Below are 71,381 nucleotides of genomic sequence, written 5' to 3' on the forward strand. Positions count from 1 at the left end.
CAGAGACATAAACAGAGACATAAACAGAGACAGAGACATAAACAGAGACATAAACAGAGACAGAGACAGAGACATAAACAGAGACAGAGACATAAACAGAGACAGAGACATAAACAGAGACAGAGACATAAACAGAGACAGAGACAGAGACAGAGACATAAACAGAGACAGAGACATAAACAGAGACATAAACAGAGACAGAGACATAAACAGAGACAGAGACAGAGACAGAGACATAAACAGAGACAGAGACATAAACAGAGACAGAGACAGAGACATAAACAGAGACATAAACAGAGACAGAGACATAAACAGAGACAGAGAAAGAGACAGAGACATAAACAGAGACATAAACAGAGACAGAGACATAAACAGAGACAGAGACATAAACAGAGACAGAGACAGAGACATAAACAGAGACAGAGACATAAACAGAGACAGAGACAGAGACATAAACAGAGACATAAACAGAGACATAAACAGAGACAGAGACATAACTACCGTGGAATATGCGTCAACAGTAACCTTGGGAAAATCCTCTGCATTATCATAAACAGCAGACTCGTACATTTCCTCAATAAAAACAATGTACTGAGCAAATGTCAAATTGGCTTTTTACCAAATTACCGTACAACAGACCATGTATTCACCCTGCACACCTTAATTGACAACCAAACAAACCAAAACAAAGGCAAAGTCTTCTCATGCTTTGTTGATTTCAAAAAAGCCTTCGACTCAATTTGGCACGAGGGTCTGCTATACAAACTGATGGAAAGTGGTGTTGGGGGTAAAACATACGACATTATAAAATCCATGTGCACAAACAACAAGTGTGCGATTAAAATTGGCAAAAAACACGCAAATTTCACACTGCTAGAATCCGAAGTCAAATGTCTGCTGTTTGCTGATGATCTGGTGCTTCTGTCCCCAACCAAGGAGGACCTACAGCAGCACCTAGATCTTATGCACAGATTCTGTCAGACCTGGGCCCTGACAGTAAATCTCAGTAAGACCAAAATAATGGTGTTCCAAAAAAGGTCCAGTCACCAGGACCACAAATACAAATTCCATCTAGACACTTTGCCCTAGAGCACACAAAAAACTATACATACCTTGGCCTAAACATCAGAGCCACAGGTAACTTCCACAAAGCTGTGAACGATCTGAGAGACAAGGCAAGAAGGGCATTCTATGCCATCAAAAGGAACATAAATTTCAACATACCAATTAGGATCTGGCTAAAAATACTTGAATCAGTCATAGTGCCCATTGCCCTTTACGGTTGTGAGGTCTGGGGTCCGCTCACCAACCAAGACTTCACAAAATGGGACAAACACCAATTTGAGACTGCACGCAGAATTCTGCAAAAATATCCTCCGTGTACAACTTAGAATACCAAATAATGCATGCAGAGCAGAATTAGGCCGATACCCACTAATTATCAAAATCCAGAAAAGAGCTGTTAAATTCTACAACCACCTAAAAGGAAGCGATTCCCAAACTTTCCATAACAAAGCCATCACCTACAGAGAGATGAACCTGGAGAAGAGTCCCCTAAGCAAGCTGGTCCTGGGGCTCTGTTCACAAACACAAACACACCCTACAGAGCCCCAGGACAGCAACACAATTAAACCCACCCAAATCATGAGAAAACAAAAAGATAATTACTTGACACATTGGAAAGATTTTACCAAAAAACAGAGCAAACTAGAAAGCTATTTGGCCCTAAACAGAGAGTACACAGCGGCAGAATACCTGACCACTGTGACTGACCCAAAATTAAGGAAAGCTTTGACTATGTACAGACTCAGTGAGCATAGCCTTGCTATTGAGAAAGGCCGCCGTAGGCAGACATGGCTCTCAAGAGAAGACAGGCTATGTGCTCACTGCCCACAAAATGAGGTGGAAACTGAGCTGCACTTCCTAACCTCCTGCCCAATGTATGACCATATTAGAGAGACATATTTCCCTCAGATTACACAGATCCACAAAGAATTTGAAAACAAATCCAATTTTGATAAACTCCCATATCTACTGGGTGAAATACCACAGTGTTCTGTCACAGCAGCAAGATGTGTGACCTGTTGCCACGAGAAAAGGGCAACCAGTGAAGAACAAACACCATTGTAAATACAACCCATATTTATGCTTATTTGTTTGATCTTGTGTCCTTTAACCATTTGTACATTGTTAAAACACTGTATATATATATATATAATATGACATTTGTAATGTCTTTATTGTTTTGAAACTTCTGTATGTGTAATGTTCACTGTTAATTTGTATTGTTTATTTCACTTTATATATTCACTTTATATATTATCTACCTCACTTGCTTTAGCAATGTTAACACATGTTTCTCATGCCAATAAAGCCCTTGAATTGAATTGAATTGAATTGAGAGAGAGAGAGAGAGAGAGAGAGAGAGAGAGAGAGATACAGAGAGAGAGAGAGACAGAGAGAGCCAGAGAGAGAAAGAGACAGAGAGATACACAGAGAGAGAGAGAGAGAGAGAGATACAGAGAGAGAGCCAGAGAGAGAAAGAGCCAGAGAGAGAAAGAGACAGAGAGAGAGAGCCAGAGAGAGAGAGAGAGAGAGCCAGAGAGAGAAAGAGACAGAGAGAGAGAGAGAGAGAGAGAGAGAGAGAGAGAGAGAGAGAGAGAGAGAGAGAGAGAGAGAGAGAGAGAGAGAGAGAGAGAGAGAGAGAGAGAGAGAGAGAGAGAGAGAGAGAGAGCCAGAGAGAGAGAGAGAGAGAGAGAGAGAGAGAGAGAGAGAGAGAGAGAGAGAGACAGAGAGAGAGAGAGAGAGAGAGAGAGAGAGAGAGAGAGCCAGAGAGAGAGAGAGAGAGAGAGAGAGAGAGAGAGAGAGAGAGAGAGAGAGAGAGAGAGATACAGAGAGAGAGAGAGAGAGAGAGAGAGCCAGAGAGAGAAAGAGCCAGAGAGAGAAAGAGCCAGAGAGAGAGAGAGAGACAGAGTGAGTCTGTGTATTGAGGCCAGTGGTTCTGCTGCTCAGTATAAAGGCCCCTGTAGGTCCAGTGGGACATAAGTTAAGGGACAGCCAGGGGCCCTCTCACCGCTATATATAGGCCCTCCACGCCCAAATATCTATTAACCTCCGGAACTAGGCTACCTTCTCATCGCTCTATTAAATTAGAACGTTTCTCAGCTGAAAGACATTGAAACAACCCCAAAGAAATGCTGCACATTATACAGGACTGGGACTGGGACTGGGACTGGAACTGGGACTGGGACTGGGACTGGTTCTGGTTCTGGTTCTGGTTCTGGTTCTGACTGCAGAAAGCAGAGTGTTATGTATCATTATATAGGACTGGGACTGGGACTGGTTCTGACTGCAGAAAGCAGAGTGTTATGTATCATTATATATACAGGACTGGAACTGGGACTGGTTCTGACTGCAGAAAGCAGAGCGTTATGTATTATTATATAGGACTGGAACTGGGACTGGTTCTGACTGCAGAAAGCAGAGCGGTCAGCCTCCTCTCCTGTCAGCCTCCTCTCCAGTCAGCCTCCTCTCCAGTCAGCCTCCTCTCCTGTCAGTCTCCTCTCCAGTCAGCCTCCTCTCCAGTCAGCCTCCTCTCCAGTCAGCCTCCTCTCCAGTCAGCCTCCTCTCCTGTCAGTCTCCTCTCCTGTCAGCCTCCTCTCCTGTTAGCCTCCTCTCCTGTCAGCCTCCTCTCCAGTCAGCCTCCTCTCCAGTCAGCCTCCTCTCCTGTTAGCCTCCTCTCCAGTCAGCCTCCTCTCCTGTCAGCCTCCTCTCCAGTCAGCCTCCTCTCCTGTTAGCCTCCTCTCCAGTCAGCCTCCTCTCCTGTCAGCCTCCTCTCCAGTCAGCCTCCTCTCCTGTTAGCCTCCTCTCCTGTCAGCCTCCTCTCCAGTCAGCCTCCTCTCCTGTTAGCCTCCTCTCCTGTTAGCCTCCTCTCCAGTCAGCCTCCTCTCCTGTCAGCCTCCTCTCCAGTCAGCCTCCTCTCCTGTTAGCCTCCTCTCCAGTCAGCCTCCATCTCCTGTCAGCCTCCTCTCCAGTTAGCCTCCTCTCCTGTTAGCCTCCTCTCCAGTCAGCCTCCTCTCCTGTCAGCCTCCTCTCCAGTCAGCCTCCTCTCCTGTCAGCCTCCTCTCCAGTCAGCCTCCTCTCCTGTTAGCCTCCTCTCCAGTCAGCCTCCTCTCCTGTCAGCCTCCTCTCCAGTCAGCCTCCTCTCCTGTCAGCCTCCTCTCCAGTCAGCCTCCTCTCCTGTTAGCCTCCTCTCCTGTCAGCCTCCTCTCCTGTCAGCCTCCTCTCCTGTCAGTCTCCTCTCCTGTCAGTCTCCTCTCCAGTCAGCCTCCTCTCCTGTCAGCCTCCTCTCCTGTCAGCCTCCTCTCCTGTTAGCCTCCTCTCCTGTCAGCCTCCTCTCCTGTCAGCCTCCTCTCCTGTTAGCCTCCTCTCCAGTCAGCCTCCTCTCCTGTCAGGCTCCTCTCCAGTCAGCCTCCTCTCCTAACAGCCTCCTCTCCTGTCAGCCTCCTCTCCTGTCAGCCTCCTCTGCAGTCAGTCAGTCAGTCTCCTCTCCAGTCAGACAGACAGTCTCCTCTCCAGTCAGCCTCCTCTCCTGTCAGCCTCCTCTCCAGTCAGCCTCCTCTCCTGTTAGCCTCCTCCCTGTCAGCCTCCTCTCCTGTCAGCCTCCTCAGCCTCCCTGTCAGCCTCCTCTCCTGTCAGCCTCCTCTCCTGTTAGCCTCCTCTCCAGTCAGACTCCTCTCCAGTCAGACTCCTCTCCTGTCAGCCTCCTCTCCAGTCAGCCTTCTCTCCTGTCAGCCTTCTCTCCTGTCAGCCTCCTCTCCTGTCAGTCTCCTCTCCAGTCAGCCTCCTCTCCTGTCAGCCTCCTCTCCTGTCAGCCTCCTCTCCTGTTAGCCTCCTCTCCTGTCAGCCTCCTCTCCTGTCAGCCTCCTCTCCTGTTAGCCTCCTCTCCAGTCAGCCTCCTCTCCTGTCAGGCTCCTCTCCAGTCAGCCTCCTCTCCTAACAGCCTCCTCTCCTGTCAGCCTCCTCTCCTGTCAGCCTCCTCTGCAGTCAGTCAGTCAGTCTCCTCTCCAGTCAGACAGACAGTCTCCTCTCCAGTCAGCCTCCTCTCCTGTCAGCCTCCTCTCCAGTCAGCCTCCTCTCCTGTTAGCCTCCTCTCCTGTCAGCCTCCTCTCCTGTCAGCCTCCTCTCCTGTCAGCCTCCTCTCCTGTCAGCCTCCTCTCCTGTTAGCCTCCTCTCCAGTCAGACTCCTCTCCAGTCAGACTCCTCTCCTGTCAGCCTCCTCTCCAGTCAGCCTTCTCTCCTGTCAGCCTTCTCTCCTGTCAGCCTCCTCTCCTGTCAGCCTCCTCTCCTGTTAGCCTCCTCTCCAGTCAGCCTCCTCTCCAGTCAGCCTCCTCTCCTGTCAGCCTCCTCTCCTGTCAGCCTCCTCTCCTGTCAGCCTCCTCTCCTGTCAGCCTCCTCTCCAGTCAGTCAGTCAGTCTCCTCTCCAGTCAGACAGACAGTCTCCTCTCCAGTCAGCCTCCTCTCCTGTCAGTCTCCTCTCCTGTCAGCCTCCTCTCCTGTCAGCCTCCTCTCCAGTCAGACAGTCAGTCAGTCTCCTCTCCTGTCAGACAGTCAGTCAGTCTCCTCTCCTGTCAGCCTCCTCCCCTGTCAGTCTCCTCTCCAGTCAGACAGTCTCCTCTCCAGTCAGACAGACAGTCAGTCAGACAGTCTCCTCTCCAGTCAGACAGTCTCCTCTCCAGTCAGACAGACAGTCAGTCAGACAGTCTCCTCTCCAGTCAGACAGTCTCCTCTCCAGTCAGACAGACAGTCAGTCAGTCAGTCTCCTCTCCAGTCAGTCAGTCTCCTCTCCAGTCAGACAGTCAGTCAGTCTCCTCTCCAGTCAGACAGTCAGTCAGTCTCCTCTCCAGTCAGACAGTCAGTCAATCTCCTCTCCAGACAGTCAGTCAGTCTCCTCTCCAGTCAGATAGTCAGTCAGTCTCCTCTCTTGTAAGTCTCCTCTCCTGTCAGTTGGTCTGTCAGACACCAGGGGACCCATCAATCACCTCCAACTGAAATTAGTGTGTTTTAATCTTAGATAAAAACATGTTCCTCTTACTCAACGAATCAAACACTCATCAGATACCTAACCCTTCCCTCAGCCAACCTATGGGTAACCTATGGTAACCTATGGTAGCCTATGGTAGCCTATGGTAGCCTATGGTAGCCTATGGTAGCCTATGGTGGCCTATGGTAACCTATGGTAAACTATGGTAGCTGGAGAGATAGAAGGGGTGCTTGATTCACTTAGTATCAGAGAGCTGTTGATAGAGAAGAAAGGGACTGTTGAAGACGAAATGAAAGGTACACAGAGAGAAAGAGAAATTGATTGAGAGGAGGACAGCGAGAGAGGGGAGAGGGAAAGAGAGAATGGATAAGAGGGCTGAGGACAAAGAGAGAGGAGGAGAAGAAGAAGGACAAGGCCATCTGCAGAACATAGCCTCCCTGGCCAAGAGCTGCATCAGGCCGTAACCCAGCAACCAGGGGTAGAGAGGAAAAGACGAGAGAGAGAGAGAGAGAGGGAGAGAGAGAGAGAGAGGGGGAGAGAGAGAGAGAGAGAGAGAGAGAGAGAGAGAGAGAGAGAGAGAGAGAGAGGGAGAGAGAGAGAGAGAGAGAGAGAGAGAGAGAGAGAGAGAGAGAGGAGAGAGAGAGAGGGAGAGAGAGAGAGAGAGAGAGAGAGAGAGAGAGAGAGAGAGAGAGAGAGAGAGAGAGAGAGAGAGAGAGAGAGAGAGAGGAGAGAGAGAGAGAGAGAGAGAGAGAGAGAGAGAGAGAGAGAGAGAGAGAGAGAGAGAGAGAGAGAGAGAGAGAGAGAGAGAGAGAGATCTGGCCATGGCAGCTTGTTATTGTCTAACATGATGAATATACAATGTCTTCAGAAAGTATACACACCCCTTACATTAGTTAAAAAACTTATTAAAAATGAACAGCTGAAATGTCTTCAGTCAATAAGTATTCAGCCCCTTTGTTATGGCTAAATACATTCAGGAGTAAATAAAAGAAATAGCTTGACAAGTAATATGTGCCACACAGTCATGTGTGCATACATTCTACGTATGGGTGGTCCCGGGAATCGAACCCACTACCCTGGCGTTACAAGCACCATGCTCTACCAACTGAGCCACAGAAGGACCATAGTCACATAATAAGTTGTTTGGAGTCACTTTCAATAATGGTGTATAAACATGATTTTTTTGAATGAAATCTATCAGGCTTTAATACAACAGTATAGCAAGCCGGAGTGGTCCGCGGAACACACACCTTTTCCAGAGCCCTGGCTCTCTCAACAGTATAGCAAGCCGGAGTGCCCCGCGGAACACACCCCTTTTCCAGAGCCCTGGCTCTCTCAACAGTATAGCAAGCCGGAGTGCTCCGCGGAACACACACCTTTTCCAGAGCCCTGGCTCTCTCAACAGTATAGCAAGCCGGAGTGCCCCGCGGAACACACACCTTTTCCAGAGCCCTGGCTCCAGTATTTATCCACATATTGCATATGAGCCCATCCCACATGTAAAATAAGTTTACATTCCAATCCGTGCATCCTGCTTGTTCAGCTCAATAACGCCCATACCTGCTTTCCATCAGATTATAATGATGACAAGACCCTTTGCTTTGTTCCTGCACTTAACTAAATGCATTCTTTTGTTTGTGTATTATCTAAGATCAGCAGACTATGTGTCTCCTCAGTTTCTAGCGTGTCCAGCTATACTAAACATACTATACATTCCTCTATTTTACAGCCCTATGCTTTGGCTCTGCACTTAGCTCAAAAATATGCGAACTATGTCTATTGGTCATCAGTTAGTCATTTGACTGACCCCCTCCTTTGTTATATCCCTCTGGCCTTGGTATGTCCAGCTATCCTGGCACCTGTGTCACCTTCCCTTCATGTAGTCTGTTGTTAGTGTTCAGCTATTCTATACATCTTATGCATTTGTCTATGTGTTATATTTGCACCCACATGTGTAGACTACTTCCTGTTCATTAGAAGACTGATGGTGTGTAGACTACTTCCTGTACATTAGAAGACTGATGGCGTGTAGACTACTTCCTGTTCATTAGAAGACTGATATGTGTAGACTACTCCCTGTTCATTAGAAGACTGATGTGTAGACTACTTCCTGTTCATTAGAAGACTGATATGTGTAGACTACTTCCTGTTCATTAGAAGACTGATGGTGTGTAGACTACTTCCTGTACATTAGAAGACTGATGGCGTGTAGACTACTTCCTGTTCATTAGAAGACTGATATGTGTAGACTACTCCCTGTTCATTAGAAGACTGATGTGTAGACTACTTCCTGTTCATTAGAAGACTGATATGTGTAGACTACTTCCTGTACATTAGAAGACTGATGGTGTGTAGACTACTTCCTGTTCATTAGAAGACTGATGGTGTGTAGACTACTTCCTGTTCATTAGAAGACTGATGGTGTGTAGACTACTTCCTGTACATTAGAAGACTGATGGTGTGTAGACTACTTCCTGTACATTAGAAGACTGATGGCGTGTAGACTACTTCCTGTTCATTAGAAGACTGATGTGTAGACTACTTCCTGTTCATTAGAAGACTGATGGTGTGTAGACTACTTCCTGTTCATTAGAAGACTGATGTGTAGACTACTTCCTGTTCATTAGAAGACTGATATGTGTAGACTACTCCCTGTTCATTAGAAGACTGATGTGTAGACTACTTCCTGTTCATTAGAAGACTGATATGTGTAGACTACTTCCTGTTCATTAGAAGACTGATGGCGTGTAGACTACTTCCTGTTCATTAGAAGACTGATGGCGTGTCTTGACTCAGGGCCAGTAACTCAACGGTGATGTAGGCTATGTACTAAACACAGCAGAGAGGCAGTCAAATATTGGTCAACCATTTACACTGTCTGGACTGTTTCCACTTTCCTTTGTTCCCAAGGACCTCCAGAGGAGTGTGTGTGTGGGGGGGATCTTACACAGAGTTTGAGGGGAGAGAGTGGTGAGTCAGCCTCAGGGACTGAGTGTGTGTGTGTGTGTGTGTGTGGGTCTTACACAGAGGTTGAGGGGAGAGAGTGGTAGTTCAGCCTCAGGGACTGAGTGTGTGTGTGTTGCAGTGGGAGGTCCAGACATGATGCCTGAAGTCCTCAGAGGCTGTAAATCACTAATAGCTTCTGTGCTCTCCGTATTAAATGGGAAAGGGGGATACCTAGACAATTTTTAACTGAATGCATTCAAATGAAATGTGTCTTCCCCATTTAACCCAACCCCTCTGAATCAGAGAGGTGTGTGGGGGGGCTGCCTTAATCGACATACATGTCTTCGGCGCCCGGGGAAGTGTTCTCTGTGTTCTCTGTGCTCTCTGTGCCATCTCGCTCTCCCAGCCCGTCTGTCTTCAGTAAGTGGGTCATCATGTCTTTGCCAGGAGAAGCTATGAGGAAACATACATTCTACCCCCCCCCCGCCCTCTCTCAGAGGTGTTTCATTATGCAGACATTTACACTACATCACCAAAAGTATGTGGACACCTGCTCGTCAAACATCTCATTCCAAAATCATGGGCATTAATATGGAGTTGGTCCCCCTTTGCTGCTATAACAGCCTCCACTCTTCTGGGAAGGCATTAATTAATATGGAGTTGGTCCCCCTTTGCTGCTATAACAGCCTCCACTCTTCTGGGAAGTCATTAATATGGAGTTGGTCCCCCCTTTGCTGCTATAACAGCCTCCACTCTTCTGGGAAGGCTTTCCACTAGATGTTGGAACATTGCTGCTATAACAGCCTCCACTCTTCTGGGAAGGCTTTCCACTAGATGTTGGAACATTGCTGCTATAACAGCCTCCACTCTTCTGGGAAGGCTTTCCACTAGATGTTGGAACATTGCTGCTATAACAGCCTCCACTCTTCTGGGAAGGCTTTCCACTAGATGTTGGAACATTGCTGCTATAACAGCCTCCACTCTTCTGGGAAGGCTTTCCACTAGATGTTGGAACATTGCTGCTATAACAGCCTCCACTCTTCTGGGAAGGCTTTCCACTAGAGTTTGGAACATTGCTGCTATAACAGCCTCCACTCTTCTGGGAAGGCTTTCCACTAGATGTTGGAACATTGTTGCGTAGACTTGCTTCCGTTCAGCCACAAGAACATTAGTGATGTCGGGCACTGATGTTGGACGATTAGGTCTGGCTTGCAGTCGGCGTTCCAATTCATCCCAAAGGTGTTCCATGTGGTTGAGGTCAGGGCTCTGTGCACGCCAGTCAAGCTCTTCCACACCGATCGACAAACCATTTCTGTATGGACCTCGCTTTGTGCATGGGGGCATTGTCATAGTGAAACAGGAAAGGGCTTTCCCCAAACTGTTGCCACAAAGTTGGAAGCACAGAACCGTCTGGAATAATCATTGTATGCTGTAGCATTAAGATTTCCCTTCACTGTAACTAAGGGGCCCGAATCATGAAAAACAGCCCCAGACCATTATTTCTCCTCCACCAAACTTTACAGTTGCATTGGGGCAGGTAGTGTTCTCCTGGCTTCCGCCAAACCCAGATTCGTCCATCGGACTCCCAGATAGTGAAGCGTGATTCATCACTCCAGAGATCGCCTTCCCACTGCTCCAGAGTCCAATGGCGGTGAGCTTTACACCCCTCCAGCCAACGCTTGGCATTGCTCATGGTGATCTTAGGCTTGTGTGCTGCTGTTTGGCCATGGAAACCCATTTCATGAAACTCTCGACGAACAGTTCGATAGCTTCCAGAGGCAGTTTGGAACAGTTTGGAACTTAGTAGTGAGTGATGCAACCAAGGACAGACGATTTCTATACTCTATGCACTTCAGCAGTCAGCTTTCCCGTTCTGTGAGCTTGTGTGGCCTACCACTTCGCGGCTGAGCCGTTGTTGCTCCTAGACGTTTCCACTTCACAATAACAGCACATACAGTTGACCGGAGCAGCTCTAGCAGGGCAGAAATGTGCAGCTCCAGCAGGGCAGACATGTGCAGCTCAAGCAGGGCAGACATGTGCAGCTCTAGCAGGGCAGACATGTGCAGCTCTAGCAGGGCAGACATGTGCAGCTCAAGCAGGGCAGACATGTGCAGCTCCAGCAGGGCAGACATGTGCAGCTCTAGCAGGGCAGACATGTGCAGCTCTAGCAGGGCAGAAATGTGCAGCGCTAGCAGGACAGAAATGTGCAGCTCTAGCAGGGCAGAAATGTGCAGCTCTAGCAGGGCAGAAATGTGCAGCTCTAGCAGGGCAGAAATGTGCAGCTCTAGCAGGGCAGAAATGTGCAGCTCTAGCAGGGCAGAAATGTTCAGCTCTAGCAGGGCAGAAATGTTCAGCTCTAGCAGGGCAGAAATGTTCAGCTCTAGCAGGGCAGAAATGTGCAGCTCTAGCAGGGCAGAAATGTGCAGCTCTAGCAGGGCAGAAATGTGCAGCTCTAGCAGGGCAGACATGTGCAGCTCTAGCAGGGCAGAAATGTGCAGCTCTAGCAGGGCAGACATGTGCAGCTCTAGCAGGGCAGAAATGTGCAGCTCTTGCAGGGCTGAAATCTGCAGCTCTAGCTGGGCAGAAATGTGCAGCTCTAGCAGGGCAGAAATGTGCAGCTCTAGCAGGGCAGAAATGTGCAGCTCTAGCAGGGCAGAAATGTGCAGCTCTAGCAGGGCAGAAATGTGCAGCTCTAGCAGGGCAGAAATGTTCAGCTCTAGCAGGGCAGAAATGTTCAGCTCTAGCAGGGCAGAAATGTTCAGCTCTAGCAGGGCAGAAATGTTCAGCTCAAGCAGGGCAGAAATGTGCAGCTCAAGCAGGGCAGAAATGTGCAGCTCTAGCAGGGCAGAAATGTGCAGCTCTAGCAGGGCAGAAATGTGCAGCTCTAGCAGGGCAGAAATGTGCAGCTCAAGCAGGGCAGAAATGTGCAGCTCTAGCAGGGCAGAAATGTGCAGCTCTAGCAGGGCAGAAATGTGCAGCTCTAGCAGGGCAGAAATGTGCAGCTCTAGCAGGGCAGACATGTGCAGCTCTAGCTAGGCAGAAATGTGCAGCTCTAGCAGGGCAGAAATGTGCAGCTCTAGCAGGGCAGAAATGTGCAGCTCTAGCAGGGCAGAAATGTGCAGCTCTAGCAGGGCAGAAATGTGCAGCCCTAGCAGGGCAGAAATGTGCAGCTCTAGCAGGGCAGAAATGTGCAGCTCTAGCAGGGCATAAATGTGCAGCTCTAGCAGGGCAGAAATGTGCAGCTCTAGCAGGGCAGAAATGTGCAGCGCTAGCAGGGCAGAAATGTGCAGCTCTAGCAGGGCAGAAATGTGCAGCTCTAGCAGGGCAGAAATGTTCAGCTCTAGCAGGGCAGAAATGTGCAGCTCTAGCAGGGCAGAAATGTGCAGCTCTAGCAGGGCAGAAATGTGCAGCTCTAGCAGGGCAGAAATGTGCAGCTCAAGCAGGGCAGAAATGTGCAGCTCAAGCAGGGCAGAAATGTGCAGCTCTAGCAGTGCAGAAATGTGCAGCTCTAGCAGGGCAGAAATGTGCAGCTCTAGCAGGGCAGAAATGTGCAGCTCTAGCAGGGCAGAAATGTGCAGCTCTAGCAGGGCAGAAATGTGCAGCTCTAGCAGGGCAGAAATGTGCAGCCCTAGCAGGGCAGAAATGTGCAGCTCTAGCAGGGCAGAAATGTGCAGCTCTAGCAGGGCATAAATGTGCAGCTCTATCAGGGCAGAAATGTGCAGCTCTAGCAGGGCAGAAATGTGCAGCGCTAGCAGGGCAGAAATGTGCAGCTCTAGCAGGGCAGAAATGTGCAGCTCTAGCAGGGCAGAAATGTGCAGCTCTAGCAGGGCAGAAATGTGCAGCTCTAGCAGGGCAGAAATGTGCAGCTCTAGCAGGGCAGAAATGTGCAGCTCAAGCAGGGCAGAAATGTGCAGCTCAAGCAGGGCAGAAATGTGCAGCTCTAGCAGTTCAGAAATGTGCAGCTCTAGCAGGGCAGAAATGTGCAGCTCTAGCAGGGCAGAAATGTGCAGCTCTAGCAGGGCAGAAATGTGCAGCTCAAGCAGGGCAGAAATGTGCAGCTCAAGCAGGGCAGAAATGTGCAGCTCTAGCAGTTCAGAAATGTGCAGCTCTAGCAGTTCAGAAATGTGCAGCTCTAGCAGGGCAGAAATGTGCAGCTCTAGCAGGGCAGAAATGTGCAGCTCTAGCAGGGCAGAAATGTGCAGCTCTAGCAGGGCAGAAATGTGCAGCTCTAGCAGGGCAGAAATGTGCAGCTCTAGCAGGGCAGAAATGCCGGTGCCATGTTGAAAGCCACAGCTCTTCAGTGTATATTGTCAGGATTCACCATGATTTGGGGCTGTACAAATGTTTGATGTATTAGAACAATTGATAATGCTTATGATATATTAATAGAAGAGGAGGGGTTATAAGACCCCTTACATTTATAGGGTCCTAGACTACAGATGAACAATATATATATATAGAGGTTTGGAGTTGGTCCACAGTGGTTTGATCTCTCTCTCTCTCTCTCTCTCTCTCTCTCTCTCTCTCTCTCTCTCTCTCTCTCTCTCTCTCTCTCTCTCTCTCTCTCTCTCTCTCTCTCTCTCTCTCTCTCTCTCTCTTATAAAGAAGACCCATCTTAGAGATGTGTGACTGAGACAGAACTCTGCAGGGGAGTGTGGGAGATAAGAGGCTTGTCAAACATTCCACAATAAATCAATTTAGGGGACATTTATTGCCCAGCTTTTAGATAAACACTGAAAATCTTGGTTTTGGTCTCAGGCGTAAAAAGGTAATGACGTAGTCAGTGACATCGCGAAGGCGGGACGTCGGTTTAACAAAACACCTGGAGACCTTTTGTTTGATGCAGAACTTACTCTGAAACATGCATGCTGCGTTCCTGTTCCTGTTCCTGTTCCTGTTCCTGATTGTCAACCTCTGTCTGCAATTGCATTAATAAAGGTTTTTGTAATGATTTAATTAAAGATATTGTCATAAGGCTAATTTCACCAATGAACCAATGATTGACAAGGACGAAAGGAATGAAGCCTAAAAATATACAGTGTAGAAAGTCACAGCTCTTCAGTGAGGCCAATCTGTATATACAGTACAGCTATCAGCTATCTATATATCTACAGTGGGGCAAAACATTATTTAGTCAGCCACCAATTGTGCAAGTTCTCCCACTTAAAAAGATGAGAGAGGCCTGTAGAGTCTGTGTTGCCCAGCAACAGACCCAAAACATCACTGCTCTAGAGGAGATCTGCATGGAGGAATCGGCCAAAATACCAGCAACAGTGTGTGAAAACATTGTGAAGACTTACAGAAAACGTTTGACCTCTGTCATTGCTAACAAAGGGTATATAACAAAGTATTGAGATAAACTTTTGTTATTGACCAAATACTTATTTTCCACCATAATTTGCAAATTAAATTCATTAAAAATCCTACAATGTGATTTTCTGGATTTTTGTTTCTTATTTTGTCTGTCATAGTTGAAGTGAACTTATGATGAAAATTACAGGCCTCTCTCATCTTTTTAAGTGGGAGAACTTGCACAATTGGTGGCTGACTAAATACTTTTTTGCCCCCCTGTATGTAGGAGTCTCGTTGTTATTTGTTTATTTAGTACTGATCACTAAGTTCCTGAAGAATCACAACAAGATGTTAGAGGAGAGTGCAGTGTCTCTGTCTGGGATCCAGCCTGGAGATACAGTGTTAGAGCTGGGCCACGGGCCAGGGCTGGGCCTGAAGGCTGCAGCCACACTGCTGACAGAACCTACTGGGAGACTCATAGGAGTGGACTACTCACAATACACACTGGGGAGGGTTGGTGTGGTGTGGGGACTCGGGAGGGTTGGTGTGGGGACTGGGGTGGGGTGGTGTGGGGTCTAGGGAGGGGTGGTGTGGGGACTCGGGAGGGTTGGTGTGGGGACTGGGGAAGGGTGGTGTGGTGTGGGGACTGGGGAGGGTTGGTGTGGGGACTGGGGAGGGTTGGTGTGGTGTGGGGACTCGGGAGGGTTGGTGTGGGACTGGGGTGGGGTGGTGTGAGGACTGGGGGGTGGTGTGGGGACTGGGGAGGGTTGGTGTGGGGACTGGGGAGGGGTGGTGTGGTGTGGGGACTGGGGAGGGGTGGTGTGGGACTGGGGACTGGGGAGGGGTGGTGTGGGGACTGGGGTGGTGTGGTGTGGGGACTGGGGAGGGGTGGTGTGGGGACTGGGGAGGGTTGGTGTGGTGTGGGGACTGGGGAGGGTGGTGTGGGGACTGGGAGGGTTGGTGTGGTGTGGGGACTGGGGAGGGGTGGTGTGGTGTGGGGACTGGGGAGGGGTGGTGTGGGGACTGGGGGGTTGGTGTGGGGACTGGGGAGGGTTGGTGTGGGGACTGGGGAGGGTTGGTGTGGGGACTGGGGTGGGGTGGTGTGGGGACTGGGGAGGGTTGGTGTGGTGTGGGGACTGGGGAGGGTTGGTGTGGGGACTGGGGAGGGGTGGTGTGGGGACTCGGGAGGGGTGGGGTGGTGTGGGGACTGGGGAGGGGTGGTGTGGGGACTGGGGAGGGTTGGTGTGGGGACTGGGGAGGGGTGGTGTGGGGACTGGGGGGTTGGTGTGGTGTGGGGTCTAGGGAGGGGTGGTGTGGGGACTAGGGATGATTGGTGTGTGGACTGGGGAGGGTTGGTGTGGGGACTGGGGAGGGTTGGTGTGGGGACTGGGGAGGGGTGGTGTGGGGACTGGGGGTTGGTGTGGGGACTAGGGAGGGTTGGTGTGGTGTGAGGACTGGGGAGGGTTGGTGTGGTGTGGGGACTGGGGAGGGTTGGTGTGGTGTGGGGAATGGGGAGGGGTGGTGTGGGGACTGGGGAGGGGTGGTGTGGGGACTGGGGGGTTGGTGTGGGGACTGGGGAGGGTTGGTGTGGTGTGAGGACTGGGAAGGTTGGTGTGGGGACTGGGGAGGGGTGGTGTGGGGACTGGGGAGGGGGGGTGGTGTGGGGACTGGGGAAGGGTGGTGTGGGGACTGGTGAGGGGTGGTGTGGGGACTGGTGAGGGGTGGTGTGGGGACTGGGGAGGGTTGGTGTGGCGACTGGGGAGGGTTGGTGTGGTGTGGGGAATGGGGAGGGGTGGTGTGGGGACTGGGGGGTTGGTGTGGGGACTGGGGAGGGATGATGTGGGGATAGGGGAGGGTTGGTGTGGGGACTGGGGGGTTGGTGTGGGGACTGGGGAAGGGTGGTGTGGGGACTGGGGAGGGTTGGTGTGGGGACTGGGGTGGGGTGGTGTGGGGACTGGGGAGGGTTGGTGTGGGGACTGGGGAGGGGTGGGGTGGTGTGGGGACTGGGGAGGGTTGGTGTGGGGAGGGGGGAGGGGTGGGGTGGTGTGGGGACTGGGGAGGGTTGGTGTGGGGACTGGGGAGGGGTGGTGTGGGGACTGGGGAAGGGTGGTGTGGGGACTGGGGAGGGGTGGTGTGGGGACTGGGGAAGGGTGGTGTGGGGACTGGGGAGGGGTGGTGTGGGGACTGGGGCAGGGTAGGTGTGGGGACTGGGGAAGGGTAGGTGTGGGGACTGGGGAAGGTTGGTGTGGTGACTGGGGAAGGGTGGTGTGGGGACTGGGGAGGGGTGGTGTGGTGTGGGGACTGGGGAGGGTTGGTGTGGTGTGAGGACTGGGGAGGGTGGTGTGGTGTGGTGACTGGGGAGGGTTGGTGTGGTGTGGGGACTGGGGAGGGTTGGTGTGGTGTGAGGACTGGGGAGGGTGGTGTGGTGTGGGGACTGGGGGTTGGTGTGGGGACTGGGGAGGGGTGGTGTGGGGACTGGGGAGGGTTGGTGTGGGGACTGGGGAGGGTTGGTGTGGGGACTGGGGAGGGTTGGTGTGGGGACTGGGGAGGGTTGGTGTGGGGACTGGGGAGGGTTGGTGTGGGGACTGGGGAGGGGTGGTGTGGGGACTGGGGAGGGGTGGGGTAGGTGTGGGGACTGGGGAGGGGTGGGGTAGGTGTGGGGACTGGGGAGGGTTGGTGTGGTGTGGGGACTGGGGAGGGTGGTGTGGTGTGGGGACTGGGGAGGGTTGGTGTGGTGTGAGGACTGGGAAGGGTGGTGTGGTGTGGTGTGGGGACTGGGGGGTTGGTGTGGGGACTGGGGAGGGGTGGTGTGGGGACTAGGGAGGGTTGGTGTGGGGACTGGGGAGGGTTGGTGTGGGGACTGGGGAGGGTTGGTGTGGGGACTGGGGAGGGTTGGTGTGGGGACTGGGGAGGGGTGGTGTGGGGACTGGGGAGGGGTGGGGTAGGTGTGGGGACTGGGGAGGGGTGGGGTAGGTGTGGGGACTGGGGAGGGTTGGTGTGGGGACTCGGGAGGGTTGGTGGGGGACTGGGGAGGGGGTGGGGTGGGGACTGGGGAGGGTTGGTGTGGGGACTGGGGAGGGGTGGGGTAGGTGTGGGGACTGGGGAGGGTTGGTGTGGGGACTCGGGAGGGTTGGTGTGGGGACTGGGGAGGGGTGGGGTGGTGTGGGGACTGGGGAGGGTTGGTGTGGGGACTGGGGAGGGGTGGTGTGGGGACTGGGGAATGGGGAGGGTAGGTGTGGGGACTGGGGAGGGTTGGTGTGGGGACTGGGGAGGGGTGGGGTGGTGTGGGGACTGGGGAGGGGTGGTGTGGGGACTGGGGACTGGGGACTGGGGAGGGTAGGTGTGGGGACTGGGGAGGGTTGGTGTGGGGACTGGGGAGGGTTGGTGTGGGGACTGGGGAGGGTTGGTGTGGGGACTGGGGAGGGTAGGTGTGGGGACTGGGGAGGGTTGGTGTGGGGACTGGGGAGGGGTGGTGTGGGGACTGGGGAGGGGTGGGGTGGTGTGGGGACTGGGGAAGGGTGGTGTGGGGACTGGTGAGGGGTGGTGTGGGGACTGGGGAGGGTTGGTGTGGCGACTGGGGAGGGTTGGTGTGGTGTGGGGAATGGGGAGGGGTGGTGTGGGGACTGGGGGGTTGGTGTGGGGACTGGGGAGGGATGATGATGTGGGGATAGGGGAGGGTTGGTGTGGGGACTGGGGGGTTGGTGTGGGGACTGGGGAAGGGTGGTGTGGGGACTGGGGAGGGTTGGTGTGGGGACTGGGGTGGGGTGGTGTGGTGTGGGGACTGGGGAGGGTTGGTGTGGGGACTGGGGAGGGGTGGGGTGGTGTGGGGACTGGGGAGGGTTGGTGTGGGGACTGGGGAGGGGTGGTGTGGGGACTGGGGAGGGGTGGTGTGGGGACTGGGGAAGGGTGGTGTGGGGACTGGGGAGGGGTGGTGTGGGGACTGTGGCAGGGTAGGTGTGGGGACTGGGGCAGGGTAGGTGTGGGGACTGGGGAAGGGTAGGTGTGGGGACTGGGGAAGGTTGGTGTGGTGACTGGGGAAGGGTGGTGTGGGGACTGGGGAGGGGTGGTGTGGTGTGGGGACTGGGGAGGGTTGGTGTGGTGTGAGGACTGGGGAGGGTGGTGTGGTGTGGTGACTGGGGAGGGTTGGTGTGGTGTGGGGACTGGGGAGGGTTGGTGTGGTGTGAGGACTGGGGAGGGTGGTGTGGTGTGGGGACTGGGGAGGGTTGGTGTGGTGTGAGGACTGGGAAGGGTGGTGTGGTGTGGTGTGGGGACTGGGGGGTTGGTGGGGGACTGGGGAGGGGTGGTGTGGGGACTGGGGAGGGTTGGTGTGGGGACTGGGGAGGGTTGGTGTGGGGACTGGGGAGGGTTGGTGTAGGGACTGGGGAGGGGTGGTGTGGGGACTGGGGAGGGGTGGGGTAGGTGTGGGGACTGGGGAGGGGTGGGGTAGGTGTGGGGACTGGGGAGGGTTGGTGTGGGGACTCGGGAGGGTTGGTGTGGGGACTGGGGAGGGGTGGGGTGGGGACTGGGGAGGGTTGGTGTGGGGACTGGGGAGGGGTGGGGTAGGTGTGGGGACTGGGGAGGGTTGGTGTGGGGACTCGGGAGGGTTGGTGTGGGGACTGGGGAGGGGTGGGGTGGTGTAGGGACTGGGGAGGGTTGGTGTGGGGACTGGGGAGGGGTGGTGGGGGACTGGGGACTGGGGAGGGTAGGTGTGGGGACTGGGGAGGGTTGGTGTGGGGACTGGGGAGGGGTGGGGTGGTGTGGGGACTGGGGACTGGGGAGGGTAGGTGTGGGGACTGGGGAGGGTTGGTGTGGGGACTGGGGAGGGTTGGTGTGGGGACTGGGGAGGGTTGGTGTGGGGACTGGGGAGGGTAGGTGTGGGGACTGGGGAGGGTTGGTGTGGGGACTGGGGACTGGGGAGGGTTGGTGTGGGGACTGGGGAGGGGTGGTGTGGGGACTGGGGAGGGGTGGTGTGGGTACTGGACACACACAATGGTAGAAATTGTAGGATAAATTGTAATCTCTCCATGTTTCCAGGTCAGATTTAGCCTATCGGCCGCTATAGGCCACTATAGGCCACTATGGGCCACTATAGGCCACTATAGGCCACTAGCGCCGTCTCCCATTCACCTTGAAGCTCTGTCTCCCATTCACCTTGAAGCTCTGTCTCCCATTCACCTTGAAGCTCTGTCTCCCATTCACCTTGAAGCTCTGTCTCCCATTCACCTTGAAGCTCTGTCTCTCATTCACCTTGAAGCTCTGTCTCCCATTCACCTTGAAGCTCTGTCTCCCATTCACCTTGAAGCTCTGTCTCCCATTCACCTTGAAGCTCTGTCTCCCATTCACCTTGAAGCTCTGTCTCCCATTCACCTTGAAGCTCTGTCTCTCATTCACCTTGAAGCTCTGTCTCCCATTCACCTTGAAGCTCTGTCATCCATTCACCTTGAAGCTCTGTCTCCCATTCACCTTGAAGCTCTGTCTCCCATTCACCTTGAAGCGCCGTCTCCCATTCACCTTGAAGCTCTGTCTCCCATTCACCTTGAAGCGCCGTCTCCCATTCACCTTGAAGCGCCGTCTGCCATTCACCAGTCAATTACCGATTGAGACGAATGGTCTTCTAAAAGCTTGTGTTTTACAGCAACCAGCTGAGGAGCAGTAGGAAAAATCCCTCTCTAAATAGGCTCTGTATGCTATGCACGTGTGATAGGTCTGTTGGGTAAATAAGATACATGATGACTAACCAAAATACACACAGGTCAATTTTATTCCACTAAATTAGGCAAATTAACCTATAAACCGACAAGCATGATGGTCAAATGTATTTACATGGACTGAATAAAAAGCATTATTTTACCATGTTTGATTTTTCTCCCATTTTGGCCTGCAACCGTTTTATTCATGGACACATGTGGCTGGGCCTCTATAGAGCCCCAAAGTGGACTTGTCATAATACCCATAAAACCTGGTGGTTATACTGGGAAATGGTTCTAATTGTTTTTTCAACTGTTCATTTTTCCCCATAGGGAATTTTACAAACACTTAATATACATTACACTGCTGCCCTCTAGTGGATATAAATGGAATAAACATTACACTGCTGCCCTCTACTGGATATCAATGGAATGGACATTACACTGCTGCCCTCTAGTGGATATAAATGGAATAAACATTACACTGCTGCCCTCTAGTGGATATAAATGGAATGAACGTTACACTGCTGCTCTCTAGTGGATATCAATGGAATGAACATGACACTGCTGCCCTCTAGTGGATATAAATGGAATGAACATGACACTGCTGCCCTCTACTGGATGTCAATGGAATGAACATTACACTGCTGCCCTCTACTGGATATCAATGGAATGAAAATGACACTGCTGGCCTCTACTGGATATCAATGGAATAAACATTACACTGCTGCCCTCTAGTGGATATAAATGGAATAAACATTACACTGCTGCCCTCTAGTGGATATAAATGGAATGAACGTTACACTGCTGCCCTCTAGTGGATATCAATGGAAGGAACATGACACTGCTGCCCTCTAGTGGATATAAATGGAATAAACATTACACTGCTGCCCTCTAGTGGATATCAATGGAATGAACATTACACTGCTGCCCTCTAGTGGATATAAATAAACAGTGAATGCATGGCCATCACGGTGAGAGAGGACAGATGAGGGTTGCACTTGCAAGATTCCAAAATTCCGGTTGGAAGATTCCCTGAATCAGAATGGAATACGCAGGATTTCTGGAAAAGCTGGGAATTTGGGGAAATTTACTTGGATTTTGCAACCCTGTAAGAGAAAAAGAGACATTAGAACTGTTTTACATAACTGTACCAGTGTGTTCTGAAACGCTCAACACTGCAAAACACAACAGAGAGAGAGAGAGAGAGAGAGAGAGAGAGAGAGAGAGAGAGAGAGAGAGAGAGAGAATTTATAATCGTTAGCTGTCTTATTGGCTGCTATCTGAATAGACAATCGGACAATTTTTATTTTTTTTATTTTTTTTCTTGGGCCTCTATAACTATATCTATTGTTTTTTTTGTGTTTTTTTTTGTGAATTGGATACATCCCCTCTACCACACGGAACCCCACTAATCCTACCGACGGAAACGCACGAGGTGGCTAATAACAGACCTCCATCCTATGCAAACTTGCTATCGATGGCCTGGCTAGCTGTCTAAATCACCATGACCACAACCAACCTCACTACTCACTGGACCCTTTTGATCACTCGACTAAGCATGCCTCTCCTTAATGTCAATATGCCTAATCCAAGATGGCGTAGCAGTCAGACGTCTTGTCGTGTCCCTTGTATATACATTTTTTTTCATATTTTTCTTCGCATATCTTTTAAAACATTTTGCTAAACCTCAACATCTAAATACTCTACTGCAGCCTCACCCAATGTAGCGCGTATTTATATTTACTTCGGATCCGGAACCCCTCAACTGAAGCTAGCCAGCTAACTACCAGCTATCAGTCAGCAAATCATTGCTGGCGGTCTTCAGCTAACCGGTCATCAGCTAACCTTTAGCTCGGAAAGCTCTCGCCAGTTTGAACGACGCGACTCTAACCAGAGCATAACAGACCTATTATTTTTTATCCCCGGATTCCCATCAGATTCCCACCGCAAACGGAACATTTTTCAGCTGGATCTTCACAACTAGCTATCTAGCAAACCGCAACCCCGGATGATTACTCCTGGCTAGCGCTTCCACCCACTTAGCTTGAAGCTAGCCCGGCCAGAGTTCCTGTGCTACCACCGAAGCATACTCCTGGGCTACAATATCTGGACCCACGACCGGTCTATCGATGTCACCGCATGAAGAGGCATAAACAGACTCACCCCATCGCGACGTGCCCTAAAGGCTAACTTTCTAGCCCTTGCTATCTCCTTGCTTGCTAATTCGTCCTGCTAACTGCTAGCTTGTTTAGCCCCGGTCCGCTAACTGCTACCTTGTTTAGCCCCGGCCTACTAACTGTTAGCTTGTTAGCACAGGCCTGCTAACCGTCTGAATCGCCGCGTCCCAACCACTCACTGGACCCATATTTACTTTCAATCTCTTTTCTATTTTTAATTTGTTTATACCTTCTGGAAACCTGCCTCACCCAATGTGATACGGAATCGCTATTATTTTTAATTTTTAGAACACACTCAAGAACCTCCAGAAGCTAACCAGCTAACTAGCTACAAGCTATTTGGTCATTGTTAGCCACTGCTAGCGGCTTTTGGCCCTGTCCGGGGGTGTCCTCGGATGAGGCCACCGTGTCTCCTGACCCCTCCTGTCTCAGCCTCCAGTATTTATGCTGCAGTAGTTTGTGTCGGGGGGCTAGGGTCAGTTTGTTATATCTGGAGTACTTCTCCTGTCCTATTCGGTGTCCTGTGTGAATCTAAGTGTGCATTCTCTAATTCTCTCCTTCTTTCTTTCTCTCTCTCGGAGGACCTGAGCCCGAGGACCATGCCCCAGGACTACCTGACATGATGACTCCTTGCTGTCCCCAGTCCACCTGGCCATGCTGCTGCTCCAGTTTCAACTGTTCTGCCTTACTATTATTCGACCATGCTGGTCATTTATGAACATTTGAACATCTTGGCCATGTTCTGTTATAATCTCCACCCGGCACAGCCAGAAGAGGACAGGCCACCCCACATAGCCTGGTTCCTCTCTAGGTTTCTTCCTAGGTTTAGGCCTTTCTAGGGAGTTTTTCCTAGCCACCGTGCTTCTACACCTGCATTGCTTGATGTTTGGGGTTTTAGGCTGGGTTTCTGTACAGCACTTTGTGATATCAGCTGATGTACGAAGGGCTATATAAATACATTTGATTTGACTTTTACCTTTTGCACCGCCAGCCAGTTTTTTTTTAACCTGGATAATACTTGCCAGTCTAGCTTCCCTGCCCCATCCACCGCTGCCCCCTGGACACTGATCACTTGGCTACATAGCTGATGCATGCTGGACTGGCCATTAATCACGGTACTCCTTTCTGCTTGTTTATGTTTTATCTGTCGGCCCCAGCCGCACTCAGGCTCTGTGTGTAGTTAATCCGACCCTCCATGCCTAGTCAAAGCAATTTTACCTGCTGTTGTTGTCTCACCTACTGTTTTAGCTACTGTTTTCGCTAGCTCTCCCAATTCAACACCTGTGATCACTGTATGCCTCGCTGTATGTCTCTCTCAAATGTCAATATGCCTTGTATACTGTTGTTCAGGTTAGTTATCATTGTTTTAGTTTACAATGGAGCCCCTAGTTCCACTCTTCATACCCCTGATACCTCCTTTTTCCCACCTCCCACACATGCAGTGACCTCACCCATTACAACCAGCATGTCCAGAGATACAACCTCTCTCATCATCACCCAGTGCCTGAGCTTACCTCCGCTGTACCCGCACCCCACCATACCCCTGTCTGCACATTATGCCCTGAAATCTGCTCCTTTTATTCTCTGTCCCCAACGCTCTAGGCGACCAGTTTTGATAGCCTTTAGCCGCACCCTCATTCTACTCCTCCTCTGTTCCGCGGGTGATGTGGAGGTAAACCCAGGCCCTGCATGTCCCCAGGCACCCTCATTTGTTGACTTCTGTGATCGAAAAAGCCTTGGTTTCATGCATGTCAACATCAGAAGCCTCCTCCCTAAGTTTGTTTTACTCACTGCTTTAGCACACTCTGCTAACCCTGATGTCCTTGCCATGTCTGAATCCTGGCTCAGGAAGGCCACCAAAAATTCAGAGATATCCATACCCAACTATACCATGCCTTCCACCTGGCTACTCCAACCTCTGCCAACAGCTCCGGCCCCCCCGCAGCTCCTCGCCCAAGCCTCTCCAGGTTCTCCTTTACCCAAACCAGATAGCAGATGTTCTGAAAGAACTACAAAACCTGGACCCGTATAAATCAGCTGGGCTTGACAATCTGGACCCTCTATTTCTGAAACTATCCGCCACCATTGTTGCAACCCCTATTACCAGCCTGTTCAACCTCTCTTTCATATCGTCTGAGATCCCCAAGGATTGGACCATCTCGAATCCCACCATACCTTCTCCGCTGTGCAATCTGGTGTCCGAGCCGGTCACGGGTGCACCTCAGCCACGCTCAAGGTACTAAACGATATCATGACCGCCATCGATAAAAGACAGTACTGTGCAGCCGTCTTCATCGACCTTGCCAAGGCTTTCGACTCTGTCAATCACCATATTCTTATCGGCAGACTCAGTAGCCTCGGTTTTTCGGATGACTGCCTTGCCTGGTTCACCAACTACTTTGCAGACAGAGTTCAGTGTGTCAAATCGGAGGGCATGCTGTCCGGTCCTCTGGCAATCTCTATGGGGGTGCCACAGGGTTCAATCCTCGGGCCGACTCTTTTCTCTGTATATATCAATGATGTTGCTCTTGCTGCGGGCGATTCCCTGATCCACCTCTATGCAGACGACACCATTCTATATACTTCCGGCCCGTCCTTGGACACTGTGCTATCTAACCTCCAAACGAGCTTCAATGCCATACAACACTCCTTCCGTGGCCTCTAACTGCTCTTAAACACTAGTAAAACCAAATGCATGCTTTTCAACCGTTCGCTGCCTGCACCCGCACGCCTGACCAGCATCACCACCCTGGATGGTTCCGACCTTGAATATGTGGACATCTATAAGTACCTAGGTGTCTGGCTAGACTGTAAACTCTCCTTCCAGACTCATATCAAACATCTCCAATCGAAAATCAAATCTGGAGTCGGCTTTCTATTCCGCAACAAAGCCTCCTTCACTCATGCTGCCAAACATACATGTAAAACTGACTATCCTACCGATCCTCGACTTCGGCGATGTCATTTACAAAATATCCTCCAATACCCTACTCAACAAATTGCATGCAGTCTATCACAGCGCAATCCGTTTTGTCACCAAGCCCCATATACTACCCACCATTGCGACCTGTACGCTCTCGTTGGCTGGCCCTCGCTTCATACTCGTCGCCAAACCCACTGGCTCCAGGTCATCTACAAGACCCTGCTAGGTAAAGTCCCCCCTTATCTCAGCTCGCTGGTCACCATAGCATCTCCCACCTGTAGCACGCGCTCCAGCAGGTATATCTCTCTAGTCACCCTCAAAACCAATTCTTTCTTTGGCCGCCTCTCCTTCCAGTTCTCTGCTGCCAATCACTGGAACGAACTACAAAAATCTCTGAAACTGGAAACACTTATCTCCCTCACTAGCTTTAAGCACAAACTGTCAGAGCAGCTCACAGATTACTGCACCTATAAGATTACTGCACACTATAATTTAGCCCAAACAACTACCTCTTTCCCTACTGTATTTATTTTATTTATTTTGCTCCATTGCACCCCATTATTTTTATTTCTACTTTGCACATTCTTCCATTGCAAATCTACCATTCCAGTGGTTTACTTGCTATATTGTATTTACTTTGCCACCATGGCCTTTTTTTGCCTTTACCTCCCTTATCTCACCTCATTTGCTCACATCGTATATAGACTTGTTTCTACTGTATTATTGACTGTATGCTTGTTTACTCCATGTGTAACTCTGTGTTGTTGTTTGTGTTGCACTGCTTTGCTTTATCTTTGCCGGGTCGCAGTTGTAAATGAGAACCTTTTTCTCAACTTGCCAACCTGGTTAAATACTGGTGAAATAAAAAATAAATAATAATAATAATATTAATAATAATAATATTACCACGTGTCCCAGATGCTTGCCGTAGTTTGAGTTATCACTAAAAAAAACAGTCTTTATTTTAGGGTAATTTTCAACCTGCCAGCTCCTATTAGTTCTATTGAGCAACGTGGTACCAATTGTAACTACCTCGCTACTATGGCCGATATATATATTTTTTGTGTGTTCATTTTTTGCCTTACCTCCTCACGCCATTTGCACACACTGTATATAGACTTTCTTTTCGTGTTTCTATTGTCTTATTGACTGTGTTTGTTTAACTCCATGTGTAACTCTATGTTGTTGTCTGCTCACACTGCTTTGCTTTTCCTTGGCCAGGTCGCAGTTGTAAATGAGAACTTATTCTCATCTGGCCTACCTGGTTAAATAAAGATGGAATAAATATTAAATAAATAAATATAAAAACTCTCCTTCTGAACGTTCTATTCCCATTGTTCCACGGCCTTTCTGTTGTTGTTTATAGTTGAAATGTAAACAACACATGACTGAGGTGGTCCCATTGTTTCCTATTGGGGGAAATAGAAGTGGCGTGTCTATTTCTCAATATGTATAATGATTTTAAATTTGGACACCATATTAATCATGAGAATCTCCTCTTTCTAATTATGTAAGGCTGCGCAGGGTATTCCGTTGTCGTCAAACGCTAGACCAGAAGTAGTCAGAAGTTACCTACTTTTCTTTTTTTTCTACTTACTCGTTATGCAGACAGGATGTTTACACAAGTTATTTTTTTTTAGTTTCGTCCTAAGAACAGATTGTAGTGGTAAAATAAAAAGTAATACATTTTTTTGGTGCCATTTTAGGCTAAATGGAATTGTAACACCGTGTCCCCACACCAAAGGCGATCACGACACGCAGGTTGAAATATCAAAACTCTGAACCAATTATATTCATTTGGGGACATGTCGAAAAGCATTAAACATTTATGGCAATTTAGTTTGCTGTTGCTAGCTAATTTGAGCTGGGATATAAATGTTGAGTTGTTATTTTACCTGAAATGCACAAGGTCCTCTACTCCCACAATTAATCCACACATAAAACGGTCAACCGAATCATTTCGAGTCATCTCTCCTCCTTCCAGGCTTTTTCTTTGGACTATATATAGCAATTGGCAACTCTTTCATAATAAGGTGTTGTGACGAGATGAAAAGAATCTGTCCACTCCATGAAGCAATGGGGACAACAACACAGGATAAGAGCGTCTGCTAAATGACTTAAATGTAAATGTAAATGTAAACACAGGGCATCCATGGGACGTCCTGGAACCATGGACCACACCTGCAGAAACTGGACAACAGGGGGACGTCCTGGAACCACGGACCACACCTGCAGAAACTGGACAACAGGGGGACGTCCTGGAACCACGGACCACACCTGCAGAAACTGGACAACAGGGGGACGTCCTGGAACCACGGACCACACCTGCAGAAACTGGACAACAGGGGGAAGCAGAGGAGATACCTATCATAAACTTCTCCCAGCTGACGCTGGACATAACCCCTACGTCACCTCCAGTGGTAGAAACAACCAGCTGGTATCATTGAGTAGAATCAGCCAACCAATGCTCAGTCAGAAGTGCATGACCTTAAATGGTAATAATAGGAAGCTTCTGTTTAACACACAGGTCTACAGCCCCAGTGGGAACTTCCCCTTTAAAAAGGTATATAAAGAGAACAGAGATCATAAGACAGGATGATCCTCGTTAACATATGAGACAGACTTCATATGGAGAATCATCATAGGTCAATTTACTATTGCACTATACGCTTTTTGTTAGACGAGAACAATATTTTGAGAACTGGATCATTTTGGTTAAGTACTTATTGGGTCACTATCTGAAGAAACTGGTTGAATTTTGTGAACCCGACTGAGTCTCCGAAAAACAGGGGTCTAACCACCTCTTGATCACACAGGCAAAGCGGGCGTTCGCATTTTAGACACCAGGAACCAGAGGTGATTAGCAATTAATGGAAAAATAGCCAAGTACCAGTTACAATATATTGAGTCTATACACAGAGTTGGAAGTGTATAAAAATATTGGAATTCTGAATCTAGCGTCATAGCTGTGAGAATACAAATTACAGGAAAGTGACCAAGGAGCTGAGCATTTAAGGTAATCAAACTCTTTTCTTTGCTATTTCGTCAATATTGTTAGAAGTGTTAACGCATTTGAAGTTTTGTAATATTATCTGGCATTAGTATAATTGATTGATTTAAGGATTGATTGAGCATTATTGTTGTATTGGGAAACTGTAGAACCATTGAATTGTAATAATGTGTATAAGACAAAAAACAGAGTGACTTTAATAAAAGCTTGAAACTTTGACAACTAGGCCAGATTAACGATCTGGAGAGCAAACGCCTTTGACACTCTCACTGAACAGAAAGTGACCCTGGTTATAGGTTCAAGTGATTGCACTAAAGAATATTTCATTGTGTGGACAATAATATATTTTTAGGAGAGTCAAAATATATACCAATACTAGTTTCCAAGTGACTACTAGCTGACGAGCATAATAACCAATAGAAGAAGTTATTAGGTATTGATATATACAGAGGTAAAAGAAACTTGAAGGTAAGGAAATATAGGAGGAATCCATAACACTCAGAATATTTAAATAGGAGTATATCTATCCAAGACCTCATACTAGACCGGAAAATAAGGGAGTGACAACGTGAACGAAGGAACAAACCCAACTCACGCCAAGGGCCATTACGAACAAATAGAAGGGTTGGTAGGGCCGCACGGCAAGGCCCTTGTTACACCGCAGTAACTAACATCCTAAAGTACTCTGCCCAGACAGAGGACGGGGTGGAGGCTTTTGCTGCAGGTATTGGGTAAAAGTCACCCACGTGGGTATAACCAATGAGATGCAGACCTGCCAACATGCAGGACTACGCAAGTCTATGTCCGTGTCCGCAGGTACGGAGATCCCAGTTAAAAGCCTAAATTAATAGAGATACGTTTTAATAAAATAAAACTCCAAGAATAAAGGCCCTTCGTGTGTTCTTTCTAATTACATTTGTTTGTGACCATCTGTGTAAATGGAATGCTGTCCAAGTATTCCAACCTTTAATAGACTTGATTTGGTACAATCTGATCGCAATGGTAGAACTCAAAAACAGCGCGAGCGTGGGGGGGAACCCCAATTTGGTTCCAGTTTAGCCAACGCTCTTTTGACATTTTTCAACCTTGGGTGAATTTGGACTCGTTCTATTGTCCAGCCTAACTAACGTTAGCTTTAGGTTCGTACAAAAAAATTGGCTTGATTTTTCAGATTTTTGCTGAAATGAGTTTATATCACCAGATAACAAACGTAGCTTGTATTAAAAAAAAATTGCCTGGCTAACTACTTCCAATAATCCCAACTACTGTGTGCAATGACTTCAGCTAGTCGAACATATCTGACATTAGCTAGCCAAGTTCGTCAAACAATTCTAAATTAGTACTGACGTTAGCTAGCTGCTAAGTATTAACCTTGCCAGTGTCACCTGTCCATGTCACTCAGCCAGTTTATTCTTGTAGCTGAAAACTTGGGCGAGAATGTTAAAACTTGAATGCCGAAGTTGAGACTGAGGAGTGTTAAGAATCATTCCATTTTCATCGGACTAGAAAAGTAATGAATATGCTTCAGCTGTCATCCTGATTAGCTCCAGTCCTCGTAGGTTTTGCCCCAACTAACACACCTGACTCCAATAATCACCTAATCCTGATCTTCAGTTTAGAATGCATTATGTTTAATCAGATGTGTTTGCCAGGCCCCATGTCGAGGGACTTTAATAACTTCTATTTCCACTCGCGCCTCGCTTGACGAGCAAGATTTGAGCAGGTGTAAAACCCTTGGCTTGATACGGTTTAGTGTCACTTGACGTGAAACTTATGTAAACATCTGTAGTGTGCCTAAAGTCAGTCATGGTAAACAGGCGTCTCCATAATGACCATCTAATTAGCCCTACCTACAACTGGTAAACTCCACTTCTGCTGCAGTTCTCGAAACCAGTTCTCGAAACCAACCAGTTCTCGAAACCAGTTCTCGAAACCAGTTCTCTCAACACACGCTCCTCCACTTACCCCTCCTCACCACCCACAGGCTGCCTGATAGCCAGCAGCAGCAGCAGCTCAAGTGAAATATATATATATATTTTTAAATGCTATGGTGGCCACAGTGCATTTTCACCTGCAAAATTGTTTTTCAAAGTAGCTTAATTTAGCGGGAAAAATTGTGGACATGGCAACCCTGACTCATTGGTAATTTCCCACGTTCAAAACAACTGGCATCTGAGGGGGAAACTACAGTATATGAAAGATCCACCAACTCCGCCCTCCTTCTAGAGCTCTGACTCCCTGACCTGAAGATTACTGACATCATGATTTGACCTCGTATTTTCCAGAGTTCCCTCCCTGCCCTGCTCTCCAAGGCCTGCCCTCCCTGCCCTCCAAGGCCTGCCCTCCCTGCCCTGCTCTCCAAGGCCTGCCCTCCAAGGCCTGCCCTCCCTGCCCTGCTCTCCAAGGCCTGCCCTCCCTGCCCTGCTCTCCAAGGCCTGCCCTCCCTGCCCTCCAAGGCCTGCCCTCCCTGCCCTGCTCTCCAAGGCCTGCCCTCCCTGCCCTGCTCTCCAAGGCCTGCCCTCCCTGCCCTGCTCTCCAAGGCCTGCCCTCCCTGCCCTGCTCTCCAAGGCCTGCCCTCCCTGCCCTCCAAGGCCTGCCCTCCCTGCCCTGCTCTCCAAGGCCTGCCCTCCCTGCCCTGCTCTCCAAGGCCTGCTCTCCCTGCCCTGCTCTCCAAGGCCTGCCCTCCCTGCCCTGCTCTCCAAGGCCTGCCCTCCCTGCCCTGCCCTCCAAGGCCTGCCCTCCTAATGTATTTATTTAAATTGTCTGATTTCCTCATATGAACTGTAACTGAGTGAAATTCCCTGTCCCACTCTCTTCTCTCCCACTCTCTCTCCTCTCCTCTCTCTCTCCCCCTCTCTCTCTCCCCCTCTCTCTCTCCCCCTCTCTCTCTCCCCCTCTCTCTCTCCCCCTCTCTCTCTCTCTCCTCTCTCTCTCTCTCCTCTCCCACTCTCTCGCTTCTCCCACTCTCTCGCTTCTCCCACTCTCTCGCTTCTCCCACTCTCTCGCTTCTCCCGCTCTCTCGCTTCTCCCGCTCTCTCGCTTCTCACGCCTCTCCCGCTCTCTCGCCTCTCCCGCTCTCTCGCCTCTCCCCACTCTCTCGCCTCTCCCACTCTCTCGCCTCTCCCACTCTCTCACCTCTCCCACTCTCTCGCCTCTCCCACTCTCTCGCTTCTCCCGCTCTCTCGCTTCTCCCGCTCTCTCGCTTCTCCCGCTCTCTCGCTCTCCCGCTCTCTCGCCTCTCCCGCTCTCTCGCCTCTCCCGCTCTCTCGCCTCTCCCGCTCTCTCGCCTCTCCCGCTCTCTCGCCTCTCCCGCTCTCTCGCCTCTCCCACTCTCTCGCCTCTCCCACTCTCTCGCCTCTCCCACTCTCTCGCCTCTCCCACTCTCTCGCCTCTCCCACTCTCTCGCCTCTCCCACTCTCTCACCTCTCCCACTCTCTCTCCTCTCCCACTCTCTCTCCTCTCCTATCTCTCCTCTCCCACATCTCTCCTCTCCCACTCTCTCTCTCCTCTCCCACTCTCTCTCTCCTCTCCCACTCTCTTTCCTATCTCACTCTCTCCCACTCTCTTTCCTATCATACTCTCTCTCCTCTCCCACGCTCTCTCCTCTCTCACTCTCTCTCCTCTCCCACGCTCTCTCCTCTCCCACGCTCTCTCCTCTCCCACGCTCTCTCCTCTCCCACGCTCTCTCCTCTCCCACGCTCTCTCCTCTCCCACGCTCTCTCCTCTCCCACTCTCTCTCCTCTCCCACTCTCTCTCCTCTCCCACGCTCTCTCCTCTCCCACGCTCTCTCCTCTCCCACTCTCTCTCCCACTCTCTCTCTCCTCTCTCTCCTCTCCCACGCTCTCTCCTCTAGATGATCTTATTAGAGAAGCTGGGGCAGCAGTTGGGTCATCCCACCCGGTCAGTGTATGGTTGGCTGATCACTAAGTTCCTGAAGAATCACAACAAGATGTTAGAGGAGAGTGCGGTGTCTCTGTCTGGGATCCAGCCTGGAGATACAGTGTTAGAGCTGGGCCACGGGCCAGGGCTGGGCCTGAAGGCTGCAGCCACACTGCTGACAGAACCTACTGGGAGACTCATAGGAGTGGACTACTCACAATACATGCACAAGGTGAGAGAGAGAGTAAATGAGTAGAGGGGTGGTAATTTAGTGACTCAACTACAACACTGCTTTTCTCACATCCTCTCTCCCCCTCCTCTCCTCTCCCTTCTCCCCCTCCTCTCTCTCCCCCTCCTCTCCTCTCCCTTCTCCCCCTCTCCTCTCCCTTCTCCCCCTCTCCTCTCCCCTTCTCCCCCTCTCCTCTCCCTTCTCCCCCTCTCCTCTCCCTTCTCCCCCCTCCTCTCTCCCCCTCCTCTCCTCTCCCTTCTCCCCCTCTTCTCTCCCTTCTCCCCCTCCTCCTCTCTCCCCTTCCTCTCCTCTCTCTTCTCCCCCTCCTCTCTCCCCCTCCTCTCCTCTCCCTTCTCCCCCTCCTCCTCTCCTCTCCCTTCTCCCCCTCTCCTCTCCCTTCTCCCCCTCCCCTCTCTCCCTCTCCCTTCTCCCCCTCCTCCTCTCTCCCTTCTCCTCCTCTCTCCCCCTACTCTTCTCCTTTCTCTCCCTCCTCCTCCTCTCCCCCTCCTCTCCTCTCCCTTCTCCCCCTCCTCTTCTCTCCCTCCCCTCTCCCTTCTCCCCCTCCTCTTCTCTCCCTTCTCCCCCTCCCCCTCTCCCCCTCTCCCTTCTCCCCCCTCCTCCCCTCTCCCTTCTCCTCCCTTCTCCCCACCTCTCCCCTCTCCCTTCTCCCCACCTCTCCCCTCCCCTCTCTTCACATAATCTCTCCTTCTCCCCTCTCCTCCTCCCCTATCCCATATTCTCCCATCCGCCCCTCTCTTCACCTACCCTCTCTTCTCCCCCCCCCCTCTCCCCCTCCCCTCACCCATCTAGATGGCAGGTGATCTTCTGAAAGAGTTGGTGTCCAATGGGAAGGTGTCTCTGTATCAGTGTGATGTGGCAGCCATGCCTCTAGCAGACAATATGGTAGACAAGGTGTTCCACTGTAATTGTTACTACTACTGGCCAGACCTGAGGAAGGGAGCTGCAGAGATACACAGAGTCATGAAACCAGGTGAGGGGTGTGGGGAGGGTTGGTGTGGTGTGGGGACAGTTGTTGGTGTTGGAACTGTTGTTGTGGAGGGTTGGTGTGGGAATTGTTGGTGTGGGAATTGTTGTTGTGGGGGTTGATGTGGGAACTGTTGTTGTGGGGGGTTGGTGTGGGGGGTTGATGTGGGAACTGTTGTTGTGGGGGGTTGATGTGGGAATTGTTGGTGTGGGAATTGTTGGTGTGGGGGGTTGATGTGGGAACTGTTGTTGTGGGGGGTTGGTGTGGGGGGTTGATGTGGGAACTGTTGGTGTGGGGGGTTGATGTGGGAACTGTTGTTGTGGGGGGTTGGTGTGGGGGTTGGTGTGGGAACTGTTGGTGTGGGGGGTTGATGTGGAACTGTTGTTGTGGGGGGTTGATGTGGGAACTGTTGTTGTGGGGGGTTGATGTGTGGGAACTGTTGGTGTGGGGGGTTGGTGTGATGGTGACCACTCAATGTCTCTACTGTATCATTCTACTATAGGAGGTGTGATGGTGACCACTCTGAGACTGAGCAGAGTGGTCAGCTTTGCGTCCAGGAGGGAGTTCCCTGGACAGAACTGGCAACCCGAGGCCTACATGGCAGCTCTGAGAGCCTCTGGGTTTAACCAGGTCACAATGGAGGATCATCAACACAGACACATCACCTACCAGGCCATTTACGCTACTGCTGATAAGTGATGAACACACACGCCATCATTTGTCATTCAGGAATCGAGGATCACTTACTTTTTTTAAATAAATAGCTGTGGATTGTTTCAAATCACAAGCTCGTTGGCCTCTGCCTGTTAGGGCAGCGTGGCAATATGCCAAGCTGATTACTGAGTTGCGAAAAACATCTAAAATATGTGAAGATAATGTGTCTTGAGTAAAATAAAAAATGTTGACATAGGAGAGTCTCTCTCTCCAGAATGGCTCAGTGGGGCAGGGGTGTGTGGTGAAGATATAGGAGAGTCTCTCTCTCCAGAATGGCTCAGTAGGGCAGGGGTGTGTGGTGAAGATATAGGAGAGTCTCTCTCTCCAGAATGGCTCAGTGGGGAAGGGGTGTGTGGTGAAGATATAGGAGAGTCTCTCTCTCCAGAATGGCTCAGTAGGGCAGGGGTGTGTGGTGAAGATATTGAAGAGTCTCTCTCCAGACTGGCTCAGTGGGGCAGGGGTGTGTGGTGAAGATATAGGAGAGTCTCTCTCTCTCCAGAATGGCTCAGTAGGGCAGGGGTGTGTGGTGAAGATATAGGAGAGTCTCTCTCTCCAGAATGGCTCAGTAGGGCAGGGGTGTGTGGTGAAGATATAGGAGAGTCTCTCTCTCCAGAATGGCTCAGTAGGGCAGGGGTGTGTGGTGAAGATATAGGAGAGTCTCTCTCTCCAGAATGGCTCAGTAGGGCAGGGGTGTGTGGTGAAGATATAGGAGAGTCTCTCTCTCCAGAATGGCTCAGTAGGGCAGGGGTGTGTGGTGAAGATATAGGAGAGTCTCTCTCTCCAGAATGGCTCAGTAGGGCAGGGGTGTGTGGTGAAGATATAGGTGAGTCTCTCTCTCAGAATGGCTCAGTGGGGCAGGGGTGTGTGGTGAAGATATAGGAGAGTCTCTCTCTCCAGAATGGCTCAGTGGGGCAGGGGTGTGGTGAAGATATAGGAGAGTCTCTCTCTCCAGAATGGCTCAGTGGGGCAGGGGTGTGTGAAGATATAGGAGAGTCTCTCTCTCCAGAATGGCTCAGTAGGGCAGGGGTGTGTGGTGAAGATATAGGAGAGTCTCTCTCCAGAATGGCTCAGTGGGGCAGGGGTGTGTGGTGAAGATATAGGAGAGTCTCTCTCTCCAGAATGGCTCAGTGGGGCAGGGGTGTGTGGTGAAGATATAGGAGAGTCTCTCTCTCCAGACTGGCTCAGTAGGGCAGGGGTGTGGTGAAGATATAGGAGAGTCTCTCTCTCCAGACTGGCTCAGTAGGGCAGGGGTGTGTGGTGAAGATATAGGAGAGTCTCTCTCTCCAGAATGGCTCAGTGGGGCAGGGGTGTGTGGTGAAGATATAGGAGAGTCTCTCTCCAGAATGGCTCAGTGGGGCAGGGGTGTGTGGTGAAGATATAGGAGAGTCTCTCTCTCCAGAATGGCTCAGTGGGGCAGGGGTGTGTGGTGAAGATATAGGAGAGTCTCTCTCTCCAGAATGGCTCAGTGGGGCAGGGGTGTGTGGTGAAGATATAGGAGAGTCTCTCTCCAGAATGGCTCAGTGGGGCAGGGGTGTGTGGTGAAGATATAGGAGAGTCTCTCTCTCCAGAATGGCTCAGTAGGGCAGGGGTGTGTGGTGAAGATATAGGAGAGTCTCTCTCTCCAGAATGGCTCAGTGGGGCAGGGGTGTGTGGTGAAGATATAGGAGAGTCTCTCTCTCTCCAGAATGGCTCAGTAGGGCAGGGGTGTGTGGTGAAGATATAGGAGAGTCTCTCTCTCCAGAATGGCTCAGTAGGGCAGGGGTGTGGTGAAGATATAGGAGAGTCTCTCTCTCCAGAATGGCTCAGTAGGGCAGGGGTGTGTGGTGAAGATATAGGAGAGTCTCTCTCTCCAGAATGGCTCAGTAGGGCAGGGGTGTGTGGTGAAGATATAGGAGAGTCTCTCTCTCCAGACTGGCTCAGTAGGGCAGGGGTGTGTGGTGAAGATATAGGAGAGTCTCTCTCTCCAGAATGGCTCAGTAGGGCAGGGGTGTGTGGTGAAGATATAGGAGAGTCTCTCTCTCCAGAATGGCTCAGTGGGGCAGGGGTGTGTGGTGAAGATATAGGAGAGTCTCTCTCTCCAGAATGGCTCAGTGGGTGTGTTATATTACTTATTGTCCACCATAATGTGCAAATAAATTCATAACAAAATCCTACAATGTGATTTTCTGGATTTTTTTTTCTTCTCATTTTGTCTGTCATAGTTGAAGTGTACCTATGATGACAATTACAGGCCTCTCTCATCTTTCTAAGTGGAAGAACTTGCACAATTGGTGGCTGACTAAATCATTTTTTGCCCCACTGTAGATGTCCTAAACGACTTGCCAAAACTATACTTCGTTAACAAGACATTTGAGGAGTGGTTGAAAAACAAGTTAATGACTCCAACCTAAGTGTATGTAAACTATTTTTAATGACTCCAACCTGAGTGTATGTAAACTAGTTTTAATGACTCCAACCTAAGTGTATGTAAACTAGTTTTAATGACTCCAACCTAAGTGTATGTAAACTAGTTTTAATGACTCCAACCTAAGTGTATGTAAACTAGTTTTAATGACTCCAACCTGAGTGTATGTAAACTAGTTTTAATGACTCCAACCTAAGTGTATGTAAACTAGTTTTAATGACTCCAACCTAAGTGTATGTAAACTAGTTTTAATGACTCCAACCTGAGTGTATGTAAACTAGTTTTAATGACTCCAACCTAAGTGTATGTAAACTAGTTTTAATGACTCCAACCTAAGTGTATGTAAACTAGTTTTAATGACTCTAATCTGAGTGTATGTAAACTAGTTTTAATGACTCCAACCTAAGTGTATGTAAACTAGCTTTAATGACTCCAACCTAAGTGGATGTAAACTTCCTACATAACCTGTATGTTTTGTTCCTTTACTGTTAACCCGAACAACGCTGAGTCTCGTAAAGCAACAATTCTCTCTGGGCTGGCCGGAGGACTGTCCTTAAACGTGGAGAATCTACAGATGTGGGGCGGTGGGGGGGGCAGAGAGAGGGTGGGGGGGGAGAGGAAGGCAGAGGGAGAGAGTGAGAGGAAGGCAGAGGGAGAGAGTGAGAGGAAGGCAGAGGGAGAGAGTGAGAGGAAGGCAGAGGGAGAGAGTGAGAGGAAGGCAGAGGGAGAGAGTGAGAGGAAGGCAGAGGGAGAGAGTGAGAGGAAGGCAGAGGGAGAGAGTGAGAGGAAGGCAGAGGGAGAGAGTGAGAGGAAGGCAGAGGGAGAGAGTGAGAGGAAGGCAGAGGGAGAGAGTGAGAGGAAGGCAGAGAGAGAGGGGGGAGAGACTGAGAGGAAGGCAGAGGGAGAGGGGGGAGAGACTGAGAGGAAGGCAGAGGGAGAGGGGGGAGAGACTGAGAGGAAGGCAGAGGGAGAGGGGGAGGGACTGAGAGGAAGGCAGAGGGAGAGGGGGAGAGACTGAGAGGAAGGCAGAGGGAGAGGGGGGAGAGACTGAGAGGAAGGCAGAGGGAGAGGGGGAGAGACTGAGAGGAAGGCAGAGGGAGAGGGGGGAGAGACTGAGAGGAAGGCAGAGGGAGAGGGGGAGATACTGAGAGGAAGGCAGAGGGAGAGGGGGAGAGACTGAGAGGAAGGCAGAGGGAGAGGGGGGAGAGACTGAGAGGAAGGCAGAGGGAGAGGGGGGAGATACTGAGAGGAAGGCAGAGGGAGAGGGGGGAGAGAGGTGTGAAGGTGAACGGAAAGACTCTTCTCTTCAGTGGGTCATATGATTGAATGTAGTCTGACCCAGGAGTGTGAAGGTGAACGGAAAGGCACGGGAGCAACGAACCGCCCTTGCTGTCTCTGCCTGGCCAGTTCCCCTCTTTCCACTGGGATTCTCTGCCTCTAACCCTATTACAGGGGCTGAGTCACTGGCTTACTGGGGCTCTTTCATGCCGTCCCTAGGAGGGGTGTGTCACTTGGGTGGGTTGAGTCACTGACGTGATTTTCCTATCTGGGTTGGTGCCCCCCCTTGGGTTGTGCCGTGGGGAAGATCTTTGTGGGCTTTTCTCAGCCTTGTCTCAGGATGGTAAGTTAGGGGTCTGTTGATATCCCCTAAGTGGTGTGGGGTCTACACTCTGCCTTGTCTCAGGGTAGTAAGTTAGGGGTCTGTTGATATCCCTCTAGTGGTGTGGGGTCTATACTCGGCCTTGTCTCAGGGTAGTAAGTTAGGGGTCTGTTGATATCCCTCTAGTGGTGTGGGGTCTATACTCGGCCTTGTCTCAGGGTAGTAAGTTAGGGGTCTGTTGATATCCCTCTAGTGGTGTGGGGTCTATACTCGGCCTTGTCTCAGGGTAGTAAGTTAGGGGTCTGTTGATATCCCTCTAGTGGTGTGGGGTCTATACTCGGCCTTGTCTCAGGGTAGTAAGTTAGGGGTCTGTTGATATCCCTCTAGTGGTGTGGGGTCTATAATCGGCCTTGTCTCAGGGTAGTAAGTTAGGGGTCTGTTGATATCCCTCTAGTGGTGTGGGGTCTATACTCGTCTCAGGGCAGTACGTTGGTGGTTTGAAGATATCCCTCTAGTGGTGTGGGGGCTGTGCTTTGGCAAAGTGGGTGGGTTATATCCTGCCTTACTGGCCCTGTCCGGGGGTGTCGTCAGACGGGGCCACAGTGTCTCCTGATCCCTCCTGTCTCAAATACTGGGGGTTATGCTGCAATAGTTTGTGTTGGGGTCAGTCTGTTATATCTGGAGTATTTCTCATGTCTTATCCGGTGTCCTGTGGGAATGTAAGTATGCTCTCTAATTCTCTTTTTCTCTTTCTTTCTCTTTTTCTTTCTTTCTCTCTCTGAGGACCTGAGCCCTAGGACCATGCCGCCTCAGGACTACCTGGCCTGATGACTCCTTTCTGTCCCCAGTACACCTGGTCGTGCTGCTGCACCAGTTTCAACTGTTCTGCCTGCGGCTATGGAACCCTGACCTGTTCACCGGACGTGCTACCTGTCCCAGACCTGCTGTTTTCAACTCTCTAGAGACAGCAGGAGCCGTAGAGATACTCTGAATGACCGGCCAATTGACATTTACGCCTGAGGTGCTGACCTGTTGCAACCTCTACAACCACTGTAATTATTATTATTTGACCCTACTGGTCATCTATGAACATTTGAACGTCTTGAGGTTCTGTTATAATTTCCACCCGGCACAGCCAGAAGAGGACTGGCCACCCCTCATAGCCTGGTTCCTCACTAGGTTTCTTCCTAGGTTTTGGCCTTTCTAGGGAGTTTTTCCAAGCCACCGAGCTTCAACAACTGCATTGCTTGCTGTTTGGGGTTTTAGGCTGGATTTCTGTACAGCACTTTGAGATATCAGCTGATGTACGAAGGGCTATATAAATACATTTGATAAAACGAGTCCGATATCGACATAACCTGAAAGGCCACTCAACAAGGAAGAGGCCACTGCTCCAAAACCCGCAAAATCCAGACTACGGTTTGCAGGTGCACATGGGGACGAAGATAATACTTTTTGGAGAAATGTCCTCTGGTCTGACAAAACAAAAATAGAACTGTTTGACCAATAATGACCATCGTTATGTTTGGAGGAAAAAGGGGGAGGCTTCCAAGATGCCTTGGAACACCATCCCAACCATGAAGCACAGAGAGGTAGCATCATGTTGTGGGGGTGCTTTGCTGCAGGAAGGACTGGTGCACTTCACAAAATAGATGGCAGGATGCCTACAAATCTGACTCAGTAACATCAACTTATTGTGGGAAGCTTGTGGAAGGCTTCCCGAAACGTTTGACCCAAGTTAAACAATTTAAAGGCAATGCTACCAAATACTAATTGAGTGTATGTAAACTTCTGACCCACTGGGAATGTGATGAAAGAAATAAAAGATGAAATAAATCTTTCTCTCTACTATTATTCTGACATTTCACATTCTTAAAATAAAGTGGTGATCCTAACTGACCTAAGACAGGGAACTTTTAAATTAAATGTCAGGAATTGTGAAAAACTGAGTTTAAATGTATTTGGCGAAGGTGTATGTAAACTTCTGACTTCAACAGGGTCAGTAGTTATATACAGGGTCAGTGTCTATATACAGGGTCAGTGTATATATACAGGGTCAGTAGCTATATACAGGGTCAGTGTCTATATACAGGGTCAGTAGCTATATACAGTGTCAGTAGTTATATACAGGGTAAGTAGTTATATACAGGGTCAGTAGCTATATACTAGGGACAGTAGCTATATACAGTGTCAGTAGTTATATACAGGGTCAGTAGTTATATACAGGGACAGTTCCAGGGTCAGTAGCTATATACAGGGTCAGTAGTTATATACAGGGACAGTAGTTATATACAGGGTCAGTAGCTATATACAGGGTCAGTAGCTATATACAGGGTCAGTAGCTATATACAGGGTCAGTAGCTATATACAGGGTCAGTAGATATATACAGGGTCAGTAGTTATATACAGGGTCAGTAGTTATATACAGGCACAGTTCCAGGGTCAGTAGTTATATACAGGGTCAGTAGTTATATACAGGGACAGTAGTTATATACAGGGTCAGTAGTTATATACAGGGTCAGTAGATATATACAGGGTCAGTTCCAGGGTCAGTAGCTATATACAGGGTCAGTAGTTATATACAGGGTCAGTAGTTATATACAGGGTCAGTAGTTATATACAGGGTCAGTAGTTATATCCAGGGTCAGTAGCTATCTACAGGGTCAGTAGCTATATACAGGGTCAGTAGTTATATACAGGGTAAGTAGTTATATACAGGGTCAGTAGTTATATTCAGGGTCCGTAGCTATATACAGGGTCAGTAGTTATATACAGGGTCAGTAGCTATATACAGGGTCAGTAGCTATATACAGGGTCAGTAGTTATATACAGGGTCAGTAGTTATATACAGGGTCAGTTCCAGGGTCAGTAGCTATATACAGGGTCAGTTCCAGGGTCAGTAGCTATATAGAGGGTCAGTAGTTATATACAGGGTCAGTAGCTATATACAGGGTCAGTAGTTATATACAGGGTCAGTTCCAGGGTCAGTAGTTATATACAGGGTCAGTAGTTATATACAGGGTCAGTTCCAGGGTCAGTAGTTATATACAGGGTCAGTAGTTATATACAGGGTCAGTAGTTATATACAGGGTCAGTAGCTATATACAGGGTCAGTAGTTATATACAGGGTCAGTTCCAGGGTCAGTAGTTATATACAGGGTCAGTAGTTATATACAGGGTCAGTAGCTATATACAGGGTCAGTAGTTATATACAGGGTCAGTAGTTATATACAGGGTCAGTTCCGGGGTCAGTAGTTATATACAGGGTCAGTAGCTATATACAGGGTCAGTAGTTATATACAGGGTCAGTAGCTATATACAGGGTCAGTAGTTATATACAGGGTCAGTAGTTATATACAGGGTCAGTAGCTATATACAGGGTCAGTAGTTATATACAGGGTCAGTAGATATATACAGGGTCAGTAGTTATATACAGGGTCAGTAGTTATATACAGGGTCAGTTCCGGGGTCAGTAGTTATATACAGGGTCAGTTCCAGGGTCAGTAGTTATATACAGAGTCAGTTCCAGGGTCAGTAGCTATATACAGGGTCAGTAGTTATATACAGGGTCAGTTCCAGGGTCAGTAGTTATATACAGAGTCAGTTCCAGGGTCAGTAGTTATATACATGGTCAGTAGTTATATACAGGGTCTGTTCCAGGGTCAGTAGTTATATACAGGGTCAGTTCCAGGGTCTGTAGTTATATACATGGTCAGTAGTTATATACAGGGTCAGTAGTTATATACAGGGTCAGTAGATATATACAGGGTCAGTAGTTATATACATGGTCAGTAGTTATATACAGAGTCAGTTCCAGGGTCAGTAGTTATATACATGGTCAGTAGTTATATACAGGGTCAGTTCCAGGGTCAGTAGTTATATACAGGGTCAGTTCCAGGGTCAGTAGTTATATGCAGGGTCAGTTCCAGGGTCAGTAGTTATATACAGGGTCAGTAGTTATATACAGGGTCAGTAGTTATATACAGGGACAGTTCCAGGGTCAGTAGTTATATACAGTGTCAGTAGTTATATACAGGGTCAGTAGTTATATACAGTGTCAGTAGTTATATACAGGGTCAGTAGTTATATACAGGGTCAGTTCCAGGGTCAGTAGTTATATACAGGGTCAGTAGTTATATACAGGGTCAGTTCCAGGGTCAGTAGTTATATACAGGGTCAATTCCAGGGTCAGTAGTTATATACAGGGTCAGTAGTTATATACAGGGTCAGTTCCAGGGTCAGTAGTTATATACAGGGACAGTTCCAGGGTCAGTAGTTATATACAGGGTCAGTAGTTATATACAGGGTCAGTTCCAGGGTCAGTAGTTATATACAGGGTCAGTAGCTATATACAGGGTCAGTAGTTATATACAGGGTCAGTAGTTATATACAGGGTCAGTTCCAGGGTCAGTAGCTGTATACAGGGTCAGTAGCTATATACAGGGTCAGTAGTTATATACAGGGTCAGTAGTTATATACAGGGTCAGTTCCAGGGTCAGTAGTTATATACAGGGTCAGTTCCAGGGTCAGTAGCTATATACAGGGTCAGTAGTTATATACAGGGTCAGTAGCTATATACAGGGTCAGTAGTTATATACAGGGTCAGTAGTTATATACAGGGTCAGTTCCAGGGTCAGTAGTTATATACAGGGTCAGTAGTTATATACAGGGTCAGTAGTTATATACAGGGTCAGTAGCTATATACAGGGTCAGTAGTTATATACAGGGTCAGTAGTTATATACAGGGTCAGTTCCAGGGTCAGTAGTTATATACAGGGTCAGTAGTTATATACAGGGTCAGTAGTTATATACAGGGTCAGTAGTTATATACAGGGTCAGTAGCTATATACAGGGTCAGTAGTTATATACAGGGTCAGTAGTTATATACAGGGTCAGTTCTAGGGTCAGTAGTTATATACAGGGTCAGTAGTTATATACATGGTCAGTAGTTATATACAGAGTCAGTTCCAGGGTCAGTAGTTATATACATGGTCAGTAGTTATATACAGGGTCAGTTCCAGGGTCAGTAGTTATATACAGGGTCAGTTCCAGGGTCAGTAGTTATATGCAGGGTCAGTTCCAGGGTCAGTAGTTATATACAGGGTCAGTAGTTATATACAGGGTCAGTAGTTATATACAGGGACAGTTCCAGGGTCAGTAGTTATATACAGTGTCAGTAGTTATATACAGGGTCAGTAGTTATATACAGTGTCAGTAGTTATATACAGGGTCAGTAGTTATATACAGGGTCAGTTCCAGGGTCAGTAGTTATATACAGGGTCAGTAGTTATATACAGGGTCAGTTCCAGGGTCAGTAGTTATATACAGGGTCAATTCCAGGGTCAGTAGTTATATACAGGGTCAGTAGTTATATACAGGGTCAGTTCCAGGGTCAGTAGTTATATACAGGGACAGTTCCAGGGTCAGTAGTTATATACAGGGTCAGTAATTATATACAGGGTCAGTTCCAGGGTCAGTAGTTATATACAGGGTCAGTAGCTATATACAGGGTCAGTAGTTATATACAGGGTCAGTAGTTATATACAGGGTCAGTTCCAGGGTCAGTAGCTGTATACAGGGTCAGTAGCTATATACAGGGTCAGTAGTTATATACAGGGTCAGTAGTTATATACAGGGTCAGTTCCAGGGTCAGTAGCTATATACAGGGTCAGTTCCAGGGTCAGTAGCTATATACAGGGTCAGTAGTTATATACAGGGTCAGTTCCAGGGTCAGTAGTTATATACAGGGTCAGTAGTTATATACAGGGTCAGTTCCAGGGTCAGTAGTTATATACAGGGTCAGTAGTTATATACAGGGTCAGTAGTTATATACAGGGTCAGTAGCTATATACAGGGTCAGTAGTTATATACAGGGTCAGTAGTTATATACAGGGTCAGTTCCAGGGTCAGTAGTTATATACAGGGTCAGTAGCTATATACAGGGTCAGTAGTTATATACAGGGTCAGTAGTTATATACAGGGTCAGTAGCTATATACAGGGTCAGTAGTTATATACAGGGTCAGTAGTTATATACAGGGTCAGTTCCGGGGTCAGTAGTTATATACAGGGTCAGTTCCAGGGTCAGTAGTTATATACAGAGTCAGTTCCAGGGTCAGTAGCTATATACAGGGTCAGTAGTTATATACAGGGTCAGTTCCAGGGTCAGTAGTTATATACAGAGTCAGTTCCAGGGTCAGTAGTTATATACATGGTCAGTAGTTATATACAGGGTCTGTTCCAGGGTCAGTAGTTATATACAGGGTCAGTTCCAGGGTCTGTAGTTATATACATGGTCAGTAGTTATATACAGGGTCAGTAGTTATATACAGGGTCAGTAGATATATACAGGGTCAGTAGTTATATACATGGTCAGTAGTTATATACAGAGTCAGTTCCAGGGTCAGTAGTTATATACATGGTCAGTAGTTATATACAGGGTCAGTTCCAGGGTCAGTAGTTATATACAGGGTCAGTTCCAGGGTCAGTAGTTATATGCAGGGTCAGTTCCAGGGTCAGTAGTTATATACAGGGTCAGTAGTTATATACAGGGTCAGTAGTTATATACAGGGACAGTTCCAGGGTCAGTAGTTATATACAGTGTCAGTAGTTATATACAGGGTCAGTAGTTATATACAGTGTCAGTAGTTATATACAGGGTCAGTTCCAGGGTCAGTAGTTATATACAGGGTCAATTCCAGGGTCAGTAGTTATATACAGGGTCAGTAGTTATATACAGGGTCAGTTCCAGGGTCAGTAGTTATATACAGGGTCAGTTCCAGGGTCTGTAGTTATATACAGTGTCAGTAGTTATATACAGGGTCAGTTCCAGGGCCAGTAACTATATACAGGGTCAGTTCCAGGGTCAGTAGTTATATACAGGGTCAGTAGTTATATACAGGGTCAGTTCCAGGGTCAGTAGTTATATACAGGGATAGTTCCAGGGTCAGTAGTTATATACAGGGTCAGTAGTTATATACAGGGTCAGTTCCAGGGTCAGTAGTTATATACAGGGTAAGTAGTTATATACAGGGTCAGTAGTTATATACAGGGCCAGTAACTATATACAGGGTCAGTTCCAGGGTCAGTGGTTATATACAGGGTCAGTAGTTATATACAGGGTCAGTAGTTATATACAGTGTCAGTAGTTATATACAGGGTCAGTAGTTATATACAGGGTCAGTTCCAGGGTCAGTAGTTATATACAGGGACAGTTCCAGGGTCAGTAGCTATATACAGGGTCAGTTCCAGGGTCAGTAGTTATATACAGGGTCAGTTCCAGGGTCAGTAGTTATATACAGGGCCAGTAACTATATACAGGGTCAGTTCCAGGGTCAGTAGTTATATACAGGGTCAGTTCCAGGGTCAGTAGTTATATACAGGGTCAGTTCCAGGGTCAGTAGTTATATACAGGGTCAGTAGTTATATACAGGGCCAGTAGTTATATACAGGGTCAGTTCCAGGGTCAGTAGTTATATACAGGGTCAGTAGTTATATACAGGGTCAGTTCCAGGGTCAGTAGTTATATACAGGGTCAGTTCCAGGGTCAGTAGTTATATACAGGGTCAGTAGTTATATACAGGGTCAGTTCCAGGGTCAGTAGTTATATACAGGGTCAGTTCCAGGGTCTGTAGTTATATACAGGGTCAGTTCCAGGGTCAGTAGTTATATACAGGGCCAGTAACTATATACAGGGTCAGTTCCAGGGTCAGTAGTTATATACAGGGTCAGTTCCAGGGTCAGTAGTTATATACAGGGTCAGTTCCAGGGTCAGTAGTTATATACAGGGTCAGTTCCAGGGTCAGTAGTTATATACAGGGTCAGTAGTTATATACAGGGCCAGTAGTTATATACAGGGTCAGTTCCAGGGTCAGTAGTTATATACAGGGTCAGTAGTTATATACAGGGTCAGTTCCAGGGTCAGTAGTTATATACAGGGTCAGTTCCAGGGTCAGTAGTTATATGCAGGGTCAGTAGTTATATACAGGGACAGTTCCAGGGACAGTAGTTATATACAGGGTCAGTAGTTACATACAGGGTCAGTTCCAGGGTCAGTAGTTATATACAGGGTCAGTTCCAGGGTCAGTAGTTATATACAGGGTCAGTTCCAGGGTCAGTAGTTATATACAGGGTCAGTTCCAGGGTCAGTAGTTATATACAGGGTCAGTTCCAGGGTCAGTAGTTATATACAGGGTCAGTAGTTATATACAGGGCCAGTAGTTATATACAGGGTCAGTTCCAGGGTCAGTAGTTATATACAGGGTCAGTTCCAGGGTCAGTAGTTATATAGAGGGTCAGTTCCAGGGTCAGTAGTTATATACAGGGTCAGTAGTTATATACAGGGCCAGTAGTTATATACAGGGTCAGTTCCAGGGTCAGTAGTTATATACAGGGTCAGTAGTTATATACAGGGTCAGTTCCAGGGTCAGTAGTTATATACAGGGTCAGTTCCAGGGTCAGTAGTTATATGCAGGGTCAGTAGTTATATACAGGGACAGTTCCAGGGACAGTAGTTATATACAGGGTCAGTAGTTACATACAGGGTCAGTTCCAGGGTCAGTAGTTATATACAGGGACAGTTCCAGGATCAGTAGTTATATACAGGGTCAGTAGTTATATACAGGGACAGTTCCAGGGACAGTAGTTATATACAGGGTCAGTAGTTATATACAGGGTCAGTTCCAGGATCAGTAGTTATATACAGGGTCAGTAGTTATATACAGGGTCAGTTCCAGGGTCAGTAGTTATATACAGGGTCAGTTCCAGGGTCAGTAGTTATATACAGGGACAGTAGGTCCTTCTGTGGCTCAGTTGGTAGAGCATGGCGCTTGTAACGCCAGGGTAGTGGGTTCGATTCCCGGGACCACCCTTACGTAGAATGTATGCACACATGACTGTAAGTCGCTTTGGATAAAAGCGTCAGCTAAATGGCATATATTATTATTATTATATTAGTTATATACAGGGTCAGTTCCAGGGTCAGTAGTTATATACAGGGACAGTTCCAGGGTCAGTAGTTATATACAGGGTCAGTTCCAGGGTCAGTAGTTATATACAGGGTCAGTTCCAGGGTCAGTAGTTATATACATGGTCAGTAGTTATATACAGGGTCAGTAGTTATATACAAGGTCAGTAGTTATATACAGGGTCAGTAGTTATATACAGGGACAGTTCCAGGGACAGTAGTTATATACAGTGTCAGTAGTTATATACAGGGTCAGTTCCAGGGTCAGTAGTTATATACAGGGTCAGTTCCAGGGTCAGTAGTTATATACAGGGTCAGTAGTTATATACAGGGTCAGTTCCAGGGTCAGTAGTTATATACAGGGACAGTTCCAGGGTCAGTAGTTATATACAGGGTCAGTTCCAGGGTCAGTAGTTATATACAGGGTCAGTAGTTATATACAGGGTCAGTTCCAGGGTCAGTAGTTATATACAGGGACAGTTCCAGGGTCAGTAGTTATATACATGGTCAGTAGTTATATACAGGGACAGTTCCAGGGTCAGTAACTATATACAGGGTCAGTTCCGGGGTCAGTAGTTATATACAGGAGAGTTCCAGGGTCAGTAGTTATATACAGGGTCAGTTCCAGGGTCAGTAGTTATATACAGGGTCAGTTCCGGGGTCAGTAGTTATATACAGGGTCCGTTCAACGGTCAGTAGTTATATTTAGGGTCAGTTCCAGGGTCAGTAGTTATATACAGGGTCAGTAGTTATATACAGGGACAGTTCCAGGGTCAGTAACTATATACAGGGTCAGTTCCGGGGTCAGTAGTTATATACAGGGTCAGTTCCAAGGTCAGTAGTTATATACAGGGACAGTTCCAGGGTCAGTAGTTATATACAGGGCCAGTAGTTATATACAGGGTCAGTTCCAGGGTCAGTAGTTATATGCTGGGTCAGTTCCAGGGCCAGTAGTTATATACAGGGACAGTTCCAGGGTCAGTAGTTATATACAGGGCCAGTAGTTATATACAGAGTCAGTTCCAGGGTCAGTAGTTATATACAGTGTCAGTAGTTATATACAGAGTCAGTTCCAGGGTCAGTAGTTATATACAGTGTCAGTAGTTATATACAGAGTCAGTTCCAGGGTCAGTAGTTATATACAGTGTCAGTAGTTATATACAGGGTCAGTTCCAGGGTCAGTAGTTATATACAGGGTCAGTAGTTATATACATGGACAGTTCCAGGGTCAGTAGTTATATACAGGGTCAGGAGTTATATACAGGGACAGTTCCAGGGTCAGTAGTTATATACAGGGTCAGTAGTTATATACAGGGTCAGTTCCAGGGTCAGTAGTTATATACAGGGACAGTTCCAGGGTCAGTAGTTATATACAGGGTCAGTTCCAGGGTCAGTAGTTATATACATGGTCAGTAGTTATATACAGGGTCAGTAGTTATATACAAGGTCAGTAGTTATATACAGGGTCAGTAGTTATATACAGGGTCAGTTCCATGGTCAGTAGTTATATACAGGGTCAGTAGTTATATACAGGGACAGTTCCAGGGTCAGTAACTATATACAGGGTCAGTTCCGGGGTCAGTAGTTATATACAGGGTCCGTTCAACGGTCAGTAGTTATATTTAGGGTCAGTTCCAGGGTCAGTAGTTATATACAGGGTCAGTAGTTATATACAGGGACAGTTCCAGGGTCAGTAACTATATACAGGGTCAGTTCCGGGGTCAGTAGTTATATACAGGGTCAGTTCCAAGGTCAGTAGTTATATACAGGGACAGTTCCAGGGTCAGTAGTTATATACAGGGCCAGTCGTTATATACAGGGTCAGTTCCAGGGTCAGTAGTTATATGCAGGGTCAGTTCCAGGGCCAGTAGTTATATACAGGGACAGTTCCAGGGTCAGTAGTTATATACAGGGCCAGTAGTTATATACAGAGTCAGTTCCAGGGTCAGTAGTTATATACAGTGTCAGTAGTTATATAGAGTCAGTTCCAGGGTCAGTAGTTATATACAGTGTCAGTAGTTATATACAGAGTCAGTTCCAGGGTCAGTAGTTATATACAGTGTCAGTAGTTATATACAGAGTCAGTTCCAGGGTCAGTAGTTATATACAGTGTCAGTAGTTATATACAGGGTCAGTTCCAGGGTCAGTAGTTATATACAGGGTCAGTAGTTATATACATGGACAGTTCCAGGGTCAGTAGTTATATACAGGGTCAGGAGTTATATACAGGGACAGTTCCAGGGTCAGTAGTTATATACAGGGTCAGTAGTTATATACAGGGTCAGTTCCAGGGTCAGTAGTTATATACAGGGACAGTTCCAGGGTCAGTAGTTATATACAGGGTCAGTTCCAGGGTCAGTAGTTATATACATGGTCAGTAGTTATATACAGGGTCAGTTCCAGGGTCAGTAGTTATATACAGGGTCAGTAGTTATATACAAGGTCAGTAGTTATATACAGGGTCAGTAGTTATATACAGGGTCAGTTCCATGGTCAGTAGTTATATACAGGGTCAGTAGTTATATACAGGGACAGTTCCAGGGTCAGTAGTTATATACAGGGTCAGTTCCAGGGTCAGTAACTATATACAGGGACAGTTCCAGGGTCAGTAGTTATATACAGGGTCAGTTCCAGGGTCAGTAGTTATATACAGGGTCAGTAGTTATATACATGGACAGTTCCAGGGTCAGTAGTTATATACAGGGTCAGGAGTTATATACAGGGTCAGTTCCAGGGTCAGTAGTTATATACAGAGTCAGTTCCAGGGTCAGTAGTTATATACAGTGTCAGTAGTTATATACAGAGTCAGTTCCAGGGTCAGTAGTTATATACAGTGTCAGTAGTTATATACAGAGTCAGTTCCAGGGTCAGTAGTTATATACAGTGTCAGTAGTTATATACAGGGTCAGTTCCAGGGTCAGTAGTTATATACAGGGTCAGTTCAAGGGTCAGTAGTTATATACAGGGCCAGTAACTATATACAGGGTCAGTTCCAGGGTCAGTAGTTATATACAGGGTCAATTCCAGGGTCAGTAGTTATATACAGGGTCAGTAGTTATATACAGTGTCAGTTCCAGGGTCAGTAGTTATATACAGGGTCAGTTCCAGGGTCTGTAGTTATATACAGTGTCAGTAGTTATATACAGGGTCAGTTCCAGGGTCAGTAGTTATATACAGGGTCAGTTCCAGGGTCTGTAGTTATATACAGGGCCAGTAACTATATACAGGGTCAGTTCCAGGGTCAGTAGTTATATACAGGGCCAGTAACTATATACAAGGTCAGTTCCAGGGTCAGTAGTTATATACAGGGTCATTTCCAGGGTCAGTAGTTATATACAGGGTCAGTTCCAGGGTCAGTAGTTATATACAGGGTCAGTTCCAGCGTCAGTAGTTATATACAGGGTCAGTTCCAGGGTCAGTAGTTATATACAGGGTCAGTAACTATATACAGGGTCAGTTCCAGGGTCAGTAGTTATATACAGGGTCAGTTCCAGGGTCAGTAGTTATATACAGGGTCAGTAGTTATATACAGGGTCAGTTCCAGGGTCAGTAGTTATATACAGGGACAGTTCCAGGGTCAGTAGTTATATACAGGGTCAGTTCCAGGGTCAGTAGTTATATACAGGGTCAGTTCCAGGGTCAGTAGTTATATACAGGGTCAGTAACTATATACAGGGTCAGTTCCAGGGTCAGTAGTTATATACAGGGTCAGTTCCAGGGTCAGTAGTTATATACAGGGTCAGTAGTTATATACAGGGTCAGTTCCAGGGTCAGTAGTTATATGCAGGGTCAGTTCCAGGGTCAGTAGTTATATACAGGGTCAGTAGTTATATACAGGGACAGTTCCAGGGTCAGTAGTTATATACAGGGTCAGTAGTTATATACAGTGTCAGTAGTTATATACAGGGTCAGTTCCAGGGTCAGTAGTTATATACAGGGCCAGTAACTATATACAGGGTCAGTTCCACGGTCATAGTTATATACAGGGTCAGTTCCAGGGTCAGTAGTTATATACAGGGTCAGTTCCAGGGTCAGTAGTTATATACAGGGTCAGATCCAGGGTCAGTAGTTATATACAGGGTCAGTTCCAGGGTCATAGTTATATACAGGGTCAGTTCCAGGGTCATAGTTATATACAGGGTCAGTTCCAGGGTCAGTAGTTATATACAGGGTCAGTTCCAGCGTCAGTAGTTATATACAGGGTCAGTTCCAGGGTCAGTAGTTATATACAGGGTCAGTAACTATATACAGGGTCAGTTCCAGGGTCAGTAGTTATATACAGGGTCAGTTCCAGGATCAGTAGTTATATACAGGGTCAGTTCCAGGGTCAGTAGTTATATACAGGGTCAGTTCCAGGGTCAGTAGTTATATACAGGGTCAGTTCCAGGGTCAGTAGTTATATACAGGGACAGTTCCAGGGTCTGTAGTTATATACAGGGTCAGTAAATATATATACAGGGTCAGTTCCAGGGTCAGTAGTTATATACAGGGTCAGTTCCAGGGTCAGTAGTTATATACAGGGTCAGTTCCAGCGTCAGTAGTTATATACAGGGTCAGTTCCAGGGTCAGTAGTTATATACAGGGTCAGTAACTATATACAGGGTCAGTTCCAGGGTCAGTAGTTATATACAGGGTCAGTTCCAGGGTCAGTAGTTATATACAGGGTCAGTTCCAGGGTCAGTAGTTATATACAGGGACAGTTCCAGGGTCAGTAGTTATATACAGGGTCAGTTCCAGGGTCAGTAGTTATATACAGGGACAGTTCCAGCGTCTGTAGTTATATACAGGGTCAGTAAATATATATACAGGGTCAGTTCCAGGGTCAGTAGTTATATACAGGGTCAGTTCCAGGGTCAGTAGTTATATACAGGGTCAGTAGTTATATACAGGGTCAGTTCCAGGGTCAGTAGTTATATACAGGGTCAGTTCCAGGGTCTGTAGTTATATACAGGGCCAGTAACTATATACAGGGTCAGTTCCAGGGTCAGTAGTTATATACAGGGCCAGTAACTATATACAGGGTCAGTTCCAGGGTCAGTAGTTATATACAGGGTCAGTTCCAGGGTCAGTAGTTATATACAGGGTCAGTTCCAGGGTCAGTAGTTATATACAGGGTCAGTTCCAGCGTCAGTAGTTATATATACAGGGTCAGTTCCAGGGTCAGTAGTTATATACAGGGTCAGTAACTATATACAGGGTCAGTTCCAGGGTCAGTAGTTATATACAGGGTCAGTTCCAGGGTCAGTAGTTATATACAGGGTCAGTAGTTATATACAGGGTCAGTTCCAGGGTCAGTAGTTATATACAGGGACAGTTCCAGGGTCAGTAGTTATATACAGGGTCAGTTCCAGGGTCAGTAGTTATATACAGGGTCAGTTCCAGGGTCAGTAGTTATATACAGGGTCAGTAACTATATATACAGGGTCAGTTCCAGGGTCAGTAGTTATATACAGGGTCAGTTCCAGGGTCAGTAGTTATATACAGGGTCAGTAGTTATATATATACAGGGTCAGTTCCAGGGTCAGTAGTTATATACAGGGTCAGTTCCAGGGTCAGTAGTTATATACAGGGTCAGTAGTTATATACAGGGACAGTTCCAGGGTCAGTAGTTATATACAGGGTCAGTAGTTATATACAGTGTCAGTAGTTATATACAGGGTCAGTTCCAGGGTCAGTATACTTATATACAGGGTCAGTAACTATATACAGGGTCAGTTCCACGGTCATAGTTATATACAGGGTCAGTTCCAGGGTCATAGTTATATACAGGGTCAGTTCCAGGGTCCATAGTTATATACAGGGTCAGATCCAGGGTCAGTAGTTATATACAGGGTCAGTTCCAGGGTCAGTAGTTATATACAGGGTCAGTTCCAGGGTCATAGTTATATACAGGGTCAGTTCCAGGGTCAGTAGTTATATACAGGGTCAGTTCCAGCGTCAGTAGTTATATACAGGGTCAGTTCCAGGGTCAGTAGTTATATACAGGGTCAGTAACTATATACAGGGTCAGTTCCAGGGTCAGTAGTTATATACAGGGTCAGTTCCAGGGTCATAGTTATATACAGGGTCAGTTCCAGGGTCAGTAGTTATATACATGGACAGTTCCAGGGTCAGTAGTTATATACAGGGTCAGTTCCAGGGTCATACTTATATACAGGGACAGTTCCAGGTTCTGTACTTATATACAGGGTCAGTAAATATATATACAGGGTCAGTTCCAGGGTCAATAGTTATATACAGGGTCAGTTCCAGGGTCATAGTTATATACAGGGTCAGTAGTTATATACAGGGTCAGTTCCAGGGTCAGTAGTTATATACAGGGTCAGTTCCATACTATATACAGGGTCAGTTAGTTATACTATATACAGGGTCAGTAGTTATATATACAGGGTCAGTTCCAGGGTCAGTAGTTATATACAGGGTCAGTTCCAGGGTCTGTAGTTATATACAGGGTCAGTAACTATATACAGGGTCAGTTCCAGGGTCATAGTTATATACAGGGTCAGTTAGTACCAACTATATACAGGGTCAGTTCCAGGGTCATAGTTATATACAGGGTCAGTTCCAGGGTCAGTAGTTATATACAGGGTCAGTAACTACTATATACAGGGTCAGTTCCAGGGTCAGTAGTTATATACAGGGTCAGTTCCAGGGTCAGTAGTTATATACAGGGTCAGTTCCAGCGCCATACTTATATACAGGGTCAGTTCCAGGGTCAGTAGTTATATACAGGGTCAGTAACTATATACAGGGTCAGTTCCAGGGTCAGTAGTTATATACAGGGTCAGTTCCAGGGTCAGTAGTTATATACAGGGTCAGGTCAGTAGTTATATACAGGGTCAGTTCCAGGGTCAGTAGTTATATACAGGGACAGTTCCAGGGTCATAGTTATATACAGGGTCAGTTCCAGGGTCAGTAGTTATATACAGGGTCAGTTCCAGGGTCAGTAACTATATACAGGGTCAGTTCCAGGGTCAGTAGTTATATACAGGGTCAGTTCCAGGGTCAGTAGTTATATACAGGGTCAGTAGTTATATACAGGGTCAGTTCCAGGGTCAGTAGTTATATACAGGGTCAGTAGTTATATACAGGGTCAGTTCCAGGGTCAGTAGTTATATGCAGGGTCAGTTCCAGGGTCATAGTTATATACAGGGTCAGTAGTTATATACAGGGACAGTTCCAGGGTCAGTAGTTATATACAGGGTCAGTAGTTATATACAGTGTCAGGGTAGTTATATACAGGGTCAGTTCCAGGGTCATTAGTTATATACAGGGCCAGTAACTATATACAGGGTCAGTTCCACGGTCAGTAGTTATATACAGGGTCAGTTCCAGGGTCAGTAGTTATATACAGGGTCAGTTCCAGGGTCAGTAGTTATATACAGGGTCAGATCCAGGGTCAGTAGTTATATACAGGGTCAGTTCCAGGGTCAGTAGTTATATACAGGGTCAGTTCCAGGGTCAGTAGTTATATACAGGGTCAGTTCCAGGGTCAGTAGTTATATACAGGGTCAGTTCCAGCATCAGTAGTTATATACAGGGTCAGTTCCAGGGTCAGTAGTTATATACAGGGTCAGTAACTATATACAGGGTCAGTTCCAGGGTCAGTAGTTATATACAGGGTCAGTTCCAGGGTCAGTAGTTATATACAGGGTCAGTAGTTATATACAGGGACAGTTCCAGGGTCAGTAGTTATATACAGGGTCAGTTCCAGGGTCAGTAGTTATATACAGGGACAGTTCCAGGGTCTGTAGTTATATACAGGGTCAGTAACTATATACAGGGTCAGTTCCAGGGTCAGTAGTTATATACAGGGTCAGTTCCAGGGTCAGTAGTTATATACAGGGTCAGTAGTTATATACAGGGTCAGTTCCAGGGTCAGTAGTTATATACAGGGTCAGTAGTTATATACAGTGTCAGTAGTTATATACAGGGTCAGTTCCAGGGTCAGTAGTTATATACAGGGCCAGTAACTATATACAGGGTCAGTTCCAGGGTCAGTACTTATATACAGGGTCAGTTCCAGGGTCAGTAGTTATATACAGGGTCAGTTCCAGGGTCAGTAGTTATATACAGGGTCAGTTCCAGCGTCATAGTTATATACAGGGTCAGTTCCAGGGTCAGTATTATATACAGGGTCAGTTCCAGGGTCAGTAGTTATATACAGGGTCAGTAGTTATATACAGGGCCAGTAGTTATATACAGGGTCAGTTCCAGGGTCAGTAGTTATATACAGGGTCAGTAGCTATATACAGGGTCAGCAGTTATATACAGGGTCAGTAGCTATATACAGGGTCAGTAGTTATATACAGGGTCAGTTCCAGGGTCAGTAGTTATATACAGGGTCAGTAGTTATATACAGGGTCAGTTCCAGGGTCAGTAGTTATATACAGGGACAGTTCCAGGGTCAGTAGTTATATACAGGGTCAGTTCCAGGGTCAGTAGTTATATACAGGGTCAGTTCCAGGGTCAGTAGTTATATACAGGGTCAGTAACTATATACAGGGTCAGTTCCAGGGTCAGTAGTTATATACAGGGTCAGTTCCAGGGTCAGTAGTTATATACAGGGTCAGTAGTTATATACAGGGTCAGTTCCAGGGTCAGTAGTTATATACAGGGTCAGTAGTTATATACAGGGTCAGTTCCAGGGTCAGTAGTTATATGCAGGGTCAGTTCCAGGGTCAGTAGTTATATACAGGGTCAGTAGTTATATACAGGGACAGTTCCAGGGTCAGTAGTTATATACAGGGTCAGTAGTTATATACAGTGTCAGTAGTTATATACAGGGTCAGTTCCAGGGTCATTAGTTATATACAGGGCCAGTAACTATATACAGGGTCAGTTCCACGGTCAGTAGTTATATACAGGGTCAGTTCCAGGGTCAGTAGTTATATACAGGGTCAGTTCCAGGGTCAGTAGTTATATACAGGGTCAGATCCAGGGTCAGTAGTTATATACAGGGTCAGTTCCAGGGTCAGTAGTTATATACAGGGTCAGTTCCAGGGTCAGGGTCAGTTATATACAGGGTCAGTTCCAGGGTCAGTAGTTATATACAGGGTCAGTTCCAGCATCAGTAGTTATATACAGGGTCAGTTCCAGGGTCAGTAGTTATATACAGGGTCAGTAACTATATACAGGGTCAGTTCCAGGGTCAGTAGTTATATACAGGGTCAGTTCCAGGGTCAGTAGTTATATACAGGGTCAGTAGTTATATACAGGGACAGTTCCAGGGTCAGTAGTTATATACAGGGTCAGTTCCAGGGTCAGTAGTTATATACAGGGACAGTTCCAGGGTCTGTAGTTATATACAGGGTCAGTAACTATATACAGGGTCAGTTCCAGGGTCAGTAGTTATATACAGGGTCAGTTCCAGGGTCAGTAGTTATATACAGGGTCAGTAGTTATATATACAGGGTCAGTTCCAGGGTCAGTAGTTATATACAGGGTCAGTAGTTATATACAGTGTCAGTAGTTATATACAGGGTCAGTTCCAGGGTCAGTAGTTATATACAGGGCCAGTAACTATATACAGGGTCAGTTCCAGGGTCAGTAGTTATATACAGGGTCAGTTCCAGGGTCAGTAGTTATATACAGGGTCAGTTCCAGGGTCAGTAGTTATATACAGGGTCAGTTCCAGCGTCAGTAGTTATATACAGGGTCAGTTCCAGGGTCATACTTATATACAGGGTCAGTTCCAGGGTCAGTAGTTATATACAGGGTCAGTAGTTATATACAGGGCCAGTAGTTATATACAGGGTCAGTTCCAGGGTCAGTAGTTATATACAGGGTCAGTAGCTATATACAGGGTCACTAGTTATATACAGGGTCAGTAGCTATATATACAGGGTCAGTAGTTATATACAGGGTCAGTTCCAGGGTCAGTAGTTATATACAGGGTCAGTAGTTATATACAGGGTCAGTAGTTATATACAGGGTCAGTAGTTATATACAGGGACAGTTCCAGGGTCAGTAGTTATATACAGGGTCAGTAGTTATATACAGTGTCAGTAGTTATATACAGGGTCAGTTCCAGGGTCAGTAGTTATATACAGGGCCAGTAACTATATACAGGGTCAGTTCCACGGTCATAGTTATATACAGGGTCAGTTCCAGGGTCAGTAGTTATATACAGGGTCAGTTCCAGGGTCAGTAGTTATATACAGGGTCAGATCCAGGGTCAGTAGTTATATACAGGGTCAGTTCCAGGGTCAGTAGTTATATACAGGGTCAGTTCCAGGGTCAGTAGTTATATACAGGGTCAGTTCCAGGGTCAGTAGTTATATACAGGGTCAGTTCCAGCGTCAGTAGTTATATACAGGGTCAGTTCCAGGGTCAGTAGTTATATACAGGGTCAGTAACTATATACAGGGTCAGTTCCAGGGTCAGTAGTTATATACAGGGTCAGTTCCAGGGTCAGTAGTTATATACAGGGTCAGTTCCAGGGTCAGTAGTTATATACATGGACAGTTCCAGGGTCAGTAGTTATATACAGGGTCAGTTCCAGGGTCAGTAGTTATATACAGGGACAGTTCCAGGGTCTGTAGTTATATACAGGGTCAGTAAATATATACAGGGTCAGTTCCAGGGTCAGTAGTTATATACAGGGTCAGTTCCAGGGTCAGTAGTTATATACAGGGTCAGTAGTTATATATACAGGGTCAGTTCCAGGGTCAGTAGTTATATACAGGGTCAGTTCCAGGGTCTGTAGTTATATACAGTGTCAGTAGTTATATACAGGGTCAGTTCCAGGGTCAGTAGTTATATACAGGGTCAGTTCCAGGGTCTGTAGTTATATACAGGGCCAGTAACTATATACAGGGTCAGTTCCAGGGTCAGTAGTTATATACAGGGCCAGTAACTATATACAGGGTCAGTTCCAGGGTCAGTAGTTATATACAGGGTCAGTTCCAGGGTCAGTAGTTATATACAGGGTCAGTAACTATATACAGGGTCAGTTCCAGGGTCAGTAGTTATATACAGGGTCAGTTCCAGGGTCAGTAGTTATATACAGGGTCAGTTCCAGCGTCAGTAGTTATATACAGGGTCAGTTCCAGGGTCAGTAGTTATATACAGGGTCAGTAACTATATACAGGGTCAGTTCCAGGGTCAGTAGTTATATACAGGGTCAGTTCCAGGGTCAGTAGTTATATACAGGGTCAGTAGTTATATACAGGGTCAGTTCCAGGGTCAGTAGTTATATACAGGGACAGTTCCAGGGTCAGTAGTTATATACAGGGTCAGTTCCAGGGTCAGTAGTTATATACAGGGTCAGTTCCAGGGTCAGTAGTTATATACAGGGTCAGTAACTATATACAGGGTCAGTTCCAGGGTCAGTAGTTATATACAGGGTCAGTTCCAGGGTCAGTAGTTATATACAGGGTCAGTAGTTATATACAGGGTCAGTTCCAGGGTCAGTAGTTATATACAGGGTCAGTAGTTATATACAGGGTCAGTTCCAGGGTCAGTAGTTATATACAGGGTCAGTTCCAGGGTCAGTAGTTATATACAGGGTCAGTAGTTATATACAGGGACAGTTCAGGGTCAGTAGTTATATACAGGGTCAGTAGTTATATACAGGGTCAGTCATAGTTATATACAGGGTCAGTTCCAGGGTCATAGTTATATACAGGGCCAGTAACTATATATACAGGGTCAGTTCCACGGTCAGTAGTTATATACAGGGTCAGTTCCAGGGTCAGTAGTTATATACAGGGTCAGTTCCAGGGTCAGTAGTTATATACAGGGTCAGATCCAGGGTCAGTAGTTATATACAGGGTCAGTTCCAGGGTCAGTAGTTATATACAGGGTCAGTTCCAGGGTCAGTAGTTATATACAGGGTCAGTTCCAGGGTCAGTAGTTATATACAGGGTCAGTAGTTATATACAGGGCCAGTAGTTATATACAGGGTCAGTTCCAGGGTCAGTAGTTATATACAGGGTCAGTAGCTATATACAGGGTCAGCAGTTATATACAGGGTCAGTAGCTATATATACAGGGTCAGTAGTTATATACAGGGTCAGTTCCAGGGTCAGTAGTTATATACAGGGTCAGTAGTTATGTACAGGGCCAGTAGTTATATACAGGGTCAGTAGTTATATACAGGGACAGTTCCAGGGTCAGTAGTTATATACAGGGTCAGTAGTTATATACAGTGTCAGTAGTTATATACAGGGTCAGTTCCAGGGTCAGTAGTTATATACAGGGCCAGTAACTATATACAGGGTCAGTTCCACGGTCAGTAGTTATATACAGGGTCAGTTCCAGGGTCAGTAGTTATATACAGGGTCAGTTCCAGGGTCAGTAGTTATATACAGGGTCAGATCCAGGGTCAGTAGTTATATACAGGGTCAGTTCCAGGGTCAGTAGTTATATACAGGGTCAGTTCCAGGGTCAGTAGTTATATACAGGGTCAGTTCCAGGGTCAGTAGTTATATACAGGGTCAGTTCCAGCGTCAGTAGTTATATACAGGGTCAGTTCCAGGGTCAGTAGTTATATACAGGGTCAGTAACTATATACAGGGTCAGTTCCAGGGTCAGTAGTTATATACAGGGTCAGTTCCAGGGTCAGTAGTTATATACAGGGTCAGTTCCAGGGTCAGTAGTTATATACATGGACAGTTCCAGGGTCAGTAGTTATATACAGGGTCAGTTCCAGGGTCAGTAGTTATATACAGGGACAGTTCCAGGGTCTGTAGTTATATACAGGGTCAGTAAATATATATACAGGGTCAGTTCCAGGGTCAGTAGTTATATACAGGGTCAGTTCCAGGGTCAGTAGTTATATACAGGGTCAGTAGTTATATACAGGGTCAGTTCCAGGGTCAGTAGTTATATACAGGGTCAGTTCCAGGGTCTGTAGTTATATACAGTGTCAGTAGTTATATACAGGGTCAGTTCCAGGGTCAGTAGTTATATACAGGGTCAGTTCCAGGGTCTGTAGTTATATACAGGGTCAGTAACTATATACAGGGTCAGTTCCAGGGTCAGTAGTTATATACAGGGCCAGTAACTATATACAGGGTCAGTTCCAGGGTCAGTAGTTATATACAGGGTCAGTTCCAGGGTCAGTAGTTATATACAGGGTCAGTAACTATATACAGGGTCAGTTCCAGGGTCAGTAGTTATATACAGGGTCAGTTCCAGGGTCAGTAGTTATATACAGGGTCAGTTCCAGCGTCAGTAGTTATATACAGGGTCAGTTCCAGGGTCAGTAGTTATATACAGGGTCAGTAACTATATACAGGGTCAGTTCCAGGGTCAGTAGTTATATACAGGGTCAGTTCCAGGGTCAGTAGTTATATACAGGGTCAGTAGTTATATACAGGGTCAGTTCCAGGGTCAGTAGTTATATACAGGGTCAGTAGTTATATACAGGGTCAGTTCCAGGGTCAGTAGTTATATGCAGGGTCAGTTCCAGGGTCAGTAGTTATATACAGGGTCAGTAGTTATATACAGGGACAGTTCCAGGGTCAGTAGTTATATACAGGGTCAGTAGTTATATACAGTGTCAGTAGTTATATACAGGGTCAGTTCCAGGGTCATTAGTTATATACAGGGCCAGTAACTATATACAGGGTCAGTTCCACGGTCAGTAGTTATATACAGGGTCAGTTCCAGGGTCAGTAGTTATATACAGGGTCAGTTCCAGGGTCAGTAGTTATATACAGGGTCAGATCCAGGGTCAGTAGTTATATACAGGGTCAGTTCCAGGGTCAGTAGTTATATACAGGGTCAGTTCCAGGGTCAGTAGTTATATACAGGGTCAGTTCCAGGGTCAGTAGTTATATACAGGGTCAGTTCCAGCATCAGTAGTTATATACAGGGTCAGTTCCAGGGTCAGTAGTTATATACAGGGTCAGTAACTATATACAGGGTCAGTTCCAGGGTCAGTAGTTATATACAGGGTCAGTTCCAGGGTCAGTAGTTATATACAGGGTCAGTAGTTATATACAGGGACAGTTCCAGGGTCAGTAGTTATATACAGGGTCAGTTCCAGGGTCAGTAGTTATATACAGGGACAGTTCCAGGGTCTGTAGTTATATACAGGGTCAGTAACTATATACAGGGTCAGTTCCAGGGTCAGTAGTTATATACAGGGTCAGTTCCAGGGTCAGTAGTTATATACAGGGTCAGTAGTTATATACAGGGTCAGTTCCAGGGTCAGTAGTTATATACAGGGTCAGTAGTTATATACAGTGTCAGTAGTTATATACAGGGTCAGTTCCAGGGTCAGTAGTTATATACAGGGCCAGTAACTATATACAGGGTCAGTTCAGGGTCAGTAGTTATATACAGGGTCAGTTCCAGGGTCAGTAGTTATATACAGGGTCAGTTCCAGGGTCAGTAGTTATATACAGGGTCAGTTCCAGCGTCAGTAGTTATATACAGGGTCAGTTCCAGGGTCAGTAGTTATATACAGGGTCAGTTCCAGGGTCAGTAGTTATATACAGGGTCAGTAGTTATATACAGGGCCAGTAGTTATATACAGGGTCAGTTCCAGGGTCAGTAGTTATATACAGGGTCAGTAGCTATATACAGGGTCAGCAGTTATATACAGGGTCAGTAGCTATATACAGGGTCAGTAGTTATATACAGGGTCAGTTCCAGGGTCAGTAGTTATATACAGGGTCAGTAGTTATATACAGGGTCAGTTCCAGGGTCAGTAGTTATATACAGGGACAGTTCCAGGGTCAGTAGTATATACAGGGTCAGTTCCAGGGTCAGTAGTTATATACAGGGTCAGTTCCAGGGTCAGTAGTTATATACAGGGTCAGTAACTATATACAGGGTCAGTTCCAGGGTCAGTAGTTATATACAGGGTCAGTTCCAGGGTCAGTAGTTATATACAGGGTCAGTAGTTATATACAGGGTCAGTTCCAGGGTCAGTAGTTATATACAGGGTCAGTAGTTATATACAGGGTCAGTTCCAGGGTCAGTAGTTATATGCAGGGTCAGTTCCAGGGTCAGTAGTTATATACAGGGTCAGTAGTTATATACAGGGACAGTTCCAGGGTCAGTAGTTATATACAGGGTCAGTAGTTATATACAGTGTCAGTAGTTATATACAGGGTCAGTTCCAGGGTCATTAGTTATATACAGGGCCAGTAACTATATACAGGGTCAGTTCCACGGTCAGTAGTTATATACAGGGTCAGTTCCAGGGTCAGTAGTTATATACAGGGTCAGTTCCAGGGTCAGTAGTATATACAGGGTCAGATCCAGGGTCAGTAGTTATATACAGGGTCAGTTCCAGGGTCAGTAGTTATATACAGGGTCAGTTCCAGGGTCAGTAGTTATATACAGGGTCAGTTCCAGGGTCAGTAGTTATATACAGGGTCAGTTCCAGGGTCAGTAGTTATATACAGGGTCAGTTCCAGGGTCAGTAGTAATATACAGGGTCAGTAGTTATATACAGGGTCAGTTCCAGGGTCAGTAGTTATATACAGGGTCAGTTCCAGGGTCAGTAGTTATATACAGGGTCAGTAGTTATATACAGGGTTAGTTCCAGGGTCAGTAGTTATATACAGGGTCAGTTCCAGGGTCAGTAGTTATATACAGGGACAGTTCCAGGGTCTGTAGTTATATACAGGGTCAGTAACTATATACAGGGTCAGTTCCAGGGTCAGTAGTTATATACAGGGTCAGTTCCAGGGTCAGTAGTTATATACAGGGTCAGTAGTTATATACAGGGTCAGTTCCAGGGTCAGTAGTTATATACAGGGTCAGTAGTTATATACAGTGTCAGTAGTTATATACAGGGTCAGTTCCAGGGTCAGTAGTTATATACAGGGCCAGTAACTATATACAGGGTCAGTTCCAGGGTCAGTAGTTATATACAGGGTCAGTTCCAGGGTCAGTAGTTATATACAGGGTCAGTTCCAGGGTCAGTAGTTATATACAGGGTCAGTTCCAGCGTCAGTAGTTATATACAGGGTCAGTTCCAGGGTCAGTAGTTATATACAGGGTCAGTTCCAGGGTCAGTAGTTATATACAGGGTCAGTAGTTATATACAGGGCCAGTAGTTATATACAGGGTCAGTTCCAGGGTCAGTAGTTATATACAGGGTCAGTAGCTATATACAGGGTCAGCAGTTATATACAGGGTCAGTAGCTATATACAGGGTCAGTAGTTATATACAGGGTCAGTTCCAGGGTCAGTAGTTATATACAGGGTCAGTAGTTATATACAGGGCCAGTAGTTATATACAGGGTCAGTTCCAGGGTCAGTAGTTATATAAAGGGTCAGTAGTTATATACAGGGTCAGTAGTTATATACAGGGTCAGTTCCAGGGTCAGTAGTTATATGCAGGGTCAGTAGTTATATACAGGGTCAGTAGTTATAAACAGGGTCAGTTCCAGGGTCAGTAGTTATATACAGGGTCAGTTCCAGGGTCAGTAGTTATATACAGGGTCAGTAGTTATATACAGGGTCAGTAGTTATATACAGGGTCAGTTCCAGGGTCAGTAGTTATATACAGGGTCAGTTCCAGGGTCAGTAGTTATATGCTGGGTCAGTAACTATGAAGCACCCCGTCAGGATGCTCTCAACATTGATGTTGTCACAGAGTTAATGTCTAAGTTAATTATTAATTATTATTATTACTAAAACTAATCTTTCATTTCAGTTCGTCAGCAGGTCACCTTGCATCTTTATGTTTGTACGAGCATTGGCTATGAATCTCTTTATCCAGGCGGTGGACTCTGAACACTCTTTTCAGTTTGCTGTACCTTTCAAGCTCCAACACAGGTTCAGTGATGTCTGTGCTGTTTGCTGTGAGTTGTACAGTAACCTGGCAACTGGACTTGAGTTCTGTATTCCGGAACCTTGTTATCATCAGTCTCTTCGGACTGATTGGGTGATGTCACAATTCTGGGTCCATTCCACCATAGCTCGCTCTGTGTCAAGTTTCGAACAGTTTGTCCTCTGGTAGGGAGGTCGGCTGGATTAGTTTTCCCTTCAATATGTGACCATGACTCTGGATTGGTCAAGGACTGGATCTCCGTCAATCTGTTCGCAATAAACTGTTTCCGTTTCTGAGCTGAGTTGCAAATCCAATGCAGCATGATCATCGAGTCTGTCCACATTTCGATCTGTCTTTCTTCCATTTTCAGTGTGAAAATGTTCAAACTTAATGATGGTGTTGGGAGTCGTGCCTGGCCATGCAGTCGTGGGTGAACAGGGAGTACAAGAGGGGACTGAGCACACACCCCTGAGGGGCCCCAGTGTTGAGGATCAGCATAGCAGATGTGTTGTTACCTACCCTCACCACCTGGGGGGCGGCCCGTCAGGAAGACCAGGATCCAGTTGCAGAGGGAGGTGTTTAGTCCCGGGGTCCTTAGCTTAGTGATGAGCTTTGAGGGCACTATGGTGTGGAACGCTGAGCTGTAGTCAATGAATAGCATTCTCACATAAGTGTTCCTTTTGTCCAGGTGGGAAAGGGTAGTGTGTGAGTGAGTGAGTGAGTGAGTGAGTGAGTGAGTGAGTGAGTGAGTGAGTGAGTGAGTGAGTGAGTAGTGCAATAGAGCGCAGCATCTGTGGATCTGTTGTGGCGGTATGCAAATTGGAGTGGGTCTAGGGTTTCTGGGATAAGGGTGTTGATGGGAGCCATGACCAGCCTTTCAAAGCACTTCATGGCCACCGACGTGAGTGCTACGGGCCGGTAATCATTTAGGCAGCGAGATCACCCAGTCCTCTGGGTCGGCGAGTGCCCTCGTGAATGGCTCAGTGTGGTTTGTATCCCCTGCCTCAAGCAATTGGAGCCTGTGTAAATGGATTCCACCGGTAGTATAGAGTTATGATCTGATTTTCCAAAGGGGGGGACGAGGGAGGGTTTTGTATGCTTGCTTGTGGGTTGATTAACAGTGGTCTGGGAATGTATCGCCCCCCCCCCAGTGGTGAATGGCACGTGTTGATAGAAGTTGGGCATCACGTGTCTTAGTGACGCAGAATTAAAATCGCTGGGAACAAGAAAAGCAGCCTCAGCGTTCTTGCTTGTTTATAAACCTTGTAAGTTCGTTGAGTGACAGCTTGTTGTTGTGCTGAGGTGGAATGTATAAGACAGGCACGATAACAGATGACAAGGGAGACGGGAGACGGGTCAGCATTTGACCATCAGGTATTCCCAAGACAGGTGAACAATGGGTCGAGACTTCCACTACGCTGGCTGTCTACACACCATCTGTTGGTAATGAAAAGACCCCCATTATGTTTCGGAAAAACATGTTGCAGTTACGAGAGTCCCCGTTGACAGCAGATCTGCGATTCAGAGACTTGATAATAAGTGGTTTTCCCTTTGCCTTCACAAGGATGCCTCCAGCCTCTTGATAATAAGTGGTTTTCCCTTTGCCTTCACAAGGACGCCTCCAGCCTCTTGATAATAAGTGGTTTTCCCTTTGCCTTCACAAGGACGCCTCCAGCCTCTTGATAATAAGTGGTTTTCCCTTTGCCTTCACAAGGACGCCTCCAGCCTCTTGATAATAAGTGGTTTTCCCTTTGCCTTCACAAGGACGCCTCCAGCCTCTTTTCTCATCAGCGTTTCCTCTTGGCTAGGGTCGAAGATTGGGTCGGAGGAACACGTCTGATGTTCAAAAGATCTTGTCGGTCATAAGAGAAATAAGAGAAGCTCACAAGGCGGAAAACATACAGCGCAGCGCCATCTTGGTTTTACGGTGCCAAATTTTGTGTGTGCGTGTGTGTGTGTGTGTGTGTGTCTCAGTGATATAAACACATGCAATTGGATGAGGACACCTGTGAATAGTTGACTCTGGGGCCCCTTTCACTCCAACACACACATCTGGAACCTGCCTGAGAGAGAATGTGTGTGAAGGAGGCCTCTGTGAGTCTTCACCGTAACACACACACACACATCTCTCCAGCCCCAGGCACTAATGATGGGGACCACCTGGATGTGATCAGTCAGAGGGCCATGGGTTAAAATCATTGTGTTTTCACAGTGGTGGAGTGGTCATAGGGGTGGGAGAGAGGAGAGAGGATAAACACAGGGAGAGAGGATAAACACGGGGAGAGAGGAGAGAGGATAAAAACAGGGAGAGAGGATAAACACGGGGAGAGAGGAGAGAGGATAAATACAGGGAGAGAGGATAAACACGGGGAGAGAGGAGAGAGGATAAATACAGGGAGAGAGGATAGAGGATAAACACAGGGAGAGAGGATAAACACAGGGAGAGAGGATAAATACAGGGAGAGAGGATAAATACAGGGAGAGAGGAGAGAGGATAAATACAGGGAGAGAGGAGAGAGGATAAACACAGGAAGAGAGGATAAACACGGGGAGAGAGGAGAGAGGATGAATACAGGGAGAGAGGAGAGAGGATAAATACAGGGAGAGAGGATAGAGGATAAATACAGGGAGAGAGGAGAGAGGATAAATACAGGGAGAGAGGAGAGAGGATAAATACAGGGAGAGAGGAGAGAGGATAAACACAGGGAGAGAGGAGAGAGGATAAACACAGGGAGAGAGGAGAGAGGATAAACACAGGGAGAGAGGAGAGAGGATAAACACAGGGAGAGAGGAGAGAGGATAAATACAGGGAGAGAGGAGAGAGGATTAATACAGGGAGAGAGTAGAGAGGATAAACACAGGGAGAGAGGATAAACACGGGGAGAGAGGAGAGAGGATGAATACAGGGAGAGAGGATAGAGGATAAACACAGGGAGAGAGGATAAACACGGGGAGAGAGGATAAACACGGGGAGAGAGGATAAACACGGGGAGAGAGGAGAGGGATGAATACAGGGAGAGAGGATAAATACAGGAGAGAGGAGAGAGGATAAACACAGGGAGAGAGGATAAACACGGGGAGAGAGGAGAGAGGATGAATACAGGGAGAGAGTAGAGAGGATAAACACAGGGAGAGAGGATAAACACGGGGGAGAGAGAGAGAGGATGAATACAGGGAGAGAGGATAGAGGATAAACACAGGGAGAGAGGATAAACACGGGGAGAGAGGATAAACACGGGGAGAGAGGATAAACACGGGGAGAGAGGATAAATACAGGGAGAGAGTAGAGAGGATAAACACAGGGAGAGAGGATAAACACGGGGAGAGAGGAGAGAGGATAAATACAGGGAGAGAGGATAAACACGGGGAGAGAGGAGAGAGGATAAATACAGGGAGAGAGGAGAGAGGATAAATACAGGGAGAGAGTAGAGAGGATAAACACAGGGAGAGAGGATAAACACGGGGAGAGAGGAGAGAGGATGAATACAGGGAGAGAGGATAGAGGATAAACACAGGGAGAGAGGATAAACACGGGGAGAGAGGATAAACACGGGGAGAGAGGATAAACACGGGGAGAGAGGAGAGAGGATGAATACAGGGAGAGAGGATAAACACGGGGAGAGAGGAGAGAGGATAAACACAGGGAGAGAGGATAAACACGGGGAGAGAGGAGAGAGGATAAAAACAGGGAGAGAGGATAAACACGGGGAGAGAGGAGAGAGGATAAATACAGGGAGAGAGGATAAACACGGGGAGAGAGGAGAGAGGATGAATACCGGGAGAGAGGATAAATACCGGGAGAGAGGATAGAGGATAAATACCGGGAGAGAGGATAGAGGATAAATACCGGGAGAGAGGATAGAGGATAAATACAGGGAGAGAGGATAGAGGATAAACACAGGGAGAGAGGATAAACACAGGGAGAGAGGATAAATACAGGGAGAGAGGATAAATACAGGGAGAGAGGATAAACACAGAGAGAGAGGATAAACACAGGGAGAGAGGAGAGGATAAACACAGGGAGAGAGGAGAGAGGATAAACACAGGGAGAGAAGAGAGAGGATAAATACAGGGAGAGAAGAGAGAGGATAAACACAGGGAGAGAAGAGAGAGGATAAACACAGGGAGAGAGGAGAGAGGATAAACACAGGGAGAGAGGAGAGAGGATAAATACAGGGAGAGAGGAGAGAGGATAAACACAGGGAGAGAGGATAAACACAGGGAGAGAGGAGAGAGGATAAACACAGGGAGAGAGGAGAGAGGATAAACACAGGGAGAGAGGAGAGAGGATAAATACAGGGAGAGAGGATAAATACAGGGAGAGAGGATAAATACAGGGAGAGAGGATAAACACAGGGAGAGAGGATAAACACAGGGAGAGAGGATAAACACAGGGAGAGAAGAGAGAGGATAAATACAGGGAGAAAGGAGAGAGGATGAATATAGGGAGAGAGGATAGAGGATAAACACAGGGAGAGAGGAAAGAGGATAAACACAGGGAGAGAGGAGAGGATAAACACAGGGAGAGAGGAGAGAGGATAAATACAGGGAGAGAAGAGAGAGGATAAACACAGGGAGAGAGGAGAGAGGATAAATACAGGGAGAGAGGATAAATACAGGGAGAGAGGATAAATACAGGGAGAGAGGATAAACACAGGGAGAGAGGATAAACACAGGGAGAGAGGATAAACACAGGGAGAGAGGAGAGAGGATAAACACAGGGAGAGAGGAGAGAGGATAAATACAGGGAGAAAGGAGAGAGGATAAACACATGGAGTGTGGATAAATACATGGAGAGAGGATAAATACAGGGTTGAGAGGAGAGAGGATAAATACAGGGTTGAGAGGAGAGAGGATAAATAAAGGGAGAGAGGATAAATACAGGGAGAGAGGATAAATACAGGGTTGAGAGGAGAGAGGATAAATACAGGGAGAGAGGATAAACACAGGGAGAGAAGAGAGAGGACAAACACAGGGAGAGAGGAGAGAGGATAAGGAGAGAGGATAAACACATGGAGAGAGGAGAGAGGATGAATACAGGGAGAGAGGAGAGAGGATCAACACGGGGAGAGAGGAGAGAGGATAAATACAGGGAGAGAGGATAAACACAGGGAGAGAGGAGAGAGGATGAATACAGGGGGAGAGGAGAGAGGATAAATAGAGGGAGAGAGGATAAATACAGGGAGAGAGGAGAGGGATAAATACATGGAGAGAGGATAAATACAGGGAGAGAGGAGAGAGGATAAATACATGGAGAGAGGATAAATACAGGGAGAGAGGAGAGAGATGAATACAGGGAGAGAGGAGAGAGGATAAATACAGGGAGAGAGGATAAACACAGGAGAGAGGATAAACACAGGGAGAGAGGATAAACACAGGGAGAGAGGATAAACACAGGGAGAGAGGAGAGAGGATGAATACAGGGGAGAGGAGAGAGGATAAACACAGGGAGAGAAGAGAGGGATAAACACAGGGAGAGAAGAGAGAGGATAAATACAGGGAGAGGATAAATACAGGGAGAGAGGATAAATACAGGGAGAGAGGATAAATACAGGAGAGAGGATAAATACAGGGAGAGAGGAGAGAGGATGAATACAGGGAGAGAGGAGAGAGGGATAAACACAGGGAGAGAGGATAAACACAGGGAGAGAGGAGAGAGGATAAATACAGGGAGAGAGGATAAACACAGGGAGAGAGGATAAACACAGGGAGAGAGGAGAGAGGATGAATACAGGGGAGAGGAGAAAGGATAAACACAGGGAGAGAGGAGAGAGGATAAACACAGGGAGAGAGGATAAACACGGTGAGAGAGGAGAGAGGATGAATACAGGGAGAGAGGATAGAGGATAAATACAGGGAGAGAGGATATAGGATAAATACAGGGAGAGAGGATAGAGGATAAATACAGGGAGAGAGGAGAGAGGATAAACACAGGGAGAGAGGAGAGAGGATAAACACAGGGAGAGAGGAGAGAGGATAAACACAGGGAGAGAGGAGAGAGGATAAACACAGGGAGAGAGGAGAGAGGATAAACACAGGGAGAGAGGAGAGAGGATAAACACAGGGAGAGAGGAGAGAGGATAAACACAGGGAGAGAGGAGAGAGGATAAACACAGGGAGAGAGGATAAACACGGGGAGAGAGGATAAACACGGGGAGAGGGATAGAGGATGAATACAGGGAGAGAGGATAGAGGATAAATACAGGGAGAGAGGATAGAGGATAAATACAGGGAGAGAGGATAGAGGATAAATACAGGGAGAGAGGATAGAGGATAAATACAGGGAGAGAGGATAAATACAGGAGAGAGGATAAATACAGGAGAGAGGATAAATACAGGGAGAGAGGATAAACACAGAGAGAGGATAAATACAGTGAGAGAGGAGAGAGGATAAACACAGGGAGAGAGGAGAGGATAAACACAGGGAGAGAGTATAAACACAGAGAGAGAGGATAAATACAGGAGAGAGGATAAATACAGGGAGAGGGATAAACACAGGGAGAGAAGAGAGAGGATAAATACAGGGGAGAGGAGAGAGGATAAACACAGGGAGAGAGGAGAGAGGATAAATACAGGGAGAGAGGAGAGAGGATAAACACAGGGAGAGAGGATAAACACAGGGAGAGAGGAGAGAGGATAAACACAGGGAGAGAGGAGAGAGGATAAACACAGGGAGAGAGGAGAGAGGATAAACACAGGGAGAGAGTATAAACACAGAGAGAGAGGATAAATACAGGGAGAGAGGATAAATACAGGGAGAGAGGATAAACACAGGGAGAGAAGAGAGAGGATAAATACAGGGAGAAAGGATAAATACAGGGAGAGGGATAAACACAGGGAGAGAAGAGAGACAATAAATACAGGGAGAGAGGAGAGGGATAAACACAGGGAGAGAGGAGAGAGGATAAACACAGGGAGAGAGGAGAGGGATAAACACAGGGAGAGAGGAGAGGGATAAATACAGGAGAGAGGATAAATACAGGGAGAGAGGATAAACACAGGGAGAGAGGATAAACACAGGGAGAGGGATAAACACAGGGAGAGAGGAGAGGATAAACACAGGGAGAGGAGAGAGGATAAATACAGGGAGAGAGGAGAGGGATAAACACATGGAGTGCGGATAAATACATGGAGAGAGGATAAATACAGGGTTGAGAGGAGAGAGGATAAATACAGGGTTGAGAGGAGAGAGGATAAATAAAGGGAGAGAGGATAAATACAGGGAGAGAGGATAAAAACAGGGAGAGAGGATAAATACAGGGTTGGGAGGAGAGAGGATAAATACAGGGAGAGAAGAGAGAGGACAAACACAGGGAGAGAGGAGAGAGGATAAATACAGGGAGGAGAGAGGATAAATACAGGGAGAGAGGAGAGAGGATAAATACATGGAGAGAGGATAAATACAGGGAGAGAGGAGAGAGGATGAATACATGGAGAGGGATAAATACAGGGAGAGAGGATGAATACAGGGAGAGAGGAGAGAGGATAAATAGAGGGAGAGAGGATAAATACAGGGAGAGAGGAGAGGATAAATACATGGAGAGAGGATAAATACAGGGAGAGGAGAGAGGATAAATACATGGAGAGAGGATAAATACAGGGAGAGAGAAGAGAGGGATGAATACAGGGAGAGAGGAGAGAGGATAAATACAGGGAGAGAGGATAAACACAGGGAGAGAGGATAAACACAGGGAGAGGGATAAACACAGGGAGAGAGGATAAACACAGGGAGAGAGGAGAGAGGATGAATACAGGGGAGAGGAGAGAGGATAAACACAGGAGAGA

The 71,381-nt window shown here is 47.4% G+C and overlaps 1 protein-coding gene across 36 annotated transcripts; it reads left to right on the forward strand.

The window, feature by feature from the left end:
- The first annotated feature begins 27,682 nt into the window (after nt 1-27,682).
- Nucleotides 27,683-36,374, forward strand: zgc:194242 (uncharacterized protein LOC100005854 homolog). Of its 36 annotated transcripts, none has more exons than XM_052484270.1 (6): nt 27,683-28,087; nt 30,367-30,827; nt 31,935-32,192; nt 33,000-33,180; nt 33,677-34,711; nt 35,667-35,825. In XM_052484270.1, exons 3-5 carry the CDS (start codon nt 31,935-31,937, stop codon nt 33,871-33,873), a joined length of 636 nt encoding a protein of 211 aa, XP_052340230.1. In that variant the 5' UTR covers nt 27,683-28,087; nt 30,367-30,827; the 3' UTR covers nt 33,874-34,711; nt 35,667-35,825. The 36 variants fall into 36 exon arrangements, with proteins under 36 accessions (XP_052340230.1, XP_052340254.1, XP_052340258.1 ...); XM_052484294.1 differs by lacking the exon at nt 30,367-30,827 and adding an exon at nt 34,823-34,860 and having other exon boundaries at nt 35,648-35,825; XM_052484298.1 differs by lacking the exon at nt 30,367-30,827 and adding an exon at nt 34,934-35,026 and having other exon boundaries at nt 35,648-35,825.
- Nucleotides 36,375-71,381: the final 35,007 nt, after the last annotated feature.

This window comes from Oncorhynchus keta, chromosome 28, assembly GCF_023373465.1.
Source record: "Oncorhynchus keta strain PuntledgeMale-10-30-2019 chromosome 28, Oket_V2, whole genome shotgun sequence".
NCBI classification, from domain to species: Eukaryota; Metazoa; Chordata; class Actinopteri; order Salmoniformes; family Salmonidae; genus Oncorhynchus; species Oncorhynchus keta.

Coding starts and splice junctions, on each gene's coding strand:
- zgc:194242 (XM_052484286.1), top strand. CDS start 31,935: ATGATCTTATTAGAGAAGCTGGGGCAGCAGTTGGGTCATCCCACCCGG. Junction 32,193..32,999: donor ACTCACAATACATGCACAAG/GTGAGAGAGAGA, acceptor TCACCCATCTAG/ATGGCAGGTGATCTTCTGAA. Junction 33,181..33,676: donor ACACAGAGTCATGAAACCAG/GTGAGGGGTGTG, acceptor ATTCTACTATAG/GAGGTGTGATGGTGACCACT.